We start from the raw sequence: 52,726 nt of genomic DNA, 5'->3' as shown, positions 1-52,726 counted from the left end.
TTATCATTTTCTCCCCTCCCCCCATACAATAATGCTTTGTAAAGTACTCTTTAACTGTTAATAGTGTAATTGTGTAATATCTAAAAAAACAAGAGCCAATAAAACTTTTTCTAGATAATATTCATGTTCAGTAGGTGAAACTCATTGAAAATTTTATATTTTTATGCCAGACACAGCTTTATTGTTCTCCAGTGCCACCACTCCTAAAGTACTTTTTTAGCATTTACCATGGTAATATCTGCAAAAACGAGAGCTAATAAACGTTTTTCATGGAAATATTCTTGTACAGCAGATCAAAACCATTCAAAATTGTATACTTTCATGTTAGACACAATTTCATTGTTACCCAGTGTTCACTATTACAAAATTGTCTCTTCAAATTTTTGTCTTTTTGTGCTACTCATTTTAATTTTTGCTGAACACTATAATGCCTCAATTTTCCTCCAACCCATTACAACTATTTTCATGAGAAATGCCAATCAGATTCAGTCATTAATATGCTCAGCTACCTTATTAAAGAAAAATGATAGCTAGAGAAAGATTTATGTTCTTGCCGCCTGTGAGGTATACAAAATTTACGAGACTACCTATTCCCCAAATTTGTCAAGGCTATTGTGCTCTTAGACCTCCTCATGAATAAGTCTGGGTTGTGAGCCTGTATTTCTTTTCATTACTGTTTGTTTTCTTCATATGAAAATTTTATAACCATTTTTTTTTTCAATACTGTTTATATCAGTGCTTATGAAACTGGTAGGTGCAAAAGTTCCCTCAGAACTCATTTCTGAAATATACCTTTTTGAACAGTATAGTGATAAGATATGGCATAGAAATACACATGCAAATTTCTGAAGCTCAGAAAAGCTGCTACAGAAAAATATATGACAACTGGTTTATTTTATTGCTTAAAAAAAACAACTGAAAAGGCCACATTCACTGTAGTGTCCAAAACCTACAAAAGACTTTTCACCTGTTTTTGCAGAATGAAATGAAAACAATAAATATGTTATATACAATGAAACATCACTACAATCCTTTCTACAACAAAATTTTTGCATATCTTGATTGGATTCATCTTTAAACTATAATTAGGTTCTTGAGAGATGATATTCTTTATCACCATAAATGGATTTATGGTGGTATATTTCACGATTTGGTGAGTTAATCACAAGAAGGTTTATGCTTCTCACTTGTTGGCAATAATTTTGCCATCACAAAAAATGGTGATACTGGTGCAAAAACAATTGCATATCCTGTAATTGTTACCTGTTTCATATGTAATAAAAAAAAAAGATTTTTATTTGCTGATATACGTGTATTCACAGCTATTCAAGTATTATGTCAGCATTGACGGGGGAAGGGAGTTCCGATTTATTGACTTTTGACGAGGGGGGGAGTTCTCCCCTCCTCCCAAAAAGAATAGGTTTGAATGATGCTCAAGTCATCAACCACCCTTTATAAAAATATGAAATATTCTTAATATCGTTACTGGGAATGCTAAAAATGAGGAAAAACTTTTCCATATAGTAGACCTCTGACTGCCCCCTCTTAAATCCCATCTCACTTATAGAGGAAGTGGAGGTAGGCAGCTAAACTGTTTTGTACCTACTCAGCGTTTCACATGCATTATCATTGCTGGTTCACATAAGTGAATGCATGCTCTTCAAATGAAGGATGTGCATTGTGATCTGGGATTCTACTTTTGTCCTGTCACCTATGCTAATGATATAAATTTTCGTGAATGACAAATTCCCCCCCCCTCCCCGTACCAACCTCTATACTACTGTCTATACTCCTATATGATGTGGACAAGAAAACAAGCTCCGATGATTTACGAGACAAGCCAAGAAACTACTACTCGTGAGAACAATTTTCTTGTATGATGGATAGTTGTGATGTAACTGGTTTGTACGTAGGTGGATATTAAAGAAGCGAATGTTTGGCGTATTTATTTATTATTCCCCTGAAATACTTGATTGTGAGAGGTGCACCTTGCCCTCGGAAACAAATGGGTAATCATTAGCTAGAGAGCCAAGACACATTCACAACAATTCCATTTATTGCATTGATAACTAAATAGAAAAAATTACTAAAATGGTTGCGTGTCGTAAACAAAATCTACTGATGTGAAAAACTATCCCCATGCATACATAGCAAAGTTCAGCTGTGTCAGATGGTGGTGGTCAGACACTCTCAATGTATATTCTCAAAGGGCAATGCAATCAGAGGTGTATGCAGGATCAACCTTTTTGGAGGGGCACAAAAGGTTTAGGGGGATCGTAATGAATATCTTAATGAGAAATTTTGAGTTCTTAGCCTTCAAATAGCATTGGAATTAACAAAAATTCATTATAATAACATTAAGGTATTTTCTTTCAATATTTAAAATTTTTTTTAATATCTTTGCTTGAAAAATAAATTTTTGATCATCTGGGGAAGGCCTTAGGAGGTTTGTGCTCCCCCCATATACATTTCTGATTCTAAAATGTGTTGGGAGGGGCAGAGCTGATGAAATTTTCTGGGGGAATCAGAAATGGCTAAAAATCTACTGATGTTATTACTCGAATGGCTCCATTACAGAAATGGTCAGCCATTAACTTATTACTCTTATTTCAGTAGATAGTATAACCATTCTTTTTTATCTTTTTTTCTTGATTAAAATCTCATAAAAGACAGCGTTATGTAGACACATTATGTAGTTTTAATTACAGTACATATAAGAACATGAAATAATAGTTCATAGAGAGTTTCAATGAAGTTCAGCCTTTTGGAGCCACATAGTTGACTCGCATGCAATAAACAGGCTTGAAAATTTAAATTCTGATCTGACGAAATAATGAGCTGGCCTTTCAGACTAAGGCCTTGCAGCAACACGGGGCATCACTGTAGGAAGGATGCCAAATCCTAGTTGAAAGGGCGGAAAAAAATCTTTGTCCACCAAAAACACATGGGCAGGGGTATGCCAAAAATAGGTCCAGCAGGGATAGAGGTTTTTTTCTCAAGCCACCTCTGGTTTCAGAGTCAATCCTTAAAAAGTCACTAAATAGGTTTTGATGTTGACCATCTTACTATAGAATGCCATATTTTAAACGGACATCTGAAGGCCAAGGGCGCTATAAATTTCTTAAAACTCTAATCTCTGTATCAGTGTTACTATGGATATTCAGGGATCTGCCCACACTCTTTTGTAGGGTTCTGTTTTTGTGAAAATTTTCTTTATTTTTTGTGAAGAGGTCATTACTTTTCATTCCAGTTCATTTTTATATAAAATTTAGAATAAAATGGCATGAAGACGTCATTCCTTCAAGACAAACAAAACATTAATGCTGTTGATTTTATGAGGAAGTTGCATATAATCAAAAGATAATTTCTAATGTATTCTGTACATAAAGTGATGCATGCAAAATAACTATTGATATGGTGTATATCTGTTGTATATGCCCTTACAGTCAGTTGCAAAAGTGTACATACAACCCTTCAAAATGCTTTTATTCTAACCATTATTTACGCTAGAGATAAAATGTTTTATCAAAATTTGCATTTCAAAAGTGCAACATTATTATAGCAGTTTGTCAAAAAAAATGTTGTGGATTCATGAGTATATGCAAACGCTTCACTAAACCATAACATAAAAGTCTACATACAGCAGTTATATTCTTTTTATTTTACATGTGCCTGACAATATATTAAGCAATGAGGACAAAATAAATATTGAACCTCTTTGTACTAGATACTGTTTATCAGTTTTTTGTGTTGAAATAGATTCGTGGAAAGCCATTTCACTGATGTTTCAATCAAATTCAAAAATTTGGTAATGAAGCTATAGAAAGAAAAAAAAAAGATCTTTTACAGGGTGAGATTTACAAAATTTTAGAGTGAAGTCGCTTTATTATCACAACCACTATTAAGAACTATTATCAACCATTAATAACCACACTATAACAGCCATTATCAACGAATCAATCGGTCATATGGTTAATAGCCGTTGTAGTATTGTAGTTGTCATAGAGCTCTGAATGACCATAGTGCACGATTAGCGCGGAGGAAAATAAAACATTTAATACAAAATTATTTGCTTCTAAATCATCACAGTACATTGCAGCCACGTCTAGGTAAACTGTACATGCTGAATCTATGATGTCTTCTCTAATCTCAAGGATTTCATGGAAGAGTCCATAGAGAAAGTCTGTCATCTTACTATGAATCAGAAAAAAAAAAATGCTTGACTTTGAAAAGTGGTTCGTTCAAAATGATTCTGTGTTTTCAAGAACTGTTGTCTTCACTGATGAAGGCAACTATAATATTTTCAGAAGAGATGGTTGTAAAAAAAATAGAATGAAAATGAAGAAACGAGACTTGAAAATCTGACCACCACAAAATCAAGCTTGATGTAGGTAACATATTGTAATAGTTTGGGATCCATGTTGGCAGCTGATGTAGAAAAGTCAGTCTTCATTGGAAGTACTATGAACTGTCTATACCTGAAGTGCAAGAAAATTTGCAAGCATAAGTTTTGATGCATTAGAACTTAGAAAAACTAATGGATCTTTCAACAGGGCAATGATCCAAAGCTTATCCCATGGATTGTAAATGGCTCCTGTACAAGGTACCCAAAGAGCTTTGTTCATCTCTCCAATCACCAGACTTGAATCCCACCAAGCATTTATGAGAGGAACTTGAGAGAAGATGTCAAAAGAGATGATAGTATTTACAACAGAAAATGCTTGATAGAAGCATTGACAAAAGCATGGGTCTGAAGTAACGTCATAAATCAAAGAAATTTTCGTGTGGTCAATGCCTAAGAGATTGCAGGTAGTAATCAACTCTAATCTCTCTACAAATGTTAAATTATATTACAATACATAAATTGTGCAAATTTGTTATTTTTTCATTGGTTTATGTAAACTTTTGTGATATGCATATTTTGAGTAAAAGTAATTTCCATTTGTGTATGAATTGGATATTTTATTATCAGAAAAGTAACTAACTATATATGTTGAGTGTTCGATTAGAATTTTTCCAAAGTTCTAAAGTCTTTTAGTTTTTTTTAATGCACTTTTGAAGGGTGTATGTACACTTTCATGACTGTATATTATTCCTCATAATATAGCCTATTCTTTCCCTCTAATGAGAATGCTGGAGTTTTTCCTACAACTCTCAACCCCATTTTGTCTTTTATCACCACATACCATGTAATCAAGACAGCACCCGATTGCCCAATAAAATATGTTATTGTGATAAAAATGTAAGAAGAAACTTTTTTTGAAGTCAGTGGTACTGTATGGTGCCAGAGGGTGAAGAACATCATGTCACAAAAGGGAAATTTTACAGGAGATTGCATTATTATATATTAATAAATTCATTTGATTTGCCTTCAAATGCAGCTCGCTTGTTTTATGAAGTGAGCATCTTTGTTATTTATTGAAGTAGGACTTAGTGTCCTATACCTATGTGTAATGTAATAAAAGTCACTGTAAATTACTTCAATAGTGTAATCCCAATATTGGGACATAGAATTGGAACATTGGAAAATGGACTTAGTGCCCTTTACCTCAGACATAAAGAATAAGAGTTCCGGTCTCTGTCACAAAGTCTGGCTTGAAGAGATTTTTTGCAACGGGATGAAGCTTGTGGTAGTATTTTAGGATCTCAGAACACAGATAATTGTATCTTCAAACAAACAAAACAATTGTTTTGTTTTAGCTGTGCAATGATGTCTGCAGCCAATTTCAATCACCTGCGATAGTTTTCCATAACTGTTTTAACACTACAGGTTAAGCTGCAAACATGTTGGATCAGTGGTGTTTCTTCTGATTTATTATTTTATGCTTTTTTGTCATCCTTGCTCATCATCAGACCCTGCATGACTACTTAAGTGTGATTTTTTACTAATTATAATTTGTAATAGCTAATTCCACATTATTCGTTACTGCTTTAACAGAACAGCCCATAAAGTTTTGTATTTACTAGGTACAGGGCAAGGTTTTTTATTCAATTTCCACTGCATCAAAAATCTAGGTCATCCTATGCACGAGCAAAGGATTAATTTCATTTTTTCAGTGTTTTTTTTATACATAGATAGCGTGAGGAAATTATAGGGACAGGCTTACTGCAGAAGATTTGAAGTTACTCCAACTGGCAACATCAAATGGGCTAATGCTTCAAAGTTTTATACATGGGTGTCAGTTACATGGATGGGTATACCTCTAAAGCAGGAATTCCCAATGTAAAAAGTTTTTTGCGGAACCCTTGGTGGTAATGAGGCTGTTCTACAGAACTCGAACAAATATTTGAATATTCATCCGAAAAAAGTGTGCCTTACTGCCTGCTGTCTCAAATGCATCATAAACCCAAGGCAAAGTGAAAGAGGGCTTTGTCACAACTTCTTAATATACATTACATATTTACTGTTATTAGTCACTATGCCAGATCTTATTGTGGAAACCCCTATTCAACTGAGGTCCCCCATAAAGGGATGAGGTTGGCCATAAGTGTGTGTGCATGTAACAGTCTGAATGTGTATCTAGTGTTGTGTCTGATTCTTCAGTACTGCCATCTATATTTCAGAAGTGAAGTGTAATGATTGAATATTTGCTCCGTTTGTTTTTCACACTATAAATTTATAATAGAGACCTCTAGGTATAAGGGGCCATAATAGTTCTTCATGCCATGGACAGTTGAACTCACTGTCCTGACTCATGGGGTTGTAGCTCTGTCCGACTATTGGGAGGCATATTAACGAATCACATATTCACAAAGCTTTGATTATAATCACTGGAAGAAAAGTTCCTGCACATGAATTCTGACATGCTTTAACTGACATAATCATGACGCTAATTGTTGAATCATAGGCTGTTATCTGAGTTGTCAGTGAATATCTCTTAAATACAAAATCAAGTATTGATCCTCAGCGGTTTAAGTGAGCACTGTAACCCTTACAAGGGTAGTGCTGGCAAGGCATTAGCACGAGGGTCCAGGACAAATCTCATTACTTTTGTTTTTTACACTATAAATTCAATACAGACTAGGCTCCCACCAAAGAATTGTCTAGGGGTGGCTGGCTTAAAATGGGAGGGGGCATGATGAGCACTGAGATGCTTCACAGGAAAAGGGAAAAAAATTTATTCCAACATAAAATGTGCCCTCTTTTCCAGAGGGGGGGGGGCACATTGTCTTTTATTTCATCTGCACAAACCTGTTTCTCTGCGCACATAATTTTGATATCTGTGCGGAATGACAAATGTTATCTATGCAATATCTGGAATTTTTTCCTGTGCATCTAAAAAGTCTATGAACACAGAAACATTCTCAGACTAAAACACCCATATTTTGTAAACTTTTTCACCATGAAAAAATGGTGCCCTTTGTTATGCCACTTTTGTCTGCAACTAATAAATGGGTAAAAATAAAATTTTATCAGCAAAAATATGCCTTCTAGAAAATATTGAAAGTGACTAAACGGTACAGTATTATATTACACATAAACATTCAACTAGAACCTCTACTGCCATCTATCAAAGGAAAAACACAACTGTTACAATTTTTCCATTAATATTGATGGCAGATTAACATTGACCGCATGGAAAAAAAAATATATTAACAAATATTTCATAAGCAATAATATTAGTTAAAATATCAAGTTTGCTCCAAAATGTTATATATTGTAAAATAACCTTTATCTTGAAAAGAAAAGAGCATTCAGAGAGTATAAAAGTGGACGAGGTGACCTATCATTGTTTACTGATAAAAGAAGACTGTTGAAGAAAGCGATAAGGGATAGTAAAAAGCAAGTTGAATCTAGGTTGGCAGATAACATTGGCTCTGACCCAAAATCATTTTTTCGATACGTCAATAATGGATGTAAGGGGACAGTTGGCCCCCTCTCGATAGGAGGCTCAAAAGTAGAGAGCAATGTAGGCATGTGTAGTGCTTTCAATGACTTTTTCGCATCGGTTTTTAATGGAGATAATGATATTCGATATACGGGTGTTGCATGGGGTACAAACCCTCAACGATATTCAAGTAGAAGACGTGGAGGTCCTAAATCTTCTAAGAAATGTATGTGCAAGCAAAGCACCAGGACCAGATGATATCTGTCCCAGGGTTCTCAGGGAAGGTGCTAATGAATTGTTGGGGCCAGTCGCACAGATATACAGGAGTAGTGTTGCTGAGGGTATCGTCCCGAGAGATTGGAAACTGGCTAACGTTGTTCCGATATTTAAGAAGGGTAGTAGAGAAGTGGTGTCTAATTATCGTCCAGTGAGTTTGACGAGCTCCCTCTCGAAAATTTTGGAAATTATCATCAAAAGGCAGTTTGTGAAGTGGATAGACGAGAATAATGTATTGTCGGATAATCAGCATGGGTTCAGGAAGGGGAAGTCATGTGTAACTAACCTCCTTTGCTTCTATGATTACGTGACTAAGGCTTTGGGTAAGAGCAAAAATGTCGACGTTGTTTACCTTGATTTCCAGAAGGCATTCGATCGGGTACAACATGGCAAACTCTTGAAGCGTTTACACGAGATTGGAATAGGGGGCAACTTGCTGAATTGGATAGAATCGTGGTTAAGAGATAGGTCGCAACGAGTTATGGTGAACGGGGAATTCTCTGGTTGGACAGACGTCACAAGTGGAGTTCCTCAGGGAAGTGTCCTTGGCCCCATACTTTTTTCACTTTTTATCGACAAACTCGATCAGGGTATCGATGGAATTACTAGCAAATTCGCAGATGATGTGAAGCTAATGGGGGTAATCGGGAATGAAAGCGATAGGGAGTTGCTCCAGACCAACTTAAACAAGATTGCAGCATGGGCAAATGAATGGAGCATGACGTTTAGCGTAGATAAGTGCATGGTCGCTCATTTTGGTTCGAACAACACACGGTTCTCTTATGAGTTGAATGGTGTCACTATCCCGGATGCAACTAGAGTCACCGATTTGGGAATTCTCATTGACGAGCGACTTAAGTTTTCTGAACATTGTTCAGCGGTTGTCAAAAAATCGAATAGAATGCTTGGTCTCATTTTCAAAAAGGTCTCTTCGCGTTCTCCTAAAGTCATTCTTCCGCTTTTTCGAGGCTTAGTTCGTCCTGGACTGGAGTATGCTGTAAGGTTTTGGAGACCATACCTACAGAGGGACATAGACTTGGTTGAAGGGGTGCAGAGAAGAGCTACGCGTGTCCTTATTGGCACACGGGGCTTGAGGTATGAAGAAAGACTTCATTTTTTGAATATGTTTACACTGGATGAACGCAGGTGTCGAGGAGATATGATCGAATTGTTCAAAATTTTCAATGGGATGGATAGGATGGACCATGAACTTTTAGTACACCGCCAATCGACTGCTTTTACAAGGGGACACCAGTATCGATTGGTGAGGGACAATGCAAGGTTATGGTGTCGCAGGGAATTTTTCTCCAATAGGGTTGTTAATAAATGGAATAGCTTACCCCCGGAGGTAGTAAATTGTAACACAATTGACACGTTTAAAAAGAAATACGATAAACATGTTGGGGTAAATCGAGAAGCTATCCATTCTTAGAATAAGACAACCATAAGTATTCTTTATGGGCATTGTATAATATTTTATCATGTGTATATATTGTTTGTAATTTGTGTTAATTGCATTTTTAATTGGGTTGCTGTATTTTTGAAACATATGACAACCATATTTTTATGGGCATCTTTTTATCAGCCACCTCGTTGGGCATTTTGCCTGTTGTGGCGTTGCATTTGTATTTGTATTTGTATTATTTTATTACAATTCTAGAAGGCCAAAGGAGCACCCTAAGTTCATGTTTTTACTCATGTTAGTTTACAATATACAAACAACTGTTAAAGTTTTGGAGCAAATTTGATATTTTAATGAATATTATTGTTTATAAACTATTTGTTAATATCGTATTGCTTTTTTTTTTCCATGCGGTACATTAGTCAAAAACTGGTCATCAATGGAAGAATTATAACAGTTGTGTTTTTTATTTGATAGATGGCAGTAGGGGGTTCTAGTTCAATGATCTTTTTAAATGTGATATAATACTGTACTCTGTTTAGTTACTTTCAATATTTCTTAGAAGACATATTTTTTGCTGATAACATTATTTTTAACCTGTGTATTGGTTATGAAGAAAATTAAAGGCATTTTTTTATGACGATGAATAAGTTCACAAAATATGGACGTTTAGAGTCCGAAATTGCTGCTTCCGTGCACAGTTTTTTTCTGCTCAGGAAAAAAATTCCTATATTGTATTAGGTAGCATGTTATTTTGCCATTCTCTAACAGATATGGAAATTTTGTGTGCAGAGAAACAACAGGTATGTGCAGGTGAAATAAAACAGAATTTTTATTTATGTATTTAATATGAGAAAAAGAGCATTGAAGAGTAGGGTTACAAGAAATTCCTAAACTTGGACATGAGGATGCACGAATAATGGGCTATGTTCCTTGCATATGTTTACAACAATGGTGCCACTATACCAACAATGAACAATTGTTTTCAAACCAGAACAGAACCGCTTTTAATGTATATTGATTTTTATAACAGTGCTTTGCAATGGAAGGTATTTATGAATTATCAGGCATTCAGTGTTTCATCCATTTTGTGTTTCTGAATTGAAGGAAGATATTGCCAGATTCTTCACTGAACTACCCTAGGGACATTCCCTGCTTGGGGGCATTATTGGGTGCATACTGTGGCACTCCACAAATTATAGGATTAGGTACTGTGATAATTAGCAGGTGCTGCTTGGCAAATGCCTCATATTTCTAAGCAGGAATTCAAGCAATTAACAAGGACCACATAATTTCAGGGCCCTCTGATTGAGGCTTTGCCTGCTGCCCCATCTCCGGGGACAGATTTATTGTATTATCGCCTGTGGGCTGTAAAAATTTTGCCGCTTTTCAACCATCCTGTTTTCTTGACCACTCCATTCCTCCAAATTAACCCCCATCCCCACACTGTAAATATTCCTGTGTCTAAGTCACTCTTTTGGTCAGAAGAAAACTCATATCCTCTAGGTCAGCGGTTCTCAACCGGTGCTCTGCAGCTGCTCAAGGAAAATAAAAAAAAAAGTGAAATTTAAAAAAACAATTATAAATATTTTTAAATAGTAAAAATGAATCAGTAACTTCGATGAATAATTAAAAAATTGGCATAAAATACATAAATTGGCATGGAAATATTTCAATTATGGAATATTTCCATTTAGGTTGTGCTCTCATGTTGAGATAACCCTGCCCATACATTTGAAAAACAACATAAATATGTTGCTTCCTCATATATATACATTGTTACGAAGGATAGGAATTTTAAGAGGCTTGGCTAATGCATGCAAGGCACACGTGGCATGCAATCGTTAGAATAGAAGAACAAGATTCTAGGGGACTCGCACAGTGGAATTTGGAGAGAGGACAAATTTTGGAGGGCTATTCTAGTTTAGCAGGAATTCTAGTTTTTGTACATAAAGACGTTTCCTTGTGCTCAGATCCTTGTTCCTGTGAGTTTTTGGCCATCTTCAAGTCCTCAGCGAAGAACCCTGGGAGAAATCCGTGCGACAGAACGAATCTGGTGACAGAGGTTCGATGAGACCTGGCAACACGATGTAATAATATAATAATATTGTACACCAGTTATCACTTGTAAATTTTATAAACTAAATTTTGCTCGTCAAAACATTTGGCCATTTATTTTGAAATAACACATCAAAAGATTCACAGTTTTAAAACTTTTTTTTTTACTTCAAAACATTCCATTACACTGCATTAAATATATTTATATGTTTTTTCCTCGCGTTTACACCATCACAAATTGAAGTTGAACAGTTCTGCAAGCACACGTGATGTGGATTTCAACTCAGTTCAAATCCAGCACCAGATTCTATAGCATACAATAACTTTGTTCTCAATGTCTGTTCGTCTTGAAATTCCGGTAGCTTTAGAAGATTCATGCACGTAGACGCTGTAGGCAGTCTATCAGGCTCGCGTCCGGCATTTTGCACGCAGAATGAAGGAGACAACTCCCTGAAACCAAGAAGAGGAGGCCTCGAGCAACTTGTCACAAACTTCAGCAGCTGACGGCGCCTAGTTTCGTCGAAACCGACAACAACTTTCCAGAAAGCTTGAATAACTGGATGATCAAGAGAATAACCGCCAGCATAGTTTGTATGAGCTTTTAAATCTTCGATATCGATAGGTACTTCAGCTCCCGATATTAAAACCTGCAGTTCGTTTGGATCAAACATGTACAGCCACTCAAGATCTATCACGTTAGCCAAACCTTCCTTGAAAGCTTGGCACTGAGCTTTGAGTTGTTTGTTGAGCTTGAAATCGGCCATCATATGGATGTATGTTATTCTATTTGCTTCCGTGACTGGAATATTTGTGCCACCTGGTTTTAGCTCAATCACTTCATTCTCGCCTAGTTCACTGCACATGACTGTGAAATCAAGACCCAGATCACTAACATCGCCATCGTAAGTTTTCAAGTAGAGCAGATTCTTGTACATCACTGGGTCTAGGGATGCTAAATGGTGAATGTCGACATCTGATGAGTTTTTCGACAATATCTTTGCCAGAAAAAAACCAGCAAACGGCAATTCGACCAGCATGTTCTCGTAAATGGCTTTGCCTAACATCCTACCGATGAAATAGTAGTGTTTTCTGAAATCTGGTATGAGACGATGGACACCTGGATTTGGGTACAGAAGAAGATCGTGTGTTGTCTTGAAGAATCCTCGGTTTGGGTCAAAACATGTTTTGAGTAATTCATTGAGAAACTCCCTGAATATGCCGCCACCATCGATGCCGACTTCATCCAGACCAACAGCATTTTTTAATTGAACCAATACTCTGAGTTTTAAGTTAGGTTCATTCTCTGGAGACAGGTTATCAAAAGCATCTTCGTATATGAAATTTCTCCTTATGTGAGCATGTATCCGCGGACCCATTCTGAAGTTGACGAGTTCTCCTTGATTGCTTTCTTTATCTTTTATGATCAAAGACTGGAAGATCTTTACTCTGTCATGGAAGTGAATCACAAACGGGAATTCTCTCAAGACAGCAATTTGCCGAATTTCCATCGCAGATGGCGGTGGACCTTCTTCTTCTAGCTGAGCTCTTGTCAAAGGATGCAATCCGACGAAACGTTCGTATCCATGAAATTTTCTGTTGCTGAAATGAAGTTCAGCAGCCCTATTGAAAGGTATTGCAAATCGCTTTGCTATCCATTGTCCCTCTGGACAGAACCGTCTTCTCGAGTCCCTTGAATATAAGTGCCGTAACAGGGTGATCACAGACTTAAACAAAATATTCCATGTAACAATGTTGGTTGAATTGATCGGTTTCTTCACGTGCTGAACTTCGATACTTCGTATGATTTTCATGTAATCCTCATTGAAGTTTGGTCTGGTTTCTGGGTAGGCCAAATCGATGAGTCCGATGCAAATATCTCTTAGAATAAGACTCATAGCGGAAACTTCGTGCAAAGTGAAAGGCATAACATTAGAGTAACTTTTGTCATCTCCATAGAATTCTATATCATGAAGGGTTGAAAAGAAATGATTGATCAGGGCGCAGAACACTGTTAACTTGGGAAGAAATAATTGTTGTTCTTTCAGGCCCAAAAGCATGCCCTGACTCAGGTAGTGCACTAAAGGTGTTGTCGACCCAAAAACAGAAGGGGTGCTTGAATTAATAACAGAACCCCACAGCTGCTTAAGAAATAACGGTTTGAAAGCGAGGGTATACAATAACCTGTAATTATAAACAGCAAGTCTTTGTTGTTTCAGTAAAAAATGGCCGATACCACATATAGGCTCAATGCATTCATCAAACTCATTTTCCAACACCTTCAGAAATGCAGACACGTGATCAGGTTGGTTGATAATATCTACAGCATCTTTAACGCTATCTCTGACAACTTGCTTATTGATCTCGTCCTCTGAAATTTCCATTTCTTCCTCTTCATCCGAATCAGAATGACCGTTCTGCGACACACCAGCCACATTCGGCAAATGATGCAGCAAACTGTTCAAGAGCACCACGTATTGCACGACTTGGTTTTGATTGAATTCCGAAACCCGTCGAGACATGAGGTGTATCACTGCACTCGTGATCCATACTGCCTCGCCACCACCGGAACCACCCACTATCTGTTCTCCAGAGAGAAGCGAATATATCATCATGTCTATCGATATCTTGTTGGCGTGGACAGACAGAGCGGGTAAAAGAAAATATCGGACCTGGTTCGAATGTGGTTCTGAAAAAAGCTCCAGCAGCATCGTTCGGAAAAAGAAAGCCTTGTCCACACAATCAGTCTTCAATGGTTTCAATATCAAATCGAACAGGGAACCCGCCAAATGCGTCGGCGGGGCTGGAGACTCCTTGACCAAGGAATCGGGTACACGATGGTTCAGGATTAACCGCATCACTTCAAAGTAGGAGTTCTTCACTGCGGACTGCCACAATACTCTCAGTACATTGTTAACACCCTTCACTGTAGCCTCAGGGGTCTTCGTCCCGTCACTCGCAAGGCTCATGTAGATCTCTTGAGAAGTGAAAACTTCAAAGAATCTCAACGGGATAGCGATCGGTGACGTGCTTAGACCGCAGATGTTCCTCAAATACACGATATTGTAGGCGATGATCTTCTCCATCTTGAACAACCAGGAATCCGGATTCTCCACGAGCTGCCTAATGAGGTTAGCAGAGAATTGAAGGCATAGTTGCATCAACGTCAAGAGCCTCTTGTCATCTTTGCGAGGATCGTGGAAGCATATTATTTTCCTCATGAGCGACGCTAACACGGGCAAACTCTGCTCAGCGTTGAAGGTCGATTTAACGATCAGGTCGAACGAATGCCTCTCTTCGCGTTGGATTTTCAAACGGACGCAAACACCCTTGAAGAACGACTGGATGCACGTCGCGGCTTGGTTTTGTTTACGTTTCGCCTCTCGCTGACGTCTCTCGGCGAGGGCTTGATTTAACAACTCGCTGCGTTCGAGTTTTCGACTCGCACCGCCGAATGCTTGCTGTGGCTTGCGCCGGAACTGTCCTTCGAAACTGTACATTATCGCAACCTGTTATCATCGATCAAAATACTCGCATGCTTGATCCAAAACAAAGCCAGACGATGCAGAAAACGTAAATTTTGATTCCTGTTCTGATTCGGAATTTCTTACGACTTTCCGATGTAAACATAAAGGAAAAGAAAACTGGTAAAGTTGAAATGAGGATAATTATTTTCAGAAGCGTCTCCGTTCCCCTAAATAACGTTTCCTCTCTGACTCCTTCCCAGCACCAACTCCCCCCCCCCGCAAATTTTTTATCAATAATTTAGGTCAGATTATTTGGCAACAGTGATACATCAGTATAGCAATACGTGTTGCGTGTTTTCGTTCGCATTTACCGTCTTTTAATGTTGAATGTGTAATTAGTCTCAAAATTTTGTATAGGTTGTAGACTCGAGAATCTGTCAAGATGGTGTTGGCCGATTTGGGTAGAAAAATCACGAACGCGTTGCGCTCGCTGAACAATGCAACAATCATCAACAAAGAGGTAATGATATCAACCTAATGTTTACAAATTTCATCATCAGCTGTGTATATCCAGTTGAGATGCATGGTGAGCAGTGGAGCACTGCATTTCCATGATCTCCACATGCATTTTATTAAAAACCAATCCCGGAGGGGATTCTGTAATTTTCTTTATATCAATGCTTTCAATTATAATGTGATCCATATTTGGGACATACATATTTATAGGACACTGATTTTTTTTATCACCAAAACACATTTATTATCTGTATAATGCACCGATGATCCGCGAAAACGATAGATTTTTATTGTAAACATGGTTTATGAGGGTTTGTTTCAGGGATATTACCAAAGCTTCCACAAAGTATTAAGCTGTAGTAAAAAATTTTTACACTAGGATGTTCAGTTTTGAAACATCTACAGTGAAACCTCCATACAATGATACTGTGCGACCAAGAAAAGTACTGTTGTAGAGGGTTTTATTGTAATATTGATTATCGTTGTTATGGTTTTACTGTAGAATGTAATCTTTTCCGTGCGAGAAAATTTTTGCCAAGATAAGGAATTGCCAAAACCTCTATGGCGGGCAGTCGGTAGACAAAGAACACTTGAAAAACACTGAACAAAGACAATGATGATCTGGACCAGAGTTTTTCAAACTCATTTGTATAGCAGTGTTCATTCTAAATAAAATTCCCCTTGTTAAGTCAACCCATATGATCTTATGTTTCTTCAAACTCTACCTCTCCTCTAGTCCATTTTGTCCCTTCAATGCATTACATGATCCACTTCAATCACTTGCCAATTCTCAATATACCGTTTTGTCACCAAATTTTTGTCTGCACCAAAACAGTGATATGTCGCCAACATAATTCTTCTGTATCCTAAAACGTAGATGGCGCTAAAATGAACCCAATTTTTTTCCAGCGTATTGTTAACATTTCGTTTTGTTTTTTCCTTGTCGTTTTTTCATTATTTCCTGGTTTTGTTCTGCGTTATGACTGATAGCGTAGACTTAATGCATCTGCATTGGCTACAATTCAAAGGGCCAAGAAGTGTTATCGAGTTCTGTATGAAGATGGGAAGTAACCTAGTGCTTAATGTCTTGCCATAGCATTTGTGGTGGTCTGATCATGTCAGGGAGGCAGGGCCCCCTTATCAGAGAGGAGCAAAACCATTTGTGTACTGTAGGCACCCATCGTACTGTGCGAAGTACAGTCTACAGTTGTTTATTGGTTAATAGCAATTATTATTAATTATTTAATATACATAATTTATTTTCCACGTTTTTAATCGTTTTTTGGGTATTCGGGCAGTAACCCTAATGGGTTTGGCGATGAAAAAAGATGCCAAATCGCGGTATACTGTATATTGGGAATTTACCAAATACTTTTCTGGATGATTGTTTTTCCCGTTAGTTTTTTTTTCCCTACTAACTTGTGAGCCCCTTAGTCAGACACTGGGGAAACAGAGGGCTTCCCTGAGCTGTTATAGTCACCCACTTCATTTTCATTCAGTTTTTTTTTGGAACAGATCTCACAGATCCCCTTTAGTAACCTTTTTAAAATCTTTGGGAGCCTGCTGGTCTAGACTGAATACAATACACCATCTAGGTTAGAAATATTATTACAACTATTACGTAGAGTTATTTTTTAGCAAAATATCTCATAAAGTCGAACCTCTATCACAGACACTCCCTGTTAGCGAACACCTCTCGTTAACGAATACTCTTTGAAGGCTTTGGAAAAAGACCTCAATGTATTTCGCTATTTATTAACACACACTCTTCATTAGCGTACAAAAACTTTCGTCCCATTGTGCCCACTACCTAGAAGTTCCACTGTATGGAAAATCATGTTCTAAAAATTTTTTTTTTTTGCAAAATGTGTGCCTACTATTGAAAAATTCCAATTGGAGATTCTGGGAAAACTATTCCCAGTATTTTTTAATGATCCTCAAAACATGAGACGTAATAAAACAAAAGACACAAATAGTAGTATTCCCCCCCCCCCCAGGAAAAACAACTAAAAAAATGATTTAAATCTCCCAGCATAAACACGAGACCATTCAAACTACTGCGAATAGTTAAGGAAAAGCTTCGGGGGGGGGGGGGGGAACTGGATTATGCAAATACTGTAGCTGTTCACTAAAACTTTTTTTTATTAAAAAAGAATGGATAAACCTTTTACCAATAATACCTGTTTATGCAATTTTTTTCTTCCAAGCAGCTATTTTGTGCTACTATCAGGGCCGGTTCTGGACATTTTTTAAGTGTAAGCAAATAATATTTTAGTGATAAAAAAATTGCCCCTCCCCATCAACCCCCTTCAGTTTGCACCTTCTGCGGCTGCGTAGTTTGCAGGATTCAAGGTTGGTGGCTACCATGAATTTTTACAAAGATATGAATGTAAATTGCAAGTTTCCCTGGTCACACATCGGGTGAAATCAGAACTATGGAAATATTAGAATGTGATGTTTGGGCAAGTGAATTCAATCTCAAATTCAGATAAAGTGAAATGAGCAGTGATGGAGACATTAGATGATTTGGCAAAAGAAAGCTTGCAGTCTGCATATAGATTAGGGATAGGATGAATAGTGATTTGGGCCGAATATAAATTTTTCTTAAAATTCATCACAATTGTAAATAAATCTGTGTTTTTAATTGGAAATGAAATTGTTTGTCATTTCAAATGATTAATGTTGAAATTTAATTGTGCTATTTATATTTTAAATATTAAAAAACTGGTAGTTGAGGTATTTTTATATTATATGATATATTTGTATTTTAATATTACTTACAGAATCAATTTTTTCTTTCAACACACAATTTTACATCTAATAATTTAAGAAAAAATATCAACCAAGATTTACTCTCAACTAGCAATGCATCAAATTATGACTTATTTTCTCATTTTTCCCTCTTTAGATGTTCTTTGCCTTTTTCAGTAGCTCAATACATATCTTGTCTAGGTACATTTTTAAGTTAGTAAACTTTTGTAATTCATGCTCACTTTCACCTTATTGCAGTAGGATTCTATTTTCAGTTTCATGTTTTCACTCTGTCCTAGAAATTTCCCTCTGACATAACTTTTTTCACAGGAAAAGATATAGGCCTACACCACACAAAATAAAATATAATCAGTAAATTTTTAATTTATGTGAAAAATTCCAACTAACATCATTTTTTAAAATTAGTTTGATGTACTTGGATTTACACAGATATTCGGCCAAACACCTGAGCATTATTCTGCCGAACTGAGTATTCGGCAAAAGGGCTGAATACTGAATAACAGCGGAATATTTGTTCTATCTCTGATATAGATTATAGGCCTATCATTGTATGAATTCTGGTAAAAATTCATAGTTGTGCAACGCAGATGCTTCGAAGACAACACTGCATAAGCACAGATATTGTCTGCAGGCCTACCCATTCTTTTATAATAACCAAAATTTGAAGTTTGGTGGGACTATCATGCTGCTTTTCTTCATGTGTTGCGTGGTATAGGCTTATATGTAAAATATTCTTTATTTTAAAAAAAATTCTGTTTCTTGTTCAAATCTTGCAAACAACCCAAATCACCTGTGCAAATGAAACTGCAGTGCAACTTGTATCACTGGCCAGTATCAAAGTTGAGAATTAAAGGGCATGCGCTACACTAATGAACTTTAGCAGCTTTCATTGTTTTCTCATGCACTCTGGTCAAATCTAGATGAGTTTGTTTTTGGGGGGTAAGGGAGACACACTTTTTAGTTTTGTTAAGTGCAGCTTACTTTGCTGGGACAATAACAAATTATCTCAATGCTAATGTGAGGTTCAGAAAAAGCAAAGCTTGGGTATAACACTGGCATAACAACCCTTTTGTACTTTACTTGGTGCTATGCTATGGAGAAGGTTCATCACGTCTTTAAAAAGTTGAAAAATAGTTTTTTTCAGTTTCTTTTGAGCGGGAAAAATGATTTGTTTCTATAAAATTTGGCTGTCACCTAATTTTTTTTTTTGGTTTGTAAAACTGGAAATTTACATTAGAATTAATTTTTTGTAAACGCTAACAATGCAATTGTGAGGAACAACATAGCAGTCATTTTATAATTTTTGCTGATAAAGAAATTTCACAGAAGTATGAAATGTGATACCATCTGTTAGGCTTTAAAAATATCCAAGTATAAATTGTGCACTAATAATACAAAATTATTCTGTATTACTCTTTCAGGTACTTGATTCCATGCTGAAAGAAATATGCACTGCTTTACTAGAGGCTGATGTGAACATAAAGCTGGTGAAACAGTTGAGAGAAAATGTTCGGTGAGAAAGATGTTACTTTTTCTTTTTGTATTTTTCTGATTCTGGTTATTCTACTTGTTCTTTAAAGTATAATACTAATATATTTGCTTGCTTTATTCAAAAGGTCTGTCATTGATTTCGATGAGATGGCTGCTGGGCTTAATAAAAGAAGGATGATACAGTCAGCTGTTTTCAAAGAGTTGATGAAGGTCAGATGATATTATTTTTACCGTGTGAATAGTTTTTAAACACGGATAGTAAAAATTTGAAGTATCACAAAGGAGTGAAAAATTTATAGCTGCTTAATTAATTCAGTATATTATTTCATAATAGTTATTAGTGTTTAATTAGATTACCAATTTATCTCTAATTGAAGTGAGTTGTATTAGTTTACTAGAACCAACATTTATTAAAAAGTAGTAGCCTAGTGACTTTATAATATTACCTTTCTCAAGTTCTTTAAAATGATGCCATTTATGCATTGTGAAACAAAAATAAAATTAATTAATCATTGAAAGTAACAATGTTCTTGTTAGCATGAAAATTTAGATCATGACAATACTGTCATCTTTTCAACAGATTGGACAAAAACCAATTTGCTGAGCTTGTTGACTAAGTTACAATAAGATGGAAAGATTTTTTTCCCTTTAAATTTTTAACAAAAGAGCTAAAGTTTATGCATTTTCTTCTATTTATTTCGTCAAAAATGATAGCAGATTGATTCAAAGAGCTGTGACAAATTATCAGAATTATTAAAAATTAATAGGTAAAGCTCACGTTGAATGTAGAAAGCCATTGTTTAGCCAAAAAAATAAAAATTAAACACAAACTATTGATTTGAATAAAAAGAGGTGTGAATGTATTGACAATTTATTAAAATAAATCAGTTTGCATCAGTTATTCTTTTGATGACAAAAAAATAATCTCTTGAATTTTTTTTAATTTCATCTTTAAATTATGAAAAAAGTTTGGGGATTTTTTTTTTCCTTCATGATATTGAAGTATAAACCCTGTATTATTTACATAATTAGGTTTGTTAGGGAAATAAGGTTTTTTAATTTCAATATGGCTGCTCATTAAGTAAATTATCTTCAGATGATTTCTGTTTAAAATTTTCTGTGTTTTGATAAACTATCCATTTTAAATATGTTTGTTTTTTTTTTTTGTTTTTTTTTTTGTTAGCTGGTCGATCCTGGTGTGAAAGCTTGGCAGCCAACAAAGGGAAAGCCTAATATCATCATGTTTGTAGGACTTCAAGGTAGTGGTAAAACAACAACTTGTACAAAAGTGAGTGATTTTTTTGGTTATAGGCATTTGGTTATCAATTTTTTTACTTGAAATTTAAAATTAGTATGTAATGGCATCCATATAATATGTCAAAATCTGGTATGTAATTTTAGCTAGTGAATATGTCCAATATTTTATAGATATCCTTCCTGTTTTTATGATCTCAACTATTAGCATGTCTTGACATTAGCAAGTTAATTTAATCATTAAATTATTTTTGAAACTTCTTATTTGTTGCGATTGGCTTAACATAAAATCTGCTAGATCCAATGTTTCACATGCAATAGTTAGAGGCAGTTCAATTTGTTACGAGGTTTCTTTTTTTTTTTCCCTTAACTATATGCAAGGGTCATATTGCCTTAGGTCAATTTACTACTGTTTGAGTTGCATCTAAAATCCTTCTATCTAGAAAATCTATTTTAGAGTGTGATCTCTAGGTGGCTTGTTCTCATTATGTGTAGGCACAGTTTAAATTTTCTGAGGGATGTAATATACACACGAGTTCATGTCTCCACGTTCAAAATCTTGCCTAAGCTAGTAATTATAGAAGAAAAACCATTGATTGTTTGAAGAGATCATAATTGCTATAATTATAGTATGTTATGTGCCTGATCGGCATTTTAAACTGCATAGTGGCAATGAAAGATTAACCCTCTGACTGCTCAATTTGTGGACCGAAATTGCTTCAAAAATTGCGTAATTTTTTTCAGTGAATTTTAAAAGTGAAGTTTGTGCGGTAATACCACGTGCGTTCAAATGCCGCAATTTAGTGGACAACTAACGACATCTGTTGGCCAAAACATAAATGAAACGTCTAATACTGTATAATTTATTTCAGTGGTTAAACGGGGGAAAAACGGGATGCGCTCCTCAATAAAGGAAGAAAAACACATGCCCGCGGAAATCGCGGGATGAGCAGATTTTGCTACATTTGAGTTGCCCGTGGAAATCGCGGGATGAGCAGCCAGAGGGTTAAAAATATTTTGTCAGCTTCATGATACCTTGGATCTTGCATTCTGATTTGAAACTATACAGTATTAAAAAGAATTTTTTCTCAAATATTTTGTGTCTGTTTAAAAAATTGATTGAATGTAAAAAACTAAAAATGTTCTATCAGAATGTTCTGTGCAGAAAGAAAATATTAAATAATCCTGTTGTTGTTGGGAACCATTGAATCAATTCAGACTCTTGGTGACTCTATAGATCATAGCTCTCCAAGCTGGTCTGGCATTCATAGCATGCCTCAGTTGTGCTAGCTTCATTCCAGTGCTTTGCAAAACCTCCTCTATCCATCTGGTGCTCTGTCAGCCTCTTCTTTTTCCTTCCATTCTTCTTAGTATTGTCATTTTTTTCTACTGAGCCTTCTGAACACATTATGTGCCCAAAGTAAGAGATAGTTTTGGTTTTAGAGACTTTTGCTTCTAAGAGTAGTCAGACTTTTTCAATAACTGATTTATTAGGCTTTTTAGCTGTCCATGGCACTCTATGCATCCATCTACAGCATCAAAGTTCAAAGGAATCAATTATTTTTCTATCTCCTTTTAGTAGTGTCCAGCTCTCATATCCATACGTTATGACAAGAAGGATCAGTGCATTTACAATCCTAATTTCTGTTTTCATTGAAATATCTTTGTCTTTCATTATTATATTAAGCTTCCTTATGGCTGTAGTGCCCAGAACTACTGATCTTTTTTAACCACTTTATGATCACGATATTGCATCCAAATGCCAGTGGAATAAATTCAAACACATCTATCTGTTTTCTTTTCTTTCTTCCCATCACCAAAAAAAGGTTTGTTGCAACCCTTTAAAAAAGTAGTTCTCTTCATCTCCGTGATGAGGTGGAAAAAACTTGTATTCTAAGGTTAAATAGGTTGTACATAATACATGTACATAAGAGGGGAAAGAAAACAGGTAGGTGAAGGGGGGAAAAGAGAAATATACTTCATACCTACTATCTCTTATCTGTAAGTATTAAAGATAAGAGATTATACTAGTGTACTGTTTTCCTTTCATCTTTTTTTTCTTACTTTTCTACTTTTTTCTCTTTCTTTTTCCTAACATGCCATTACGTTAGAACAAGGTTATCAAAACTTGTATCATATTTATCGCAGATTCATAAAGCAGAGATCATCCGAATTCTCCTCAATTGCTTCTGAGCAAAGCAGTTAATTCTTCTGTGCATGTTCCCTCTGTTATAATTCTGGATCTTAGGAAGTCAAATTTGTCCTAAATCTCAAAACTTTCGCCATCTTGTTGAAAACTGAATTTCTGCTGTAGTCATGATCTTTGATTTTATATTTAGATAGAGTCCAAGCTTCGCATTTTCTATTTTTACTCTTGATATAATGCTCTTCAGATCCTGTCATCAGCATAATTAAGGTTGTTGATCACTCTACCTCTAATTTTAACTAAATAATCCTACATATGTATTAATCCAAAATAGTATTATTTAACAGGTATCATCTCTCTTGCTATGATTAGGAAATAACTATGACTGTTATTGAAATTAAAATTTTATTTTTCATTTTTAAGCTTGCATATCATTACTTAAAGAAAGGGTGGAAAACATCTCTAGTTTGTGCTGACACATTCAGAGCTGGTGCCTTTGATCAATTGAAACAGAATGCCACAAAAGCCAGAATTCCATTTTATGGAAGGTAATTTCCTTAAAATACATATAAATTTTATAAAAAATCAAACTGTTTTGAGTTTTCAGTAGTATTATCTGAACAAAATTTTACAAAACATTTTAAATTTCTGATTGATACCAAGCACTCATTCTAGTAAATAGTTTTATTTTAACACATTTGCATGTCTAAAAAACATTTTTTCAATGTTCTACAACATACTTGCTTTCTTGTGTTGAAATTTTAAAATATCATAATCTTTGCCTTTTTAGAAACAATTTACATTGCTTAACTTTGTCCCTGCTTTATTATTAATTGTTTTTTGTCCACTGATTTACCCATCTACCAAAATGATAATGAAAAGTTTTGCATTTCATTTTGTTTTGATGAGCAGCCAGCTTAAACATAAACATCTCAGATAAACTCTTCAAACCTCAGCCAAAACTAATTAGTATTAAAAATTTTTTTTTATTGATTTTTGTTTATTGTATGTCAAAATGTCAAAATTAATTGATTAATTTGGGCCGATATCTTTACTAGTACCATTTGAGTTAGGTACACATATATGTATCTCAAGTCTTAACTTGAAAAAATAATAATTAAAACACTTAAAAATGAGTACACATACGTGTACCTCTGGAGCAAGAAGGTTATACGCTTCTTTTAAAATTAAATAAGTAAATTAATGAGACCAGTAAATATATGTATGAATATCTGGTGCATTGCTGGTGCAGTGGTTAGGATTTAGGACTGTTGATCTGGAGGTTAAGGGTTCGAACCCACTCATGACAATAGATATTTTTCCACCAAATTCTACTGGTTGGAAATTGCAGTATGGCAATATATGACCAGAGTTGATTGATGTGCGGTAGAGTAGTAAATATATGAATAGAAAACCAGTTCTTAGATGTATAATCATTGAGAGTATTAGTTGTGTGTGGAAAAATGTTTTAGACGTTCTTTTAATTAAACAGTTTAAAACATTATTTGTTTAAAATGGATTCTTACCAAAAATTTATGTTCTAGGTATCAACGTGTTTGTAATTTTTAATAAAAATCATTATAGTTATACTGAAGTTGATCCTGTTGTAATTGCTCAAGAAGGTGTGGAAAAATTTAAGAGTGAAGGTTTTGAAATAATAATCGTGGACACAAGTGGAAGGCATAAGCAGGAAGACTCGCTATTTGAAGAGATGTTACAAGTTTCTAATGCAACGGTAGTGTAAAGTATTTGGAGTAATAAATATATAAATGCACATGTATTATTCATACACACAGTTTGATTACATATAACATATTTACTCAAATCTGAGGCTTATTTTTTTTTCTTATGTGCATGTTGGATTCAAGGTTTTACATTGCATTTGAGTAAATCATTTGATCATTTTTGTTGCACCGCAGTCATTTTCTGAACACGAGGGCTAATTAGACCGGGACCTACAATTTATTGCAGATTCCGATCAGCAGGCTTTTTTTTAAATGCTCATTGAGAGGTTGATGCGCTAACCACTGGGGGGCTCCCTGCTGCAGCAACTTTTTCTGTGTTCATGTCACCATTTCTGTTGTACCCTTGTGTCGGGAAATTTTTCTGACAAGGACGAACTTGATATAGAACTCGCGACACCTCTAAACATCCTTTGGCACTTTGGGCGAGTATCTTATCGACCTGGGCTACTGCCCTTGCATTTGAGCAAATACTAAGATTTAAGAAAAACAAAAATAATGTATGTGGGTTCATGTTTATGCATGTTTTTGTTACCCTCTCAATCTCTATTGATGTAGCATAACCCCTAGTTTTCTGTATGGATGTATTAGATTTTTATAAGTTATATTGGACTAATTATAGTTTTATTATTTTCACAGAATCCTGACAACATAATCTTTGTGATGGATGCATCTATTGGTCAGGCTTGTGAGTCACAGGTTAGTTGATTTTTCTTGTTGCTTCTATTAGTTGCTTGATTATGCCAACAGATAATATTGCATTATCATCTCTGAGTTCAGCATTTCTGTACTGCCTGAAAGTAAGAAAAGTTTTGCTTGGTTGAAAAATAATTTAATCCTCTATCAATGTGATAACCAAAGTTTATCAAATTTTTTTTTTAACCAAAAAAAGGTTTTTCTCTTCAATTTCATTCAAATATATTACTTTTCTACAATATTTTATCATGATAAAACGTCACTGAATTTACCATATTCCTAGTAATAAGTTAAGTCTCTATGCTGTGGTTAAATGTCATTGCTCGCATGATGATGGTTGTTCTACCAAGTTGAAATTTGCCATTTTGAATCTGGGTGGACTTGATGCAATCTGTTTGTTTTCTATTGATATCAGGCAAGAGCTTTCAAAGATAAAGTTGATGTTGGTGCTGTCATAGTTACCAAATTAGATGGCCATGCAAAAGGTGGAGGAGCTCTTAGTGCGTAAGTTCAAAGACACTTATATCTAAGACTTTTCCTTGGTGTATTTATATTTTAACCCTTCTGTAAAGAAAATGAAACTATGTGAGCCCGACAGTGAAATGTTTTGAAAATAAAAATGAAGAGGTAAACAAATTATTTTTCTTCTGATGATTGGATGGATTTACTTATTTAATATGGCCAGATATTTTTCTTTTTTAATACTAATTTTAATTAAAGATCGTTTTTTCACACTTCTTTCTTCACTTCATTTATTCACTTCTTTTATGCTCTGATTTTCCATAGAGTTGCAGCAACACAAAGTCCTATCATATTTATAGGAACTGGTGAACACATAGATGACTTTGAACTGTTCAAAGTGAAACCCTTTGTTAGTAAACTTTTAGGTAAATGGATGTTTTTTGTTTTTGATCATTCCGAAACTTAATTTAATATTACAACACGTTGTGAATTGTCTTTGAATGTTAACCAAGTCGTTTATTTTCTGTAGCGTTAAAAATTAGAATTTAAAAAAATTCATGCACACTCTGAATTAATTTTTTTGTATATTTTCACACACACATGCACATTTGCAGTAAAAGTTCTTCATAACAAGGATACAATCACTGGAAAATGTTTTGTTGCAATGAACTTTTTGATACAGGGTGGTTATAAATAAACTGACATTACTCAGATGTATGTAGCGACCATTCTGATGGAGGTATTTTGATGAAAATTGGTATATGGGATATGTGGACCATGCAGAAAAGAAAGATTCAATAGAAAAATAGTTCACTTTTTGACCACCAGGTGAAGAAGAGGCGCTTTTTTATCCCAGTTATATTTCTCCCATGGTCCAAATAATGTTTATATCAAGTTTCAATGAAATACATTCACCACAATGGGAACTACATAAGTCGGAGTAGTGTCAGTACAATCGAACTGGGTAATTTTACAGTTGAATTATACTGAGCTCTGACTTATGTAGTGCCCGTTGTGGTGGACGTATTTCGTTGAAACGGGGTATATAAGTTATTTGAACTATGGGAAAAAGATAAATGTGATAAAAAAATATCACTTCACGTGGTAGCAAAAAGGTGAACTATTTTTTATTGAAAATTTATTTTCCACACAGTCCACATATCCCATATACCAAGTTTCATTAAAATACTTCCTTCAGAATGGGTGCTACATGTGTCTGAGTAGTGTCAGTTTATTTATAACTGGCTCCCGAGTGGGGTGGTGGTAAGATGCTCTCTACCACTGTGAAGGTTGCTGTCACAGTCCCAGGTTTAAACCAGAGGGAGGATATAAATAAGATATTTTCCCTAATGAACGTAAGGCGACCACTGACAGACAGCGGCTTCATTTCCAACCCATCTCATTAATGGCAGTAAATTGCAATATAACGATATAGCCAGAGTTGGTGTTTGGAGTATTAGTAGTAGTGTATTTATAACTACCCTGTGTAAATGAATTTTAATTTTTTGCTGTCTGGTAAAATATTCTTGCTTCATCTGCATTGTATATGCCTTTTACATCATTTTGTTCAAAATTTAGTTAACAAACAGAATTCTGGTCGTGAAATTGGTTTTTGGGTTTACAGCAGTTGTTTCTTATACATGCTTTTGCATAGAATTTTGTGTTCTCAAATAATTTAGCAAAAAGCCTAACAGTTAAAATTCTTATCTCACTGCTCAATTCTATGGCTGCATGGAATTGTTAAAAAAATTCTTACCAGCAGAAAAATATTGTCACAATTTCTTCAGCCATTTGGAAATAACTATAACTTTGTTCCGATCAAATAAGCCCTGGCAGTGATTGTAGTTGTTTTGGCACTGGAAGGGCGACAGTAGAATTAAATTGTCACATATATTTAGTATGTAAAGCGACTTTCTTTCTTGTAGCCATCTTTTGTTAGAAGTACCTTAGTTATGGAATAGCATGTACAATGTTGAATGGTATTAATTCCCATTGCATGTATGATTTACTATTTATTAATCTCTTTCTAGGAATGGGTGATATTGAAGGTTTAATAGACAAAGTAAATGAATTAAAGTTAGATGATAATGAAGAGCTTATCGAGAAATTAAAGCATGGTGAGTCATTATGTTTTTAGAAATCATTTTTGTGTAGTGAATGATATTTACAAAAGCTTTAATCCAATTAACTGGCGTATTCACATGATAGCAATATATTTTGAGTTGCTATAAATTATTGCTACTGCTGCATCTGATTCAACCCAGTCATTAGTTTTTCTTTTCTTTTAAATTAAAACAAATATTTGTTTTCAAACAATGGCAGTTCATGTGCTCTGTGAGTATGTGAATAAAATTAATTGATAGCATGAGTTTTAAAATCACAGTGTATCAATCAAATATAACCAATAGTTTCAAGTATTATACATTTTTTGAAGATCAAATGGTAATGAGTACCTCATATTCTGATTGACCAGAGTTTTTCAAACTTCTTGTTCCCCATCACCCCATTCTTCAGAAAAAATTCTCTCTTATTGCCTCCCCAACTCAAGCCAACCCATAGAATGTTATACCCATGGCTTCTATCACTCCACTTCCATTCCATCATCCATCTGGGGCGATATTGTCCACTTTGGGAAACACTGTGATAGACATTCGAAGAATATAGCAATGGTTGGAATTTGAATTTAGGGTTTGTTTGATTTTACTGTCTGAATAGACAATTATTGTATACACCTGAGATTTAAATTTTCTTGATTTGGAAAAAATTGGATATCTTTAATCAACTTTTAATGATATCTTCTTATATTTTTAATTTGACAGGCGAGTTCACTCTGAGAGATATGTACGAACAATTCCAGAACATCATGAAAATGGGACCTTTCAGTCAAATCATGGTATGGTATATTTTTACTGTAATTCATTTCAGCAAAATTAATTTATTCATTTTCCTCAAAGCAGAATATGCCAAAAACTGTGACATATGTCGCAAAACAATCATTGCTGTTACAGGACAATCTTAATAAAAACTTTGAGAAAAGAACTCTTCCGTATAAAAACAAGATTATGAAATTTTTACTGAAGTACAGTCTACTGAGGGCTCATTATAGTACAATGTGAAACATTCTGCTTTAGGGTATTATGTAGGTACTTTATATATTATTTATTTCTGCTTTTACTTATCCTGTATTTATTTCTCAAGATTTATATATCTTTAGATATAATGTATGGGAGTAATCACCTTATGCATCAGTCAAAAGCCCACTCCAGTTTATATCTGTAATTTATTCCATATCATATCTTTATTAATTATGTCCATACATTTAGTTGGATATTTTGTTAAACATAAAACAATATATCATGTTTCTGAAGCATTTTTTTTATTGCTGATATTGCAAGTTGAGAAGTGAGATATCTACTCATCCTTATAAGTTCATATGCATTTTTAATATCATTTAGGGTATGATTCCTGGGTTTAGTAGTGATTTTATGACCAAAGGTAATGAGCAAGAATCAATGGCAAGACTGAAAAAACTTATGACCATCATGGACAGCATGAATGACCAAGGTGAGAATAATAATAAATTTCTGGCATATAGTTATCCAAGAAATACCCCTAGGGAAGGTGGTATATTTTTTTTGCAAGAGATTCAGAAAAGAATCACTCATTCTCTGGGATGATTATACACATATATAAATTTATTCATGTTTATATATTTTGTTGTATATGCTTTTATTATAGAATTGGACCACAGGGAAGGTGCCAAATTGTTTTCTCGTCAGCCTGGTCGAATGGTCAGGGTGGCCAGGGGATCTGGTGTTCTAACAAAAGACGTCCAAGAATTACTTTCCCAATACACAAAGTTTGCTGCGATGGTTAAGAAGATGGGTGGAATCAAAGGCCTTTTCAAAGGTTTGAATGTCAGCGTTACTTTATATGATTTGCTTAGTTGATAGGTCACAATGCTCATCTTAGCTTTTAAACAATGATTTTGTGATGTTAGGTATGGGTGATCTGATTTTGAAACTCAAGATATAACAAAGAGAATAATGAAAGGAGTTTTATGTAGATACTAGCTATAATACCCGGCGCTGCCCGGGTTTTCTTCAATTACTGAGAGGATTGAAAAAGAGACAAACAACTACAAAGGCATATACATGTCTGAAACGCATTGCTAGGGAATCACGGTAACCAAAGTAAATGTTCTGAAGTGATTGTTGAGGCCCAAAAACTATTTCACCCACTTCATGCATTTGCCCTTCTCTGACAAACCTTTAAAGTAGCCTATCATTCAAGGTCGGGTCCCATTAGGTATATATGCAAAATTTGTGGTGACAATCGATCTAAAATTGTAGATTTGTATAGAGAACATACACACACACAGAAAATCAGTTTTATATAGATTAATTCATTGATTTAATTAATTTTGTCTCATTTCAAGACTGCTTGATTCAAATCGCATTCAGACTATCAGTGTCAGTTTTTCCTCAATTCGTGTATCATATTTTTTAAACTAAGTGCTTTGTCATTAATGTCAATGTGCGAGTACTAGCTTAAAATTACAGAAATTCTGTAGAGGAATGTGTACAAGGTGCATATAAGGTTAAGTAGTAGCAGCAGTTGCTTCACCAGTCATCTGGTTACGATGGCCATACATAATGGCATATGCCATCACACTGATTTTCAGTCTTTATCACATGGATATGACAGAATAATTCATCATACAGCTGCTGCCACCTACACAGACATTTCTTTTTATTATCTCTCCACTAGATTTAGTTTAACAATTTTATTTTAAAATGTCTGGGATTATTATTACTATTATCTTCACCATGCTTTGCAAGGCTGCATCCTCAAGCTTTTATATATACAGTAAAACCTCGATAAGTCGTCACCTCAAGTTATCGAAAAATTATGACGGCTTAAGCGGAGTGATGACTTAAGGGAAAAGTAAACAGAGGACCTCAACTTGGGAAAGAATGTCTAATTCGTTTTCAACAAAGATATTTAAATTTCAAGCCCTAAATTAGTAAAGTCCATGCGTTCTATGATTATTATCCGTGTCCGTTGCACTTTGACTTTAACTTGATTGATTTGATTCTTCGATTTACATAACTTTTGATTTCCTTGCACTAATGTAATCTTTGACATATCAATAAATTTTGGTTTTGCCAGAGATGCCCCCCCCCTCGGGGGGGGGGGGCATTGCTTCTTGCGACAGAGCTTGGGTGTCTCACGGTTTCTCCAATGGAGCCCAGACAGAAAAGAGATCTAGCTTGAACACAGTCCCCAACATTCCAAAAACCTTAGTTGGCAAATGAACTTCCCCAGCGTAACTTTCGTGGATTTTATGGTGACTTTTAAGCATATGGCAATGCTGTTAACAAGCTCTTTTTTTTTTTTTTTTAAATGGGAGCCATAAAAATAGTCTGTTCCTCTTTTTCATAGTGACGAGTTAACCGAAATTAGTGACAAGCAAACGAGGGTTTAATAACATTGTGGTCTATGAGAGCTGGAAGGGTCTGAAGAAAAATGACGACTTAACTGGAGTGACGACTTATTAGGGTGATGACGTAACGAGGTTTTACTGTATATATATACTGCCTTATAGTTAGTAACGTAGAACAAAAAAAAAATATAAGATTTCCATGTCATTTTATAAATGTCAATCCCTCATTTTTAACATAAATTGCTGAGAAATATTTTCCTGCATTCACTTTGAACAACCTATGCTGCCATGGCATTTAATTAAGAATTCAACATTTCTGTTGAGAAACCTAATTAGTTTTACTAATTAACTTTCATTATTATGAACAGCAAAGAACATCAGTTTCAATGTTTTTATAAAAAATTCAATCAAAAAACATAATAGCTTCAAACTTCCAAGAAAGGGGGAAAGGCATGCTCATTTTTGAAAAAAGGAGCACATGGAGAAATTAATTGGCCAGGTGACTGGTTAAAATTACATAAAATTAAATGTGTGTGCACGTGTATTGTGTTCATAACACGGTAATACATCCAAGAAATTCTTTTTCATTCACCTTGTTGAATAATTGTGACTTGAAATAGTTTTTCAAAGAGGAAATGTGTAATAATAAATTTGAATATGTGGTTATTGATTTTAAACTATATTTTAGGAGGTGATATTGCAAAAAATGTTAATTCAGCACAGATAAGCAAATTAAATCAACAGATGGCTAAGATGATGGATCCAAGAGTTCTTCAACAGATAGGTAAATATTTTAATACTGTATTAGGTTTTGAATTGCTCTGAAATTCAAAACTCCCCAGAATATTTATTTGTTCATGATCCTGTTTGGAATTTTTACATTGGTGGACAATAACATTTTTAACAGGTTCATGCTTCTATGATGTGAAGGTAGCCTATTCTCATTGAAAAGTATATTGAACTTAAAGAAAAAAATCTTATATTCTCATACTTAAGAATTCACTTCATCTTACTATTCACTTTGCTTTATTGTGATCAAGATGGTATTTATCTCAGATAAAGGTCTGGGGTATCCATCCAGTTAGCATTAATGGGAATAACTTTAATTTGCAAACCCGCGATCCCCCTCCTCCCAGCTTCAAATTTTGCTGTGCTTTTTAAAGTATTTTTTGTATCCTTTACATGTGAAAAAAAAAATTCCCCTTCTTTAGCATCAAATGTGTATTCAACAAGAATGGTAATACATTTATATCAACAAGATTTTTCTCCTGCTCAGCACATACAGGAGAGCTTGGATAATAAGAAAGATTTTTTTAGAAACTATGATAGTTGTGGAGGGCTTGGATCTTATAGCCATTACAGAATTTTGGGCAAACGATGGGGATGAATCTTTCTTACACATCTCAGGATACGATACTTTTTTGAGAAATAGATCTGATAGGAAAGGGGGTGGAGTGTTGATATACGTGAAATCATGTTTGAAGGCTAGAGAGTGTAACGTGCAAAGAAGTGATATTGAAACCATATGGGTTGAACTTGAGAACAAAAGACATCATAAGCTTATTGTTGGGGTTTGTTACAATCCACCGAATAGGGATCAAAACTACATCGCCAAAATGCATGATGAAATTTCCTACATGTGTAAGCGAAAGAGGGTTCTCATACTAGGGGATTTCAATTACCCGGGTATTGATTGAGAGAACCTTTCATCTGGAAATCAGTATGAAAGAGACTTTCTTAAGTTGGTGCTTGAAAATTTTTTGTATCAGCATGTATCAGAAGCCACTAGGGGTACTGCTATTTTGGATTTAGTTCTTACTAGTTCTGAGGATCTAGTTGAACATGTTTCGGTGGGGGAAGAGTTTTCTTCCAGTGATCATCGTATCGTCAGATTTCACTGTAACTTTTCCTCGGGTAAGGTTGATAACAAAAGACTGGTTCCTTGTTTTTGGAGAACTAACTTTGATGTTTTGAGAAGAAGGTTAGCGGAAGTTTTCAAAGACCGGTTGGAATCAGTAGGGGTGGTAAGTCAATGGGAAGAATTTAGTGCGAAGCTGTCCTCTGTTTTGCACAACGTCATACCCTTTGTTCGAAAAAAGCGTGTTTGTACATCACACCCTCTATGGTTCACGGATAGCGATTATCTTGAAAAGAAAAGAGCATTCAGAGAGTATAAAAGTGGACGTGGTGACCTATCATTGTTTACTGATAAAAGAAGACTGTTGAAGAAAGCGATAAGGGATAGTAAAAAGGAAGTTGAATCTAGGTTGGCAGATAACATTGGCTCTGACCCAAAATCATTTTTTCGATACGTCAATAATGGATGTAAGGGGACAGTTGGCCCCCTCTCGATAGGAGGCTCTAAGGTAGAGAGCAATGTAGGCATGTGTAGTGCTTTCAATGACTTTTTCGCGTCGGTTTTTAATGGAGATAATGATATTCGATATACGGGTGTTGCATGGGGTAATAAAACCCTCAACGATATTCAAGTAGGAGACGTGGAGGTCCTAAATCTTCTAAGAAATGTATGTGCAAGCAAAGCACCAGGACCAGATGATATCTATCCCAGGGTTGTCAGGGAAGGTGCTAATCAATTGTTGGGGCCAGTCGCACAGATATACAGGAGTAGTGTTGCTGAGGGTATCGTCCCGAGAGATTGGAAACTGGCTAATGTTGTTCCGATATTTAAGAAGGTAGTAGAGAAGTGGTGTCTAATTATCGTCCAGTGAGTTTGACGAGCTCCCTCCCGAAAATTTTGGAAATTATCATCAAAAGGCAGTTTGTGAAGTGGATAGACGAGAATAATGTATTGTCGGATAATCAGCATGGGTTCAGGAAGGGGAAGTCATGTGTAACTAACCTCCTTTGCTTCTATGATACGTGACTAGGGCTTTGGGTAAGAGCAAAAATGTCGACGTTGTTTACCTTGATTTTCAGAAGGCATTCGATCGGGTCCAACGTGGCGAACTCTTGAAGCGTTTACACGAGATTGGAATAGGGGGCAACTTGCTGAATTGGATAGAATCGTGGTTAAGAGATAGGTCGCAATGAGTTATGGTGATCGGGGAATTCTCGGGTTGGACAGACGTCACAAGTGGAGTTCCTCAGGGAAGTATCCTTGGCCCCATACTTTTTTCACTTTTTATCGACAAACTCGATCAGGGTATCGATGGAATTACTAGCAAATTCGCAGATGATGTGAAGCTAATGGGGGTAATCGGGAATGAAAGCGATAGGGAGTTGCTCCAGACCAACTTAAACAAGATTGCAGCATGGGCAAATGAATGGAGCATGACGTTTAGCGTAGATAAGTGCATGGTCACTCATTTTGGTTCGAACAACCCACGGTTCTCTTACGTGTTGAATGGTGTCACTATCCCGGATGCAACTAGAGTCACCGATTTGGGAATTCTCATTGACGAGCGACTTAAGTTTTCTGAACATTGTTCAGCGGTTGTCAAAAAAGCGAATAGAATGCTTGGTCTCATTTTCAAAAAGGTCTCTTCGCGTTCTCCTAAAGTCATGCTGTAAGGTTTTGGAGACCATACCTACAGAGGGACATAGACTTGATTGAAGGGGTGCAGAGAAGAGCTACGCGTGTCCTTATTGGCACACAGGGCTTGAGTTATGAAGAGAGGCTTCATTTTTTGAATATGTTTACATTGGATGAACACAGGTGTCGAGGAGATATGATCGAAGTGTTCAAAATTTTCAATGGGATGGATAGGATGGACCATGAACTTTTAGTACACCGCCAATCAACTGCTTTTACAAGGGGACACCAGTATCGATTGGTGAGGGACAATGCAAGGTTATGGTGTCGCGGGGAATTTTTCTCTAATAGGGTTGTTAATAAATGGAATAGCTTACCCCTGGAGGTAGTAAATTGTAACACAATTGACACGTTTAAAAAGAAATACGATAAACATGTTGGGGTAAATCGGGAAGCTATCCATTTTTAGAATGGGACAACCATAAGTATTCTTTATGGGCATTGTATAATATTTTATCATGTGTATATATTGTTTATAATTTTTGTTAATTGCATTTTTAATTGGGTTGCTGCATTTTTGAAACATATGACATCCATATTTTTATGGGCATCTTTTTATCAGCCACCTCGTTGGGCATTTTGCCTGTTGTGGCGTTGTATTTGTATAAAGTACTGAGTGATTCTGACAGAACCAGCTTAATAAATTAGCCAATAATTGTGCAGGAGTTACATGCATCTATTAACAATTATGACGTATTATCCTTTGAAGTGCATCGTTGAGTGATGTACTGATGCCAGACAAATGACTGTACTTATACTGTTCAAATGCATGATACAGGACATATATTTCAGTGCCCGAGAAACAATCATTTCACATTTTTTCTACCTCAGCTAAGGAATACAAATTCAGCTAACAAAATCTTTTCTTGATATGTATGCTCCTGATAAGACAACGCCGCCGTTGTGATCTGAATTTTCCCACCAATCACGATTAGAATTATTGTCTTTCAATCCTTATTAATTTATGTTGTCTTGGAATCATTTTTCAGATATACCTCATTTCTCTTTCAGATTATCTTTTGAGCTATTTCATGTTAAAAAACTAATGTTATTTACATGAAATTCCTTTTTTTTAAATAAAAGAACCTAGACTCTTGAATGTTTTCAGTGGCTCTTAGCAAAGCTGAACAGTTTAGATGTTCTTGAACCTCATCTTTACCATCTGTATAGATGACACAAGGAAATGAGTTGACCCGGAAACCTTTTAAATAAATCTTTTTATTTTATCCATGAACCTGACAGGGTTGTGTACACAGTGTAAAATAAAAATTATTCTGTATCTCATCTTCCTTCAAATCCTTAATCGAATTGGGAAGTTGCTCATACATCTCAACCTTCCCTCATTTTTTTTGTATGTTTAAAAACTTTCTAAATTTCGGACCTTATCTGGAAAAAATCAAATGATTTTCCATAGAAACCTATGGGTAATCATGTTTTGGCTAAAAAGTAGATTCCAAGACAAATTATCTGGTAAGTTAAGGTATCACTGTATACTGCTAAAAAGCAGCACCTCCTAGAGATAGAAGGCCTCTGCACTGTTTGCCATAAACGTCATTTAGACTACCTAGCAAGTTTGCCACATTTTGAAACACAGCATCCTATTTCGTTTCTCCTTATTTTGGCGTAGAATCTTCCTGATTGGCTCACAAATACCACATGATGATTGGATGTGGGGCAAAGAAATTGCCAATTCTGAGCCCGATCATTTCTTTTCCTCACAACGATAATACTGGCACGAGCAGGAATTTTTTCCCTGAATATTCTGAGGGAAAATAGACTACTTACTGACGTCACTAGCAGACTGAGGAGGCCTTCTATCTCTAGGAGGTGCTGTAAAAAGCGAGTGTTTCTTGTTCATTATGATCATTATGTTGCGATGGCAAGTCATTATATGCATGAACTGCAGAATTTTCAGAAAATTCATTGGGAAAGTGCTATTAGAATCGCCTATATCACCCCCTCCCCCACTTGTATCACATGCTGGAAGATATTTTCTAGTCACCCATCTCTGAAAAAAGGGGGCCTTTAATTATTTTTGACGCCGCTTCTCCTTAGGGAAAAAAGAAAAAAAGAATCACATATTCCATGGAAAATCAAGAATTTCTTATTTATCAATAGATTTGACATAAAATCTTACTGCGAACTGAAGAAATCAATTCTATACTGGGAGAACCAGATTTGTGTTACATAGTGTAGTGTGGCATCTACTACTGCATGGCGTACACGCCATGCATATTTTTTTCTTTTTTTATATGCAATAACACTTCTTAAATTTTACAGGTGTAAATGATTTTTACTGGTGTATTTTGATTATTTGTTCACTATCTTTCTAATAGGTGGTATTACTGGTCTCCAGAATATGATGAGGCAATTACAAGGAGCGGCATCAAACAATCTTGGACACATGACAAGGTCAGGGAAATGACACTACAATCACCTAATTATGGTCTTCAAACTTTGTCATGCCCACCTCTTCCACACAGTTGCCTATTCCTCTCCCAATAAACTTTTTTTTTCTCTGCCGATTTACCTGAATGGACTCTGACCATTAAAAAAACATGCAGCTGGTTGCTAGTGAAGACAAGTTCTTTTTCAAGATCATTTGTACAAAAGAAACAAAATTGTCAAGGAACATAAAATTTCTTTTATAAATTCTCGCCATTAAGTTTTAATAACTATAATAGGAAGCAAAAAACTTTTTATGTATATGTATTTGTATATAATGTGGGAAGTGTGTTCCAAGGAGTTTTTCTGGAAAAAATATTATAATAAACATGTACATAAAAATGGTTAGCTCGCTGAGTGATGTAATTAAAAACAGAGATAGGCCACAGTGATATTTATAGATTTTATTGGTCGTAGGTCCAACATTTCGTTAGCGACTGTTTCGATTGTTGCCAACTCTGATGTTGGTAAATCATAGCAAATTTTGTCGACAATGCCACTAATTTTATTCAGTGAAAATAAAGCAAATATCGCTGAATTGTTATTTCAGAATATTGTTTCTAAATTTTAGTGATCAACTTGTTTGGCTCTCCACAAACACGAAACTAAAAACATTATCACAGTCTTCCATATTTTAAATTAACAAGACAAAAAACGTCAAGCTAGCATCAAATCATGGTAAAATGGAATGATAGATGAACTTTGGACAAGATTAGCAATACCACCTGACTACAATGGAAATGAATTTGAAAATTTCCTATATAAAATTCATGAGCATCAGAGTTGGCAACAAAGTAAAAGGGAAGCTGAATATTTTTTTTTTTTTTTTTTTAAGAAACTTAATGATAATCACTGTGTTTTGTTGCTTGTCCCATAAATCATCAAAACCTGTCATCTCATTGACACTGTACAGAAGCTCAGTGTAAATCGCTCAACGACAATATATAGTGCAATACAATATAGAGTGCACAGTGTAGAACATACCTTTGAATATTACAAAAATGGGTAATCCATTTTCATTTTTCTAATTATATACACTAGGCCTTGACTAATGAAGAAAAAAAAAATTGGGAACCGAGTACACACACATAATTGATTAGAATAAAAACACTATAAAACATTGTCGCTGTGATGTGTGGGTATAGTATTGTATTCTCATTGTGATGATCCTGGTTTAAACCCTTACAGATGTCGCAGTGATGGTAGGCTGAAGTAGGTTTTCCAACAGTAAATGTGAGTCAGTCCCCCTTGTGGAAAAGTCTCTCTGCAGAGAGCAGGCGGACTTTCAACACGATACTTGTATAACATGAAAATTTTAACACTTTCGGATCTAAGCCCAAGCCTGACTTGGGATGCCGTTTTTGTTCAAGGGAACTAAGCCAGAGTCTGACTCAGGGTTAACTTTTAACTCTAGTAGCTATAAAATGGTTGAATATATATATATATATATGTTCCCAATGTTTTTAAACATAATCTATGAATCTTCTAGTTCAAAAAAAAAAATATATAGATATATATATACTTATGGATGGCAGCAACCAAAGGATGTAGCTTTATGAAATGATGTAAAAGTAAGTATAGTTGAAACACATTTGTCTTCCTAGGTAAGGTAGCCATGTTTTTCGATGACAATATGATTTTTTTTTTCAATAAAAACCATTTTTAGATATTTGTACAATATTTGGATAAGTTTTTATTCATAATAGTTTGAAATTTTCTGTTAAAAATGTTTTCTTATGTGGAAATTTTTTTAAAACTTTAAAACATACTTTTTAATTATTTCTCATTAAATACTAATTATTAGTACCTCTAAATAATTGCTATATTATGAAAGAAAAAGAGTTTGAAATTTCTCTAGCTTAAAAAAAACCGTATCTTAAAAAAAATCATGAAAAGTGCCAAAAACCCTCAGTCCACAGGGACATAGTCGAAATAGCTCAGACCCAAAAGTGTTAAGCATTTAAATCTTTACTTCAAAATATGGGCAACAGATGGCTATATTTCCGTAATCGGGTTTCGTGCCAACTTGGCAAAATCTCTAACAAGTTTGGCGAGTTTCATATTACCCATAATTCCTCAAGAATTATAGCTATGGTAACCCTAATAAGACGTGGAGCGATGATATTCCCTAAATTATTAATTTTTGATCATGCCACGCACTGAAACTAACTTTAATTGTTATAAATAATTACCTTTCATCAATTTTATGATAAATAATCTTTTATTGAAGTGATGAATTTAAACTAAAGGTAATATGAGCGTTTTAATCTGGCTATATATTCTTCCACCGGGGCGCCACGTTTGTTTTTTTGTTGACATCTGGAATTCGGACGCCCTTGACCACCTGTGCGGCTTTGACGAATCAAATACTTGAATTTCGCTGTATTTGATGGTATTTATAACCACGACAGCGATTGGCCAGACTGTGACGTCACTTGATTAATATGAATAACATTAATTTATTACATAATAATAATTATTATTTAATGAAATAAATATTCTAAAAAAAACAGTATAAAGGTCATTATACTGTTTATAAAGATTATTTTATCCTTACTGGATTACAGATCTCTTGGTGCTGTTGGAACAAAGTCAATAGTTACCCAGGGCTAAGACGCCTTCATATATAAAATAGGAGTTCTACCCAGGGCGACCGAGCGTGGCGAGGGAGCGAGCGGGAAACGGATATATCCGCTGCGCAAGCGAAGCGCGCCGCGTTACTTGTTGGTCGATTTTCTTGCTTGATTGGTTCAAGCAAGATGGTCATTCATGGTCATTCTTGATAAAATGACCATGATACCTGTAGAAAACCCCTGTAGCAAGAAAATCGACCAACAAGTAACGCGGCGCGCTTCGCTTGCGCCGCGGATATATCCGCTTCCCGCTCGCTCCCTCGTCGCAGCAGGCTGCGGCGACCCGCCCTTCGGGCGTGGGGGTCGCGGGGCACAGCTCCCTCGCTACGCTCGGTCGCCCTGGGTAACTATTGACTTTGTTCCAACAGCACCAAGAGATCTGTAATTCAGTAAGGATAAAACCCGACGAAAGGAATGTACCGACAGTCCAATGAAGTAATTAATAACAATAATAACTTATAATTACTGACTATAAATATAATAGGTTATATACATCAAAATAATTATAATAATATTACTTAGTTTTATTATATTAATTTGTATTTCTTATTATTACAGTATAAATTATTAATTACAATTGTTAATAATAACATTTATAATAAATATAAATTATTATTAATTATCTGACATAATAAATCAATTTCAATTCATTAGTTCTCATTTAATTGTAAAATCGACCTTTTATGCATATTCGTGACGTCACAGGATGCTATGACGTCACATAGAGCTGTTCTAACACAGCTACCACATATAAGCAAGTATCACACATTGGCGAGAAAAAAAATTCGCCAAGTTGGCACGAAACCCGATTACGGAAATATAGCCGCTATTATTTATAACAATTAAAGTTAGTTTCAGTGCGTGGCATGATCAAAAATTAATAATTTAGGGAATATCATCGCTCCACGTCTTATTAGGGTTACCATAGCTATAATTCTTGAGGAATTATGGATAATATGAAACTCGCCAAACTTGTTACAGAGATTTTGCCAAGTTGGCACGAAACCCGATTACGGAAATATAGCCATTGATGCCACCATATCTCTACCCATGAAACAAGCGCAACTCTGACAAAAAAAACCGGACACCTCCACGTTAATATTCAACAAGAACTTCTAAACGTGTAGGAAGTGTGTGCACACAACACTGACAACATAAATACATTGATACGCATATGTACATAAATATATATATGATCATCTGCATACATCTTCGATATTAGCCACCCTATCTCCACACCAAAAAGGAATTGATAGAAATACGGCATGATAAATTGAAAGCATATAGAGGTTGTAAGAGAGATTCTAAATAATTTTGAGGTCCAATCTAACTTGTATATAGGCCTTTGAAGCTTGTGAAAATATTTCTTGCTCAAAGAAAGCAAATTCGAGACACCTCCTCCCACTATAGAGTATCTAGTTACAGTGACCATACGTCCCGTATTTCCCGGTATTTTCTGTTTTTTTGGCTGTCCCCTTATTTTGCACGAAGCCGCCTTGAATTTTTATTCTTTATTGAAGTCAAAGATTGATATTATTTTTCAACTTATAAATTATATTATGATAATTACAACTATAAATGAGAATATTAATCTCCCACATTTGTCTTAGCGAACGTTTTTTTTTTCGTGGAATTCATTTTAATCCACTGCAATTAGCAGTAATGCTGCATTTCCCGCCATTGTGATTTTTCCGTTATTTCAACAATATTTGGCAATTTTGTTCGGTTTTGGTGTCATTTTTGGCAATAATTGGCAATGTCCCGTATTTTGAATCCTAATTTCCCGTATTTCTCTCAAGAAAATATGGTCACCCTACATCTAGTGTCATCTTTGATGACTAGACGACAGTAAATTCCCTATCAAAGAAATATTTTTCTCACTGATTTTATATAGTCGTACAGCTTTTAGAAAAAATCTACAAAACCGACCATATTTACATCAGTAATGTATACAAATACCATGTGTATAGTTCATTATTAGCGTTTTTTTCTCCCAACGGAGCTCTTTTGGAGAGAGTTTTTACATGGAGGTTAATCTGTATCAGAAACATCCGTCGGAAGTGCTTCAGACCTGTGGGTGCTCGGCTGCAGCTCTCTGCAGGAAATTCTCATCTGTAAATGAATTCTGGGGGTGCTCACCACTGCGCATCATGAGCCGTTAAAACCCAAAACGGCTCCGTGATATGATTGGCTGCCGATGATGTAACAAAAATGAATGGGTTACCGGCTGCAGGGATTTGGTGAAGAAAGTGGCAGTACATGGTTGGCGTCGAAATTTCATTTTGTTTATGCTTTCCTTCTTCGCTGATCGTACCGCCATTTTTCCCTCACGTTTTGCGCTTGCTTTTTCTCGGGTTTTTTAATTCGTAATTGATTGAAAAGCTATTGACATGAAATTGAATGTGAGGAGCATGTATTCTCATCGATCCTGGGTGAGTTGATTCGTTTGTTAAAATTATTCGTAGTCGAACTTCGATTTAACGAATTGTGTAAAACCGGCATTTCCATACCTTAAATTGAGAAAATTGTTTTATCGGGAGGGGAGGGGGTGACATTATTAATGCAGATATATGCACAGAAACTTCCTAAAATTCCTTGAATCAAAGAAATCGTGATACGACGATCATTAAAATTGCTGGGCAGGGGCGTTCTAAGAGCATCACGGCCCCCAGAGGCGTACGCAGTGCCGGGGGGGGGGGGGGCCTTCCCAAACCGACCAAAAATTAGGAAAAAATGAGGGACCCCCACCAGGACAAATTGTTGCCCACCAATTGCCATGCTTACTGTCCAATTTAAACCGGATCTCAGTCATGCTGCTCTCGATGCCCTCAGGCTGGGGGGGGGGGGGGCGACCCCACACGCTGGGGTGGTCCCATGCATTAAGATGACACTGGCATCAAAGTTACAGTAGCCTATTTCCTGCATTAGCTGGCATGCCTTAAAAATTAGGAGAGAATCCAGCTTATTGAAATTTGTAGTCTAGTCCATTTCCAGCATGCGGGAAAACCAAGGTTGAATGAGGATATCATGATACATTTAAAAAATTGTTTTCAATTTATATTGAATAAATAAGCTAATTAGAATAAAATAATGGTTTTTCCACTATAGGAAACGTTGAAGAATTGGGTAGTGATAAGAACGTGGTCGTTATAACGCTTGTTCACTGTATTTCCATTAATTCATTTAATCTATGTAAACATATCTTTAGTATCTGACATATTTCTTAAATTATACGTTTGTTTGCGTGTAAAGCAAACACAAAGCTAAAACTTTTTTTTTTTGTTCACCCCACCATGAAATCACCAGTGGCGACAACTTTAAAATGACTGAAAATGGAAATTACGCCAGAACCTTAACCCTTTAAGCGGTTTTTAAAATTTTCCTGATGTGCATCGCAATTGCCACTTATGTTTATAAAAGTGTGCTAAAAGAACCAGAGATATTTCGGGGTGACCAAAATAAAGTAGATCAAGTTTAACAAGATATCTCAAGATTGCCGCTGTAAGGGTTTACTGTGATTTTTGTGGGGCCAAGTGTGATTTTGCTGTTCCCACCACTAGAATTTGATTATTGATTTTGCAACTGTGTTTTTTCCCCATGTGAAATTAGTAGCCCTTCTGAATTTTGTGCCCCCCCCCCCCCAGTTCTGGCCCTGAGTTGTGTTTTTTAAATACACGATTTTCTTTTTTTGTAGATTTTGATCTTTGGAAAGGCAGTCCAAATATTTCTATCAAAAGCAGCATCAGAATGATACAAAATGAATGTGGAAGACCTTTGTCTGTCATAGGTCAGGAAATTTCGCCAGCAGACGCACTAGCCATAGAGGTTGGAAAAGTCAGGGTAGCGGAAAGATGAATGTCTAGTGTACTGCTGAAATAATATTATTTGAAAGTTCAGGAATCAAAGTACAGCACTGGCAAAGTCACTTTGGGCAAACCTTTGGCTCTTGCCAAAGCAGAGAGGTAAGAAATTGTGATTCTTCCCCCTTCCTTAATGCATCTTTTCTAGTTATTGAGCTTATACCTTTATATTTAATGACATGTTGGTAGCAATGAAGTCATTAACACACTAACCTACATTTTTCTATATTCAATTGTGCCTTTTTTTTTCAAAAATGTTATAGCCATGAAAACTACAGAAACAATCTAAAAATCAATGTTATATTAGAAATAGTACCATGGCCCCCTCCACCAGGGGCAGCTCGAGCTTGACTGCGGCCTGGGTGCAAAGCCTTGTGTGCTGCCCCTAAAGAAAACTCTTGCGAGAGAGGCTGACATTAGGGTTTCTAAATTCCTGACATTTTTGAGCCTCCGGGAACAGGATATTGTATTTCCAGACAATTTGGGAAATCACTTATTTACAGTGGAACCCTGTTTATATAACTAATTTATAATACTTTCAGATTTAGCCTCAATTATTCTCTATACTTTTTTTAAAAAAAAAGTTATATTTCATTTATGCATCATATAACTTCAACTACACTACGTTTTCACTCCGATTTGAATCCCAAATTTTGGCAAAAGTATCATTTCACTCAATTAATGTACATGGGAATTTTTTGAAATCTCACTTAACATATCGTGTATGTAAAACACTGCAATTAGACAAATACTTAGATTTTTATACACCTTAGGTTTTGGTTTATGACACTTAATAATAAATGGCAAAATATAATAAAATTTTGCAATGATACAGTCAATAGATTTTTAGAAATTGTGTTTTAAACCCAAGTAAAATGTCAGAAATAACATTCTTCATAAAATGCCATTAAAATTTTCATTCACAGATTACTTGATGTAAAAACCAGGGTTGGGTCAAAAGACATAAGCGTCAAAATCTTAAATGAATGCTTTTGGATGATGTTTTGAACACAATAAGTATATAATATTATGAAAAACACTTTCATATGTTTCATTTTATCTACACTACTGATTACCTGTGTTCAATTTACTTAGCAAAGTGGAGCTGTTTATTCAAAATATGTGTGATAGGAGATCAGGGATAGGTTTCTTACCTCAGAAATTAGCTCAGTATTAAAACAGTCAAAAACTTACTGATGTCAAACAGTTTTTGTTAACCTGATAGATAGGTTGAATAACAAAACGCTTTTATGTAGATTAACATGTTTTTATATTTTGAATTATAATTACTGAGCACAAAATATCTATTTTGATATTTTAAATTTTCTGATCTACCCACAAAATTTTATTCCATTTAAAATTTCTCGTGTAGCATCTGTTAATACACTAATGGTGCTCATTTATTCTCACCTAAAAATTTTATATCTTAGGTCATATAAATCCAGAGTTTTAACAAGTGGGTCATTCCATGTCAAATCACCCAGCCATGACACCCATAGTCTCAGATTTCAATGATTTTTTTTTTATTTGTTGCATTTACCATCCTTATTAACCGTGTGAAATATTATTTGCATATCTCTAAAACTTTTTGAGAAAAAAAATGTTGAAATTTATCAAAAACTGATGCAGATGACATTTCCGAGGCTCAATTTTTAAGCGGCATTGTTTGAGAAAATAAATCATAACTTTTTCAGTTTTCAATATATTCAAGTGAAATTTTCACTAAAGTGTTCACAAAAACATACAGAATATGAATAAAAATAATTCATACACTTACATTTGAAATTTACATGTAAAAAAACTATGTAAACTTTGTTTTTGTGGAATTTTTCGTTAGAAAAAATACAATTTTTCAAACGTATTTTTAGACCAGAGGCACACCAGTTACCGAAACAAATTTTATTTTAAATTTCTCATAAATATATGAAGTAAAATGCTGGAGAAAAAAAATAATGGTTTTTTGACCGTTAATATGTTTATTCTAGCTCGCAACACAAAATTCATCAAAATAAGACTGGGTCGTTCAGATTTCAAATCATTCAACTAGATACTGAAATGCAACCCATCATCCCAGATTCCAATTATTATTTTTTATTTATTGCTTCTACCATGCTTGTTGACCATGCAAAGTTTCATGTACATATCTCTAAAACTTTTTGAGAAAAAAAATGTTTTCTAACCTCACGAATTACGTCTCTTAGGCTAACCCCATTCAAGCAATATTATTTGTGAAAATATATCATAACTTTGCAGATTTTCAGTATATGCAAATGAAATTTCCATTAAAATGCTCACAAAAAAATGCAGATTATGAATAGAAAAAATGTAAACCTTAGAGGGAAAAAGTCATTTAAATTTAATTTTTTTGTTATTTTTTTTTATTTTTAACACAATTTTTTAAACACTTTTTTTTGGATGCACAGCATGAATTTTCAATTAATATTTCAATTTTATATAAATTTAATCCTATTAATATATTAAGAAGACTAGAAAAGTAAACATTATTTTGACAGTTAATACATTTGAGTAACAAAACAATTGTACTTATATGACTACATTAATTATATTTGTACATTTTGAATTAATATAATGATTCATGCTTAGTAAAAAGAAATTTATATTTTATTTTTCATGTACGCTTATACATTTATTACAGTATTCATTAAATTAAGTTTCATGAGTAGTTAATGCAATAATTCAAAACAATTAATAAATTTTAAAATTCTAGGATTAAATGAATTCATGAAATAATTAGAAATGTTAATGTAATGTGTCAAATGGGAGTTGGTGAAAAAAAAAGGTTTTGGGGGAATAAAATAATTTTTCAAATTAAACCTTCATGTTCAGATTCTTAGAAGTGTTCAAATTCCAAATAATTAATTTCACTTTTAATTGATCCATAAATATTTCTTATGATGCAACAAAGACAAACTTTTGCAATCTGATATATTTTTGCATAAAGAATTATTTTGTATTTGATAAATCCAGATAATATTAATTATATATATAGATTAATTTTTGAAGTTTTTTAATGTGATTAATTATAAAGTTATTTTACCACAACAGTGTTAAATTTTTTTTTAATTACTTTGATTTTTACAGCATATATTTTAATAAACATATATTTAATGTATATGATAAATATGAAATGGTTATACTTGTGTGAAAAAAAATCTACATTATAATATTTAACACAAGCCTCTATATATTTTTCCCAAGAAATAATTTAAAATTGCTGATAAAAAGCCAGAATATGAGGCATTAAATCACAAAGAATGAAATTATCAGATACAACCTAATTGTTGTAGCTGAGGCAGATGGAAGAGAGTAGAATTGAAAACCTAATGTATATAATGCCTGGTGGTGAATATATAAGATGTGATGTTTCTTGTTGTGATGATGATTGTAAAAAATAATAATAGCTTCTGTGAAGATATGAACTATGGCACACTGGTCTTTGTCCTTCAGAGGGCAGCTGGTGTCTTATTTAATTATAAGACTTTATCATCCCAGCAGGTGATGATAAAGTCACTGCTGCTGCTTCATTGTGAAAACTAAAACAAAAGTGTTAGAACTAAACTGCCCCCCCCCCCCCTATCCAATGATGCAAGTCTCAATTATGATCTTGCTGAAGACAGAGAATGTGCTCCATAAAGTAGCCTACTCCAGGGTTAGCAAATTTTTCTTATGATAACACAATTTCCATTTGAGCTAAATATTTTATATCATTTTGGAAATAAAGGAAAATGTCAGAAAAGACACTTGAAATTTATAGTGTTGGAAAAAAAACTGGATCTGATTGTCATAAAAAGTGTTATGCAAAAGTGTAAAATCTGTTACCCATTACATCATTGGACCCATCGGACATCAATATTGAGGAGTGGAGCAAGTTCTGAACATTTATCTACTGTGTGTTTAAGCATCATAGAGCTTTTTTCTCAAAGTATGAAATATATTCGGAAGCATGCTTTAATCCTTTAAAATGTCATAAGAAAAAAAATAACAAAAGGTTTAAGGATAGTAAACTTGTATTTTTCATGTATAAATGAAATAAACGGTTGTACAAAATCAATTCCAGGGCGAAAAATATGCCATGCCTGTAGAGACAGTGAATATAAACAACAATAAATTAAATGAAGAAACTGAATACTGTGAAGAGATGAACAGTGATAGTAATGTAGAGAAGTAACTTGGAAAAATGTCAATTATTAAACAAGAAGCACTTAAGGAAATAAATTCATCTCTACAGAACATAGAAGAGTCACCAATTAAACTTCATACGGTAGCTCCACAGTGCAAGTCAAACAATGCCAAAAGAAAAGTTGCATCTGCTTACAACACTTTAAAATCAAATGTTTGTAAAGTTTTTGAAGAATTACCAGAAAATGAATCTCAAAGCACACTTACCATAATGAAGATATTAAACAGAAAGAAAATATGAATATTTTCATAAAGTTAATTAGAAATAAGACTCAATTTACCCATCACAACAGGGGCAAATTTTAACTCTGGCCTCTGCTTTAAGAAATGGGAACAAGGAAAAAAAAAGAGTTCAATGTCACTGAATATGCCGTGAGAAAAACAGAAGAGCTTTTGTAAATGAAAAAGCAAAGGTGAGCCATTGTGTTTTTATTATAAAAAGAATCAAAAATTAAATTTCAACGATTTTTTTGCAATCTAATTTTTTAATGCAAAGGTTTAAATTTTTTTTCCTAGTCATAATCTACATTTTTTTGTGAGCATTTTAGTGGAAATTATTTCATTTGAATATATTGAAAATCTGCAAAGTTATGATATATTTTCACAAATAATATTGCTTGAATGGGGTTAGCCTAAGAGACGTCATTCGTGAGGTTAGAAAACATTTTTTTTCTCAAAAAGTTTTAGAGATATGTACATGAAACTTTGCATGGTCAACAAGCATGGTAGAAGCAATAAATAAAAAATAATAATTGGAATCTGGGATGATGGGTTGCATTTCAGTATCTAGTTGAATGATTTGAAATCGGAATGATCCAGTCTTATTTCGATGAATTTTGTGTTGCGAGCCAGAATAAACATATTAACGGTCAAAAAACCATTATTTTTTTTCTCCAGTATTTTACTTCATATATTTAGGAGAAATTTAAAATAAAAGTTGTTTTGGTAACTGCTGTGCCTCTGGTCTAAAAATACGTTTGAAAAATTGTATTTTTTCTAACGAAAAATCCCACAAAAACAAAGTTTACATAATTTTTTTGCATGTAAATTTCAAATGTAAGTGTATGAATTATTTTTATTCATATTCTGTATGTTTTTGTGAACACTTTAGTGAAAATTTCACTTGAATATATTGAAAATTGAAAAAGTTACGATTTATTTTCTCAAACAATGCTGCTTAAAAATTGAGCCTCGGAAATGTCATCTGCATCAGTTTTTGATAAATTTCAACATTTTTTTTCTCAAAAAGTTTTAGAGATATGCACATAATATTTCATACGGTTAATAAGGATGGTAAATGCAACAAATAAAAAAAAAATCATTGAAATCTGAGACTATGGGTGTCATTTTGGCATTTTGCCGGGTGATTTGAAATGGAATGACCCAAGTATTTTTAATCGAAGAACTGGCAGGACATGATGCCCATTGCATATTTAGATACAGCTTCAGTCAAAAAACCATTGCATTATAAATGCTAGTAAATATACCATATCATAGTAAAAAAATTTATCCTTACTCATGCACTAAGTTACAAGAGTTTCTTAAGCATCATGTACAAGCCAGCACTGCCAAATTAGAGAAAATTTTAGTCTTACAATTTATTATTTTGATTGCTAGATATATTCTAATGTTATACACGATAAGGGTATCGCTTTGAATATCAGTGATTATTTAGATAATTTAATAATAACAGAAAACAACATTACATATATGATGTAAAAGAACTTTTTTAAATACCTCTCTGTTATGAAGAGAGTACAGCAGATGATTTATATCAATACACATGTATAAGCAGTTAAAGAAATTTTGGAGGATCAAGAATCATCTTGGATTGAAGAATATTAAATCATTCCATAGTTTTTCGTTCAGAATTTATGCTATGCTTTATTAAAAGTGTATTTGTAAGAAAGAAAACATATACTGTCCAAAATAATTCTTTAGAGTAGAATGTTATTTTACAATCATATTAAGTATTTATTCTTTGTATAACAGTCACTTTGAACATTACATGTAATTAACATATGCATTTCCAATGAGAATTTTTATATTGAAAAGCAATATTTGAGGTAACTTGCCAATCCTGGTAAAAATTCAACTCTTAAAGTGGGCATAGCTTCGGTTCTAAGCGTCAAAGGCCTGGTTTGGAATCACAAAAAATGGGGCTTTCATAAAAAATGAAGGAAAAAACAAACCAATATTTTTTTTCTTCCAAAATGTGGACTCGTATAGTTTCAGATAACAATAACCAATTGATAACTATATCCGAAAGAAACCCAGAAGCCAAATGATGATCTTGAGTCCTACTTGGTCAAACAGGATACATGAAAACAGGGCAACTCCATTTTACATATAGCTCAGGGCTTGACAAATCTCAGTCGACGTGGTGATTATAAAATGGGTAAATGGTCGCCTGAAATTCATGCGATTGTTAAAATGGAGTCTAAGGGTGGCACGAAATTTTCTGATTTTATTGCAGTGTGCCTTTCAACATCAGGAGGAGTCATTAAGTCTCTGAAAAGTCGAAAAACATTATTTAGGACTGTTTTGAGGAAAAAAAAATTTTAATTCAGTCACGTGTTTAATTTATGTACTGTATGTGTTCTATAGATCCCTCAAGGCAGTCTTTCAAGCAAACTGGATTTGGATAATTGACTGAGAATTTGAAGTTTCTTTTTTTGATCTTACCCTTTGTATGCCTGCATTGCCGGAAGTTCATTACAAAAGCAGCTTCACACGTCCATGGATTATAGCAGCTAATAATATTCAGATAGCCTATCGATGTCATGTGCAAGCAAAAATCATCAACCAGAATACAGAAATGTTTGTCAATGGGGTGGAGGGGTGTTGCATTTTTTAATCTCCTACAGAAGTATGGTTAAACCTCAGCTTCTAAATGCAAAAAAAAAAAAAGATAACAAAAGCCATAAGTCCTGATAACTATCAATGAACTTTTGCCTATGCTACAATATTGGTCCATTCTATATTTTATATTAGTGATTGATAGCAATATCCAAATGATAGCATTATGCATGATTTCAATAAACCGCATCTACTGTATTGTGTAAGAAGAATTTTGGCCTCCTCCGATACCCTCCACCTCCCTTGTCAGCAAAATTTTAAATATATTATAATAATGATTTCAAATATTTTCAGAAAAAAATATTACAAAAGAAAACACCTTTTACGTGCTATTGTAATTATTTTCGATCATTTTAAAGGTTGGTAACTCAAAGTTTTTCTGTAGGAAATTCCTTGGTTTCCCCCCCCCCCCCTCTCAGAAGTCAATTCTGCTCAAGTGTATTGTAGCATGTTTTTTGTTCCATGCATGATGCTAAGGTGAAAATGGGGTTTCACCTGTTCTGCCATCTTTTTAAAACTATCCCATCTTTTTTGGAACACCATCTGTTTGCTCACCGTCCTTGCTTGAGTTAAAAACCTATTCCCAGCATCAGTCCTCGCTTGGGAAATTTCCCTGTTGTGGCCTTTCAGTTTGTATTTGTATTATTAATTGTTAAATGAATGTTTTTTTATCATAACTGCTTGTCTAGTATTTTACAATTGTTTTCATTCTCTTTTCAGATAAAATGAAAGCTGGGGTCTTTCTCCACAAAACACTAGATGATATCAGATTCATTAGTTTCAGTTCTCGAAAGGAAACATTTAATCACCAAAAAGACAACATTCAAAAGGAGTTTGACACTTTTATGCTAAGAAAGTAGAAATGATCGAAAGTTTAGAAAGTCCTTTGCATGTGCATAGTGGCTGCAATCATACGTATTGTAAATGAACATTAGTTGATATTTTTTCATCAATAAATACTTCAATTTACTGTATTTTGTGATTTATTTACAAAAATGATGTGAAATTTTCATTGAACTCTGAAGACTTGCTAGGATTTGGAGCGGAGGTGCTTTTGAACTTTTTCTAAACAAGTCTGATTCCTATCCTTTGTTACTGTATTAATTTATATTCACCAGCTTATGAATTTTGATATTCGAGAAGTGGAAGATATTTTGAATAACATTGAATTTTGAAAATATAAAGGTATTTGAGTATTGCTTTTTTGGCAATAATGGTAGCCTATCAAAAAAAATGTTATTAACCTTTTAGACCTTGAATTCAATGATAACACACCTACAATCCTTAAAGTCAGGGCTGAACTCACTAAGTTGAAAAAACTAACTCTTTTCCCATAATATTTAGTGCAAAGCAATGTAAAAACAATAGGTTGCTTGTATTCCCATCCACGCCATCATTCCTCTAGTGATTAAAGCACAGAACTTGGGTGAAACGTGAGCGCATACAAACAAACGAAATTTTGAATAGCTCAATTTATTTGTGCAATACTTCAAGTGTAAAACCAAAGCATAGAAAGACTGGCACCGAAGAATTTAATTTGATAGTTTGTTGTTCGAACATCATTTCATTTTGTGTCAACATCTCTTTTCCAGCAATTAAAAAAATCTGCCAAATTACTGATC

General features: G+C 34.6%; 2 protein-coding genes and 1 long non-coding RNA gene across 3 annotated transcripts; 2 read left to right on the top strand and 1 right to left on the bottom strand.

Moving 5' to 3' along the window:
• Nucleotides 1-11,653: 11,653 nt before the first annotated feature.
• Nucleotides 11,654-15,231, bottom strand: LOC149088105 (ubiquitin-protein ligase E3C). Its single transcript, XM_089244399.1, has one exon. The coding sequence runs from the start codon at nt 15,060-15,062 to the stop codon at nt 11,844-11,846; it is 3,219 nt and encodes a 1,072-aa protein (XP_089100525.1). The 5' UTR covers nt 15,063-15,231; the 3' UTR covers nt 11,654-11,843.
• Nucleotides 15,232-15,345: 114 nt separating this feature from the next.
• Nucleotides 15,346-37,763, top strand: Srp54k (signal recognition particle 54k). Its single transcript, XM_089244388.1, has 15 exons — nt 15,346-15,549; nt 19,739-19,830; nt 19,934-20,018; nt 20,992-21,096; nt 23,632-23,756; nt 24,793-24,943; nt 25,590-25,649; nt 26,062-26,150; nt 26,433-26,533; nt 28,139-28,225; nt 28,928-29,001; nt 29,564-29,672; nt 29,847-30,017; nt 32,243-32,338; nt 37,444-37,763. The coding sequence occupies exons 1-15, from the start codon at nt 15,472-15,474 to the stop codon at nt 37,530-37,532; spliced, it is 1,512 nt and encodes a 503-aa protein (XP_089100514.1). The 5' UTR covers nt 15,346-15,471; the 3' UTR covers nt 37,533-37,763.
• Nucleotides 37,764-42,452: 4,689 nt separating this feature from the next.
• Nucleotides 42,453-52,074, top strand: LOC149088103 (uncharacterized). The gene is made up of 3 exons (XR_016194094.1): nt 42,453-42,617; nt 43,880-44,147; nt 51,825-52,074. It is a non-coding gene; the product is annotated as an uncharacterized LOC149088103 (long non-coding RNA).
• The last annotated feature ends 652 nt before the right edge of the window (nt 52,075-52,726 follow it).

The sequence above is a fragment of the Pholcus phalangioides genome, unplaced genomic scaffold (genome assembly GCF_987345545.1).
Source record: "Pholcus phalangioides strain wild (caught in Gottingen) unplaced genomic scaffold, Ppha-v1.0 ptg000003l_1, whole genome shotgun sequence".
Lineage (NCBI taxonomy): Eukaryota > Metazoa > Arthropoda > Arachnida > Araneae > Pholcidae > Pholcus > Pholcus phalangioides.
This window is presented reverse-complemented; position numbering and strand designations above follow the sequence as displayed.

Bases quoted from the DNA above. Each gene is read 5' to 3' on its own strand.
- Srp54k (XM_089244388.1), top strand. From the start codon at position 15,472: ATGGTGTTGGCCGATTTGGGTAGAAAAATCACGAACGCGTTGCGCTCG. The intron at 26,151-26,432 runs GTAAGTTCAAAG...GATTTTCCATAG, and splicing joins GGTGGAGGAGCTCTTAGTGC to AGTTGCAGCAACACAAAGTC. The intron at 29,002-29,563 runs GTATGGTATATT...AATATCATTTAG, and splicing joins GACCTTTCAGTCAAATCATG to GGTATGATTCCTGGGTTTAG.
- LOC149088105 (XM_089244399.1), bottom strand. From the start codon at position 15,062: ATGTACAGTTTCGAAGGACAGTTCCGGCGCAAGCCACAGCAAGCATTC.